The 72,089-nt window shown below is 43.9% G+C and overlaps 1 protein-coding gene across 1 annotated transcript; it reads left to right on the top strand.

The window, feature by feature from the left end:
• Window positions 1-2,471: 2,471 nt before the first annotated feature.
• Window positions 2,472-31,622, top strand: AMER1 (APC membrane recruitment protein 1). The gene is made up of 2 exons (XM_032227683.1): window positions 2,472-2,562; window positions 27,007-31,622. Exon 2 carries the CDS (start codon window positions 27,076-27,078, stop codon window positions 30,334-30,336), a length of 3,261 nt encoding a protein of 1,086 aa, XP_032083574.1. The 5' UTR covers window positions 2,472-2,562; window positions 27,007-27,075; the 3' UTR covers window positions 30,337-31,622.
• Window positions 31,623-72,089: the final 40,467 nt, after the last annotated feature.

Raw genomic sequence — 72,089 nt, forward strand, 5'->3', positions numbered from 1 at the left:
CAGTAAAACACAACATTCACTCGACATTCGGGAGGGGCGAAAGTAAAACTTATCCCCAGGCCTGACGGGCTAGCCAGCTCTTGAGGGCTGTGCGGAAGGCCTGGACGGCGGTGAGTTAGTTACAGTATTGTACAAGCAATGTATAAGAAAGGTATCAAGGAATAACATTTTTAACGGGGAGGTTCATTCACACAACTTGCTAAACCACAGAATACGGCATACTGTTCCAGTTTTTCAGTTTCTTCTTTGCAGCTTGTTGATGAGCATCTGGCCTCCTCCGTATTCCATCCGCCAGTCAGTGCCGACTGGCGACTACTCGGAGGAGAGCCTTCTCTGTTGCGGCTCCGACACTATGGAACAATCTCCCCGTGGAGATTCGTACCCTCACCGCCGTCCAGGCCTTCCGCACAGCCCTCAAGAGCCAAGGTGGCGCAGTGGTTAAATGCAGCACTGCAGGCTACTGCTAGATCAGCAGGTCAGCGGTTCAAATCTCACCGGCTCAGGGTTGACTCAGCCTTCCATCCTTCCGAGGTGGGTAAAATGAGGACCCAGATTGTTGGGGGCAATATGCTGACTCTCTGTAAACCGCTTAGAGAGGCCTGAAAGGCCTATGAAGCGGTATATAAGTCTACTGCTATTCCTTGCTCTCGTGTGCTTTCAGATCAAATCAAAACTTATATTACAGATTAGTCTAAATAAGATTCATTAAGTCAAATCTACAAAATATAATACATAAAATGGAACAATTGCTGCACTACTTGGCTATTTTCAAGGTGCCAGTTTTACAAGCTGAGAAAAGAAACTTTGCAATTGTGTGAATTCCCTTAAGATCCTTAAAACTCATTTGATCGATGGCCTTAATCAAATTTCTATCTGTCTTAAATATTGAATAAAGCAGATCGATGTTGGGAATCGCCATTGATAAAGTTAGTAGGGATGATTATTTTGTTGTAAATCTTACTAGCAAAACTAGAAGCGTCTGGGTGGGTGGGCGGAGCCTCCCGCCCCCACCACTACCAGTTTGCCCAATCCGGAGCGAACACGCAGAAACCCACCTCTGATTCATAGGTACAGATTTCAATTTAGTTATTCATTACTTAACTCGGGTTTGGAGCTGCTACACTTCCTGGGACAACCTGAAAAACAAAATACAAATACAGTAATCGAGATAAAAATAAACATTAAGAAAATGCAAATAGTCAGATAAATATAAACACAAAAAGAAAATATATAGTACACTAAGTAAAAATAAACATAAAAATACAGTAAGATAAACATAAAAAGAAAATACAAATACAGTAACATAAATAAAAATACCAGAATGGCAATGCAGGTAGTCCTCATAACAGTTCATTTAGTCACCGTTTGAAATTATAGCAGCCCTGGAAAAAAGTGACTTATGACTGTTTTTCACACTTAGGACAGTTGCAGCATCCCCATGGTCATGTGGTCAAAATTCAGATTTCAATTTAGTTATTCATTACTTAACTCGGGTTTGGAGCTGCTACACTTCCTGGGACTTATATACCGCTTATAGACTTATATATGTTAGACTTATATACCGCTTCATAGGGCTTTCAGCCCTCTCTAAGCGGTTTACATTGTCAGCATATTGCCCCCAACAACAATCCGGGTCCTCATTTTACCCACCTCAGAAGTGCTGCATTTAACCACTGCGCCACCTCGGCTATCGTCAACTGGCTCGAATTTATGATGGTCATAGTGTCCTGGGGTCATGTGATCCCCTTTTGTGACTTCTGACAAAGTCAATGGGAGAGCCAGATTCACTTAACAACCGTTTTGTTTAGCAATAGAACTTTTGGGCTGAATTGTGGTCATATGTTGAGGACTACCTATACAGTACTAAATGGCCATCCAACTCTCCTCACATCTGTCAACCACCTCTAAAGGGAGGTGGGGGTGCCCCCCTTTAAGTGGCTTGTCTTTCTTCCTTACAGCCCCCCCCCCTTTCACTGCACGTGGCTTTTGTGGAGTTTTCCTTGAAGTTCTATTTGAATTCCTTCATTTGGATTGGGGTCGGACCCCGTCCCATGTCAAGTTGGGCGTTCGCTTTGCCTTTCCCCCCGGCGACCTTTCCCGGAAAATTATCGTATCCTTCGGAACTCCCTGCCACTTGAAACGCCACCGGCCCTGCTGCTCCAGGCAGAGACGCGGACGGTGCCGGCGAAGGCGCAACGCACCAGGCCGGCAGGGCAGGAGGCCATCCATTGTCCGCCACTCCCCCAACCCCTCGGCCAGGCCGGCTCGGAGGCAGCCGCGGGGCACCGGCGCTGCCCCGACAGAGGGCGGGCGAGGCGGAGGGAGGCGCCCGTCGGGCTGCCACAGCCGCGCCTTCCCGGGAAGGTAGAGGCGGCGGAGACCCGCCCACCCACCTCCGCATTGGCCAGCCCTACCTGCCGATCACGCGGCCCCGCCTTTGGCCGGGAGTAATCCCCCTCCCCCCCCTGCCGCCGCTCCTGGGCGCCGGGAGAGCCGGGAGGCGGCGGGCTACTTCCTTCCCGGCGCGGCGTATGCAGTCCCGGCAGAGCGCGGGCAGCGGCGGTGAGTGGCTACAGCGGTGGCTTCCGCTGCCTTCGCCCCCTCCCTTCCCCGCCGCCCCTCCTTCGCAAGGCGCGGGTCTGGCCTCCCGGTCGCCCCTCCCGCCTTTTGTGTGGTCTCCCGGGGGCTCCGCGGGTGCTGGCGGGGTGGAGGGAGGGAAGCGCAGTTGGGACGGGGGCAGAATTGCTTGCGACCCTCCCGGCTCTTCCCCGCTTTCTCCCGCCCGGCCGCTGCCCAGTTTTCCTGTAGGCCAGACACGTTGCCGGTGCAGCTGCGGGCGTCGGTGCTGCCCCTCCCCCCGGCAGCGCTGAGCTCCGGGAAGCCCCCTGATTTGTGGGGAGGGGCAGGCTGGTCTGCAGGAGGCTTCCCCCAGGCGCTTGAATGAGGGGTCGGGCTGCAGGTGCATGCAGCTTTACTGGAGGAAAAGTGCACGTGTGCGCGCGTGCACGCGGGGAGGTCAAGTTCAGCGATTCACCTGTTCGGATTCACCTTGGCTCGCCATTGTCCAGGCGTCGCCCCTTATATGGCTACTGCAAATTTGAATTCTCTGTTTTGTATCTGTTTCTCTTTCTGGCAGTCTACCGTCTGTCTCCCTCCCCTATCATACTAATATAGAGAATATCTTAATATTAAGTAATCAATTTCCAACCAAAATGATTGTCATATTAACTATTACGTGGATACAAAATATTCCAGACCTTTTTTTTTTCCTTATGTAGTCTTCAATTTTGGTTGAAAAGTTAAAAACAAATTAGGCTTGCAATATTGACATCTTTTAAAAAATGTTCGACCTTGACAGAACGTTTATTTTTTCTTCTTTTCAATACTTCTAGCTTTCTAAATAATAAAGTCCTTCATTTAAAATCTTGAGGATCTAAATGAAATCTGGGTTGAAATGATAAGATCTATTCTTTCATTTATAACATGGCAGTAAAAGGATTTTTTTAAAAAGAAGAAAAAAGCAGGTTGCTGATCAGGACTGGGGAGGGGCTTTGGGGAGCCACCACCCATCAGGATCTGTTTCTCAGGGCTGGTTTTGAGAGGGGCTCCTGGACAATGCTTTGGGTCACCTTGCATTGATATTCAGGGGTGGAGTAGAAACTGAGCAGGCCAGCCTCCCAGAGAGTTTGGACAGTTTTCTTCTGTTTGGCTGAGGCAGTGGCCATATTTGCATGAAGTTTGTTTTGTTTTTTAAAAAAATTAAAGCTACAGATTATGACCAGCATTTCTGTTGCTAAGCAAGGAGTTGCTACGTGAGTTGAGTCCAATTTTACACTCTTTTTTTGCTACGGTTGTGAAGTGAATCATTGCAGTTGTTAAATGAAGCATGTGGTCGTTAAACGAATTAGACTTCCTCCATTGACTTTGTCAGAATCTGGTTGGGGAGGTTGCAAGTGGTTACACACGACCCTGGCACATGAAGGCTGTGAAAAGATGCTCTCTGAGGGAAACAGGTGGCTAAGGAATGCCAATGCAACATGTAAACAAACTTGGGCCAGTTGCCAAGCTCCTGAATTTTGATCCCGTGACCATGGGGATGCTGTGAGGGTCACAAGTGTAAGAACTGGTCATAGGTCACTTTTTTTCAATCAATCTTTATTGATTAGCCCTTGGGCCATGTCAAAACATCAAGTTCCAGAGACAAAAACTACAGTTTAAAATGAGATTGAAACAGACCACAATTTAAAATGTAAATGGAATAAAATACAATTTAAAATATCATCAGAATAGAATGCAATAATTTAAGATACAAATTAAATATGCTTAAAATTATATTAAAATGTCACCCCTATGTCTACCCTGTCAAGTGGTCTTTCCTACCACATTCTGCTGCACCAACTTTCTCCTTATTTCCATCAATTTTACAGTAAATTTGGCAATCCATCTCACCAACTACAAATTAGTACCTAACAAACAATGTTGCAAAAAGCGCTCTTTAGACTTAGGGGTACTGGTATAAAAGATCCTACCCAACTGGTGTTCCCTCAAATCTGAGTACAGGGGGCAATCAAAAATTACGTGGGATATTGTTTCGACTTCCCCTGTCCCACATAAACAGACTCTTTCGCTTGCAGGGATCCCCTTATACCTGCCCCAAAGCATGTTTGTTTGAAGTTGGTCCAATCTCAATTTGGAAAAAAATCTCTTTATGACGGAAGATAAAGGCGAAGTTAAATATTTTTCTATTTTAAAAAATTCTTTGTTTACTGATAACCAGGGGCAAACTTTTGCTGCTGTCACTTGTGCAATGTCTGTGCCAATCGCATGTACCAGGGGACACTGCCAAGATTCTATAGCAATAGCAATAGCAGTTACACTTATATACCGCTTCATAGGGCTTTCAGCCCTCTCTAAGCGGTTTACAGAGTCAGCATATCGCCCCCACAGTCTGGGTCCTCATTTCACCCACCTCGGAAGGATGGAAGGCTGAGTCAACTTTGAGCCGGTGAGATTAGAACCGCTGAACTGCAGATAACAGTCAGCTGAAGTGGCCTGCAGTACCTCACCCTAACCACTGCGCCACCTCGGCTCCTCAAGTTCTCCTCAAGAACTTATTTTGAGGGATTTCCAACCCAGGCAACTTAACTAACCCCCATATTTCTGCCCCATAGGTAAATTACTGGTTCAACTTTCGCCTGAAAGACCTTTAACACGGGTTAATGAAGATGGAGTTTTCTCTAAGATAGGTTTATTTAATTGGGCTGTCCGAGCCAGGGCCTTCTGAGCTCTGGCTTTTACATGTTTGTTCCATTTACCATTTGTTTGGAATACTATCCCTAAATAGGTAAATGACTGGACTTGTTCTATTCTTCTGCCATTTAAAACCCACCTCCTCATCTTTTGTTGCCTGCTAAATATCATTACCTTTGATTTCTCTACATTAATTATCAAGCAATTCTTTATACAATATGCTGCCAACCTCCCGAGTGATCTTCATAGGCCCACCTGTGAGGCCGACATCAAAATTATATCATCAGCATATAACAAGCAATTTACCTGTCTTGTTCCTATACTAGGCCCATGGAGTGATACGTCTTCCAAACATTTTGGCAAGTTGTTTAAGTATAAATTGAAAAGTGTTGGAGCTAAAATGCAACCTTGTCTTACGCCCTTATTTATTGGGATTACATTTAGTTTAGTTTAGTTTTAGTTTTAGTTTTATTAGAATTTGTAGGCCGCCCTTTTCCCTGAGGGGACTCAGGGCGGCTCACATAAAACCGGGAAGGGGGAATACAAACATTGAGATACAACATATAATAAAACAATAAGCAACATACACTCATCATTCGGGAGGGGTGACTATCCTTATCCCCAGGCCTGACGGGCGAGCCAGTTCTTCAAGGCTATGCGGAAGGCCTGGACGGTGGAGAGGGTACGAATCTCCACGGGGAGCTCGTTCCAAAGGGTCGGGGCTACTGCTGAGAAGGCCCTCCTCCTTGTAGTTGCCAGCCGACACTGGCTGGCCGATGGAATGCGGAGGAGGCCTAACCTATGAGATCTTATTGGTCGCAGGGATGTAATTGGCAGGAGGCGGTCTCTCAAGTATCCAGATCCACTGCCATGTAGGGCTTTATGGGTGACTAATAGCACCTTGAAGCGCATCCGGAGATCGACAGGTAGCCAGCGCAGCTCGCGGAGGATAGGTGTTATGCGGGTGAATCGAGGTGCACCCGCGATCACTCGCGCGGCTCGGTTCATTTGTTACCGATCCTGTCCTGTTCACTCGAACTTTAACCTGGGTTTCCATGTATAACAATCTAATTAAATATAGCAATTTCCTTTCTATTCCCATGGCCTCTAATTTATTCCATAAAATTTGTCTATTAATTGTATCAAAGGCAGCCTTCATGTCTATAAATGCCACATACAGTGGTTTTTTACAAAACTTAAACTTTGTTATTAGATGGTCCAATACAAAACAATTGTCCATAGTAGATTTTCCGCTCCTGGAGCATGTCTGTTCTTCAGCTAGAATGTTATCTCTCTTTATCCAATCTTCTAATTTATGAAGCAAATACTTAGCATAAATTTTTGCTGAAATATTGATTAGACTAATTAACCGGAAATTATCTGGGTTATCTCTAGAGCCCTTTTTATGTAGGGGAATAATTATTGATGTGTGCCAACTAGCAGGAATTTGCCCTGTTCTATTAATAAAAGTAAAGAGACCCGCCAGGACAGGTGCCCACCAGGTTATGTTTTCTTTAAATAACGATGCCGGGAGCACATCCTGTCCTGGAGCTTTGTTTGACTTCAGGGAAGAGATTAAACGCCTTACCTCCATGATTGACACTTCTGCCCACTGGGGTAAGGCTTCATATCCCTGTTTCAGGCTCAGAGAAGATATCACGTCATCAGAAGTTTCCGCTACTGCTGGAGTGGCCAAATGCCTCCCCCAACTTACTGCAGCAATATTTGGGTCACACATTGATTTTCTATTTGTAATGATTTTTGAGACCCCCCAACCAGAAGAGTGTGGGTGAGGCCAGCTTTGCTGCCTGTTCTAAGCCAGCCCATAAATTATCAATATAAGAGGCCTTTTTCTTCTTCAATAGCTGCTTATATTTCTGCCTCATGGTGATATACTCCTTCTGTAATTCCATGTTTGGGCTGATTAAGTATCTCCTAAGTGATTTCCTGAGCTGTTTTCTCCTTTCCTTGCAGTCGTTATCACATGTTGAGTGACTATAATCAAACTGACTCTTTGGCTTGGTAGTCATGAAAAAATGCTTCAATTTATGGCATATTTCCGCAAAATAGACTAAAAGCTCTTGTTCATCTGTACTATTTGAGCATATAAGCGCTAGGGTTTCCATATATGGTGAATTCAAAAATTCTGTCCCTACTTTCCAATCAACCCTCTTCCATGATAGCCTTCTCTCCTGGGCTGTTTCCAAGTCGTGGCCTATTTGTTGAATTATTTGATTTCTTTTCCTTAAATCAGAAGGAAATACCAGGACACCTCAATCGGAAGATGATCACTTTCTGGCCTTGGTAACATCAAGACCGAAGTAGCCCCTGAGACTAAGCTGTGAGAAACACAAAAGTAATCGATAGAGCTACATGCCTTGGGACCAAAAAAGGTTATGGGGTACCTTCTAATCTCTGAGTACTGGCCTACAATTTGAAGGTTACAATTGTATACCATAGTTAGAAATTTCCCCCATCTTTATTCTTTTTCCTATCTTGGGAGTCCCATGATTGTTGGTTGCGTATATAACCATCTGGAATTGTACCGTTTTCAACAAAAGGCTCCAACGAGGGGCCAACACGGTCATTAAAATCTCCTGCCCAAATTAGAGGTGTTTTTATTAAAAAAAAATTCGTATATCTAATATCTCTACCTCCAGTGCCTCTCACAGGTCGCCCATTGCTGGGTTAACATACACATTTATGAATACTATTGACTTCCCTCCATATGCCAAATGGATTGCTTGAGAAAATAAAGGGCCAGAGTCCGAGCATATCTCGTTTCCCTTCCATCCTAATTCGGCTTTTACCAAAATGCACAACCCTCCTGAGGCTCTTCCCTTTATAGCTACCCTCTTTGCTGGAAGCTGCCAAATATTAAACCCAGGGAGCTCAATAGGGGCCTCGTCACCACTAACCCAAGTCTCCTGTAAGGCAATTACCTGATACCTGTTTAGAAATTTAATAAAGTCATCCATACACCAACTTCCTTTCCATCCTGCCACGTTCCATGAGAGGAAGCATATGTCACTTCTTTCAGCACTGTTGGACTTAGAACAGTCACTAAATGAATGGTTGTAAGTTGAGGACTACCAGCACTGGATTGTACGTATCAGAGAAGGCTGAACAGCAAGGCTTATGTAGAGGCTTCATTTTGGGAAGAGACTGTGTGTGTGTGTGTGTGTGTGTGTGTGTGTGTGTGTGTGTGTGTGTGTGTGTGTGTGTGTATTGCTCTGGATGTACTGATAGGATCCCACAAGGTGGAAACTTTCAAACTTTTCATAACTCTGTTAATCAGATTAAATCTTTTGGGTCAGGCAGTTGAAAAAATGCAGTAGAATAAATCAGATTTCAGTTTTGCCCTGGCCTCATCCAGTCCCATTCCCATTGAAAAACCCATTGTAACCTGTTGCTTCTCCAAATTACACACGTCTGACTTGGATTGTAAAACACTTGCCATGCTTCTGTCTTTCCTTCTTTGGTGCATCTCTGGAGTGACACAATGGGGCTCTTGACCAGAGAGAGCTTTGGGACTATACAAGCAGTCCTTTATTTACGACCATAATTGAGCCCAAAATTTATGTTGTTAAGTGAGACGTTTGTTAAGTGAGTTTTGTCCCTTTTTATGACCTTTCTTGCCACAGATATTAAGTGAACCCCTGCCATTATTAAGTTAGTAACACAGTTGCTAAGTGAATCTGGTTCCTCTATTGATTTTGCTTATCAGAAGGTCACAAAAGGGGATCACGTGACCCCAGGACAGGGCAACCGTCATAAATATGAACCAGTTGCCAAGCATCTGAATTTTGACCACCTGACCATGGGGAGGCTGCAAGGGTTGCAAGTGTGAAAAACAGTTGTCGGTCACTTTTTTTGAGTGGCATTGTAACTTAGAACAATCACTAAATAAACTGTTGTAAGTTGAGGATTACTTGTACTTTTACAACAAATCCTTGATTTATGACCACAGTTGAGACCACACGTTTTGTTGCTATGCAAAAAGTTATTAAGTATGTTGTGCAAGATTTTATGAACTTTTTTACCACAGTTGTTAAATGAATCACTGCAGTTGTTAAGTGAATCACCTGGTTGTTGAGGGATTCTGGGCTCTTCATTGACTTTGCTTGCCAGAAAGATCACAAAAAGTCACCTTGGACGCTGCAACTTTCCTAAATACATGCCAATTTCCAAGTGCCTGGTTTCCGATCACATGACCATAGGGATGAGGACCAGTCATAAGTCACTTCTTTTTGCAAATAGCAAATTCAAATGATCACTAAGTGAATGGTAGTAAGTTAAGGACTGTTTTTCTTTAATTATAATGACTTTCTGTCCCAACAATTGTTTGATATATACATTTATACATTTTTTTAAAAAAAAATGCAGTGTGTTAGATGAATCTTTTATCTTCATGGAATTAATATATGTTCTGGGCTGACAGTATTTCCTTATCTACTATAGGTAGCCCTCAACTTACAACAGTTTATTTAGTGACTGTTCGAAGTTACAGCAGTACTGGAAAAAAGTGACCATTTTTATAGTTACAACCTTTGCATCACATGATCAGAATTCAAATGCTTGGCAACTGACTCATATTTATGACGGTTGCAGCAACCCAGGGTCATGTGATAAATTTTTGTGACCACCTAACAAGTAAAGTCCATTGGGAAGCCTGATTCATTTAACAACCATGTTACTGACTTAACACCTGCAGTGATTCACTTAACAAATGTGGCAAGAAAAGTTGTAAAATGGGATTCAGTTAACTCAGTTAACAATTGTCTCAGCCATAGAAATTTTGGTCTTAACTCAAGGACTATCTGTAGTGCCACTGTCACAATCCTGGCCTTGTGGCCACATCTCTCATGGCTCAGCCATTGCAAAGCATTGTAATACTTGTGGAATTTTTTCCCTTGTAACATGAGCCTGTTAAGATAAGAGGCTACATTTGTTCAACTAGATTTTGTTGTCTTTGGTGCTTCCTGGTGATAAAGTGGGAAAAACACACACTGAGACAGGCACGCACAGAGATAACAAATCACAATAAGCCCTTGTTCATGTTTTAAAGCCGGGCCAATTTATCATAACATGATCTCTCATGGACTGGATTCCCATGATCAGCTGTGTGCCATTCTGTCAGCAGTTGGCAGATGCAACATATTCATGAGTGCCAAGACAGAAGAATGTAAACAAAGGGGTCAGATGTCAGTTAAATACAACCAACAGGGCAATCATTGTTTGTTAAACTGAGGCTGGAATGTAGGCAAAGAAGTTGAGAAATTATCCACAACTGTAGCAAAGGATGACGGATTTTGGAGACATGCATACATATCTTTATTTTTATTTATTATAGCAATAGCACTTAGACTTATATACCACTTCACAGTGCTTTACATCCCTCTCTAAGCAATTTACAGAGTCAGCATATTGCCCCCAACAATTTGGGTCCTCATTTTACCCACCTCAGAAGGATGGAAGGCTGAGTCAACCTTGAGCTTGGTGGGATTCAATTTGCCAAACTGCTGGCAGCTGGTGATAAGCAGAAGTAGCCTGCAGTACTGCACTGTACTGTTTTATACACACACATACACACCATTGATTTGAGATTTGCATTGGACTGCAAATCTTGATGCATTTTAGATCATATATGTTTTCAGTTTAAATCTTTTTAATCTTTACTGAGTTATTTGCACCCTGCAGTTGATTTATTGTGCTTTTAAAGTATGGAATAGAGTGCTCTGGGTTGTCTACAGATAAATGAAAACATAAATCCAAAGCAATATAACAATTATAATATGGGGTAAGAAAACTAAACTGCACAATAATAAAGACAGCCCAGTGAAATCAAGAGAAAGATTAAAAGCAACACAATGTAAAGAAACATGATAAAAACAGCTGCAACATAATACAGAGCCCAAAATGTTTAACAAATATTCTTGTAGATGATACAATGAAATCTTATTTATTTATTTATTAAGTTGACCACCATAAGCCAGCGAATTAGAAAAATAGTTTAAAAAGATTAACTGAATAACAGTGGCATAAGAAATTACTGTAAAAAGCAAAAAAGCAGAAAATAAAGGGGTAATAATCGAAGAAATAATCATAGTAAAAAAATTGCAGATCCAAGTATTTTTAAAAATTTTCAACTTCCCTAGGGTTTCTAGGAAAAGCACAGTTTCTTTGACTAGCTTTATTAAATTTTAAAAAACCTAATGATCAAAAAAGCTAATGATCAAGAAAAAAATAGTAAAGAGGAGAGAAGAGAAAGAAAAAATAGGAAATAGAAGGTCAGTAAAATAAAAAATAAAAGGAAACAAAGTTACATAAAAAGTGACTTCTGACTCCTTTTACAACAGATAGAAATAAAACTTACAAAATAACAGAGTTGGGAGGGACCTTGTAGGTCTTCTAGTCCAACTCTTGCTCAAGCAGGAGATCTATACCATTTTAGACAAGTGGCTCCCTAGTCTCTTAGAATAGAGTAACAGAGTTGGTAGGGATCTTGTAGGTCTTCTAGTCCAACCCCTGCTCAAGCAGGAGATCTATAGCATTTCAGACAAGTGGCTGCCTAGTCTCTTAGAATAGAATAACAGAGTTGGTAGGGATCTTGGAGGTCTTCTAGTCCAACCCTCTGCCTAGGCAGGAAACCCTACAAAAAGGGCTCTTCCTTAAAAGCCTGCTGTGTTGGAGCCTGCATCACAATTTCTAGAGACAAGTTGTTCCACTGATTCTCACTGATGGGAAATTTCTCTTTATTTCTCGGTACCTTCTGTCCTTGATTAGTGAGTAGTATTGGTGAATGGTGTTATTGTAGGGAAAATAGGAGGAAGGTGTGTTCTGTATGTTTGCCACCTTGAATTGTGAAGCTTATCAACTTATAAACCTTATCTTTTGACCTGCAGCAGGATAATGATGCAAGATGAAAATACCTTTTTGCACATCAACAATCTTGTTATCAGGGATCCTATTCCCATTTTTAAAAGAATCAAGATGCACCTTCTATAATTTGACCTTTATGTCAACATTTGACATTGGCCAAGTCAAGAAATAAGCACCGCCTGGATTCCATGCCAATTTATTCTTGTAGGACATCATACCGGTAACAGCATCCTGAAAGTTTGTCCAAGTTTCTCTTTGTCCCAACATATGTTTCATTGCTTCTTGTCTTGCCTTCTGGTGCTTTGGAAAATAGGTTGACCCACCCCCTTCTCTCTGTGACAGACCCTCAAATATTAGACTTGGGACTTCAATGAGGATGCTTGAGAGACCAGTAAAAGATCCCACCTTCTCTGCTCATCCTATTACCTCCTTCCCCATCTTTTAGTTAGGGTTGTATATCATTTTTTTTATTTAGGTCCTATTATGTATAGATTTTATAAACATTTATCTTTTTAATATTGTAAACTGCCCAAAGTTACTGTGTGGTAAGATGGACAGTCAATAAATTTAATAAAATAATATAAATTAATAATATTGCTATTATGTCACCTCTAGTCCTTCTCTTCATTAGTCTAGATATACCCGATTCCTGTAACTGTTTATCCTCCAAACCCCTCCTTTGTTGCTCTTCTCTGCAATCTTTCCAGAGTTTCAACATTGTTTTTGTACAGTGGTGTCTAAGAATTTGACCCAATATTCCAAGTGTGGCCTCACCAGTGCAATATAAAGCTGTGCTATCACGCTGTGGAGTGAGGCATTAGCTCCATTGTTTGGTGGAATCTAAATCAAATACTCTGTTTAATCTCTGCCCTAGCTTTATTTTATTGTAGCATAAAGCCCTCTATTGCTGTTTTTCCTTCCAAGTGAAGGGAAATCTTTCAGCCAAGATGAACTAGGGTCAGGACTCACCCTCAAAAGCTTGTTTCAGCCAATATTTTGGCTAGTGGAGTCTCATATTTGCTTTCAGTGTAGCTGTGCTCCAGAGAAACTCATTTACTGCTGGAGAGGTAGGAAGATAACCAAAATTTGAACTGCTTGCTGTTAATGTGGATGTCACTTTGAAGGTGCAAAATGGTTGGTTGGTCAACAGCAGGCTAACCATCTTGGCTTTTTACAATTCAGTTGCAGCTTTTATGGAATTTTAATTCTTTTTCTATTTTTTTATTTTTAAACAAACATAAAACAAACAGACATAGACGTACACAATACATAAAAATCATCCTCCAGTTACATACAGTATGTCGATTGGTTATAAAGCTTTGTGCTTCCTCACAATAGTCCCCACTTGCAATTTACACAAATTCTCCTATCATCAATCCTATATATATATAGTCAAATGGTGGGAGAATTAAACAAGCAAAAGAAATCCAACAATATTGTGTGTCCCTTAGCCCACCCTTTCTGAGCACCTCTAGTCATAATATTCAGGTGGGAGACAAGTATAGGTAAAACACTGGAAAGGAGAAGAACTTGAAACCCAAGTGGAAGGGCCTGTATACTGTGGTCAGGTGTTCTCCACTTGCAGTAAGAGTGTTGGAATCCAAGTGTTGGATTCACTAGACTTGAGTTAAACCAGCTGCTGATGAGTCTTGGGAGGCAGACCAGGACGAAGCCCGTCCTTTAGTGGAATGCTTGAAGAAGCGCCCCCTATAACTGTCCTACTGGCAACGGGCAGACTACATACGGGGCAGAAGAGGCCTTACTGGCATAACCCCTGGAAGCTGACGTCTTTACATATGGCTGAAGATTTGGAGGAGGGAGACAACTTTCCAATTGTTAGATGTAACCCTGTCAGGGGATGGATAGTCGAGCATACATAGCCATAACTGCATTGTCTGTTGCTTTAGTGAGTGTGCTTGACCTTATTGTGATTTACTGTGTTGGATATTCATTCTACTGGAATTGCTCCCTCTCCAGAAAGGCAGGTGCTGAGTCAAAAATCATTGATTGTGACGGAGCATTACGAAATCCCTGGAGACACTTATGTTTGAGGAAACCTGGGAGTGGGATTTCTGTAGTGCTATATTAGTCCTAGGACTGTGGACATTGTATGTTGCAAACAAGAGGTGGTTTTGTGGAACACCTAAGACTAAAATTGCCTTTTCCCAAGTCACATATAACTCTAACCTTCTTCCTGACATGGTGATTTTGTAGATTAAGGGAATTGTGATTGGGTAGATTCTGTGTAAAGGACAATTATGAGTTTTTTGTGGCTTTGGCTCTTATTGGCAAAGGGCCTGTTGAGTGATAGCATCCTGCACAGTAGTTCCCAGTGTTGTGAGAATGCCCGAATGACCCCCCCCCCCCTTGCCCTTGAGGGAGGATCCAGGGATGTTGAAAACCCCAAGGAACAGGGAAAGATCAAGGCATAGAGTGTAGACGCTTTGGGACAGGTCCGCTCCCACCAAAGACACATTATTGATTGGTGGGATCAATATCCTGGACCTAAGCCAGCCCCAAGTCCTGTAGACAAATGCCTGACAATCCCATTAAAAAGTGAGATAGAACAAAGGGAGAATGGGCGCCTGCAACAATTGAGAAAAGGGAACTACATGTTAAAAATATTGGAATTGGGTCAAACCCTAATTAATCAAACTGATCCTGACCTAGGTCAAAAATGCTGGTTGTGCTTGTCTGCTGGACCCTTCATCCTACAATGCTATTCCAGTTGAGCCAGATCTTTGGGCAAAAACCAGGGCTATACTAGTCCTTCTGAAAGGTGGTAGATTGAGAACCAAGACGGCAGGAGCCAAATTGCAAGATGACTTTTATAGTGCACTCAAAAACCTGGGGATGAGTCACCTACTCATTGTTGGCCCCATATCTGTGGGTGTGGAAATACTAGGGTCACCCTCCTTGTGTGTCAAGCTATATCAGGAACCTGGCATTGCTCTGGGGTCACTGTCAGAAGAACAATGTCCATCCAAAATGTATCTTGCCCCTAGAAAGACACTTGTGGACATAAAATTAACCCACAGTATGTCTCCATCTGCCCATAACCTCTTCCAACAGAAGGTCACCTTCTTGCTTCTGCCCCCCCCCCACCTCGTTTTTAACCATTGGGAGGGGAATTTGATTACTGAAAAAATGCCCAAGGCCATTTCGGCCACCTTGATTCCCAACTTGGCTCTCGATTCAATACACCGCAGGATTTTGTGTTCATTTTCCCCCTGGAAACACCAGTTCCCACTATCTTTTTGAAGGTCCAGTCCCCAGGGATAAGCAAGAGGAGCCTAACCAAGAAGCTCCATTACAACCACTAACTAGTAAAAGAACCTCCGAGCCCGTGCCTTTTCCATGGACATAGGTGTGTGTGTAGGAGAAAATGGAGTCTTCTTATGAGGGAAAAATGTATATTTATGCTTACCTAGCAATTGGACTGGAACATGCACCCTGGGTACTAGAGAAGGTGCCTTAATAGATTTAAGTTTGATATATGTTTTACTTGTCTTTTACTTCTTATTGCTATGTATCATTATCCTGAACTGATTGTATTATATGTTTGCATTGTTAATATGTACTGCTGAAATATTAATTTTGCCATTTGCTATGCCAAATGTTATAATAAGGCACTATAAGAGGCAAGACTCAATTGTAGCTAAAAATAGAGTCTTGAAGGGGGGACTAAGGCAGGACATAAAGTGAGATTTGAGTGAACATGAAATGGGGTCAGACTATAAGATCTCCTGGGGTGGCTCGTCTATCTCATCTGTCACTTCTATCTTGTTATACATTTACTGAGTCTTGAAATAAAACAGGAAACTTGAACTCAGGAAATTCAAATGTCAAACCACAATACCTGTTGTAAGTAGACCAAGTCAGTTGGAGGTCTCGCTTGCGAGTCAGTCATATAGCTTAACCACAAAAGCCAGTATGTAACTAGTGCTTCCTGCATGCCAACTGCAGCCTAGACATGAAAGGGAAATACGGTATAATCTGCTTCTTTGCTTAGAAATAAGGAACTTAGCCAATAGAAATGCTTTAACATATTTCCGTGTTGGAGGTCTTCTAGTCCAACACCCTATTCAAGCAGATGACTCTATCTCATTTCAGACAAATGGCTGTTCAGTCTCTTCTTCAAAACCTCCAGGTTGGAGCACCCTTACCTTCTGAAAGCAAGTTGTTCCATTAAGTTTCTCCTTAATTCCAGATTGGATCACCCCTTGATAAAGTTCCACCCATTGCTTCTTCTCCTGCCTTCTGGTGCTTGCGAGAATAGGTTCATCCCCTCTTCTTTCTGGCAGCCCTTTAAATATTGGAACACGGCTATCATCTCACCCCTAGTCCCTTTTTCCATTAAATTGGCCTTTTAAGTTGGATGTTATGGTTAGAGAGAAACTTGGACAGGCTTTCAGGGTGTTCTTAAGATGTTCTACAAGAGTAAATTGGCATGGAATCCATGCGGTGCCTATTTCTTGACTTAGCCTATCTCAAAGGGTTGACAAATACTTACATAAAGGTTGAATTATGAAAGGTCCACCTTAATTCTTTTAAGAGTGGGAATGGGATCCTTCATGTTGAGATTCTTGAATGTTGATGTGCAAAAAGGTGTTTTCCAGAGTGGGAGGAGGGAATGGTCACACGTGGGTTTTATCACAGCCTGATTGGTCCAAGACTGAGAGGAAATCTATAAATACCGGTGCCTGTCCATTGCTAGCCCAGATTCTCTCTCAGTCTGGTCCAAGTTCTGTAGAGTAGTTTGTTAGGATTCTACTTGTTTTCTCCTTTTGGGTGAGTTCTATGCAATCTGATTCCTATTTGGCTAATTGGGCACTTTAAATCCTTTTAAATTCTAAATTGATCTGCTGTGGCCCCAAGGGACAGATCTCTGCCTCGGGCGGCTGGGGGAGGGCCCAGTGGGGCACTAGTCTCCCCCCGCAGGCCAGGAGCCTTAGCCTGTCCCCGGGTAACGGGGGTGCGGCTCCTTTAAGCTGCTTAGAAGCGGCCGTTTTTGCAGCAGGAAAGTTACAAGTGGCTTCGGAGCCTCGAGGGAGCAAGCGGCCCGCCTTACAGCTGATTGCTCCGTAGGGGGCCTCGCTGCAGGCTCCTTTGTTTGTGTTGCCTGGGGACAAAAGAGCAGGGGTGAGGAGAGCGTGTGTGTGTGCCGTGTGACTCTCCCTGCTAATTTTAAAGTAACGCCGGCTAGAAAAGCCTGGCTGGGCTGCTGGTGATTATTTCCAGCCCTTTTCTCCCGCGCACGGAGTTCCGGCGGCCATTTTGGAGGCTGCCACGTGTGTGAGGCCTTGCCTTTATCGACGGGCCTAGTGCGGCCTAGTGAGAGGCCTTGAGCCTAGGTCTCCCCACAGGCTTCAGGCCCTGGTCTCAGGTGGGACTTTGGAGGCCGATTCCTGCTCCTTTTCGTCGGGGACGTGAGTGGGGCATGGACGAGGGAGCGGAGATTCCCCAGGGGCAGGGGGCAGGCCCAACTGGGAGTGAGGAGGCCTTGGATCAGGAGGTGGGGAGGGGGGCTCCCCCTCAGAGATCCCTTTCTTCGAGGCGCCCCTCCAGTTCTGTCTCTAGGGATGAGGCAGCTCGCCATAGGGCGCTGGAAAGGACCTTTGCCAGGGCAGAAAGGCAGGCCCAGTCCTCCAAGCCTTTATCTAGGGACAGATCCAGGTCCCCTCTTAGGCCCATTTCAGAGAGGTCACCCCTTAGGGGTTTTAGCCCGGCTTCTTCAGGCAGCTCCCCTGGTAGGTCGCGGGCCTTCTCCAGGAGGGGGCGTTCTCCATCCCCCATAGATGATCCTCTGGAGGGCACGTCCAGAGGCCCCTGTTCCCCGCAAAGGTTGGCCCCTCAGGGCCCGGCTTCCACTTATGGGGATGTGGAGGATCTGGATAATCTCCCTGAAGGGATTAAAAGGCTTATTTCTGCAGCCATCACTCGGGGCATTGCCCAGCGGGACAAAGGCTCCCTTTACTCTAGGCATGGGGGGCTGAACAGGGCTCAGTGTCGGGCTTCCTCCCCTTCCATGATCAGTGAGACTTCCTTCCTGGGTGGGGGGGAGTTACCCCAGGAGATGGGATTCTCAGATGATGAGAATACCACTGTTTCGGAGGAGCCTTCTTCCAAGGTCCTATTTATGCCCGCATTGTTTAAAGTTCTCTTGGATAAGGCGAGACACACCACCAAGGTCGGAACTGGGGATCCCTCTGTGCCCCCCCCAAGGGATCCCGACATGGTCATGTTCTCTGCCACGGCCACCAACAAGGAAGAGATCCCTGCCCCTCCCTTGTTCCTTGAGGTTCTGACCGACCAGTGGGCTAAACCTTCCAATTTCTCTTCTCCAGGTAGTACCGACCGTCGGCATTATAACGTGGAGCAAACCTTTGCTCAGGCCATTCAGCTCCCGACGGTTGACACCCCTATGGCCGCATTGGTGTCCTCCTCCCCTGTGGTGTCGGGCGATGCGGCAGATAAGATGAAGCCGGAGGATAAGCGCGCAGAGCTTACTTTGCGGAAGAACTTCAACGCCACAGCGTGGGCCATTAAGGCGGCAGCCTCAGCTTCATACTTTAATCGTGCCACGGTCATGTGGCTCAAGAAGCTGCAGGAACGCATTCCCATACAGGAGGACCGGATCCATCAGGATCTGGTCAAGATTCTGGCAGCGTGTCAGTTCTCAGCTGACGCGACCTTGGATACGGTCAAGTTTGCTTCTAGCGCCCTGGCCACCTCGGTCACCTCCCGTAGGCTCCTGTGGTTACGCCATTGGCAAATGGACAACAAAGCGAAATGGGATTTGGCGGCTGCCCCCTTCAAGGGGCCCGATCTCTTCGGGGAAGCCCTTACTCGCATCCTAGTGGAGGATAAGGACAAAAAGAAGGTCCTCCCCTCCATGGCTAAGAAGGCCGAGAACAAGTCACGTCCTTTCCGTAGGCAACGGTATAGGGCCCCTAGCTTCGGCTATAACCAGCGCTTCTCTTCTTTCTCTTCTGACAGGCAGTTCTTGGGGCAGCCCTTCCAGGACAGGAGCCGATTCCAGGGCCAGGCTCGGCGGCCCTTTCGTGGGGGAGGCGGCCGTCCCTTCCGCAGGGGGAAGTGACTCGAACCCGAGTCATCCCATCGGCGGCCGCCTCGCTCTTTATGCGGACCGGTGGGACGACATCACGTCGGACGCCTGGGTCCGAGCCACGGTTCGTTATGGGCTCAGGTTAGAATTTCTCTCCACTCCTCCAAATCTCTTTCGGTCGTTCCCTCCATCCCGGAGTCGAGAGCGCCGCCGCCTGATGAGTCAGGCGATCGCCCACCTCCTCGAAATCCAAGCGGTGGAGGCGGTTCCCGCAGGGGAACGGGGCCTGGGCCACTACTCAAATCTCTTCGTGGTCCCGAAGAGCACGGGGGGTTGGAGAGCAATTCTAGACCTCAAGCGCCTGAACAGGTTTCTGGTCTACAGGCGGTTCAAAATGTCATCGCTCAAGTCCATCCTTCAGGGCATCAGAAAAGGCGATTTCCTGGCCTCCGTGGATCTCACGGAGGCCTATCTTCACATTCCCATCCTGCCCGCTCATCGCCGGTTCTTGAGGTTCTCCCACGGGTCCCACCATTACCAGTACAGGGCTCTTCCCTTCGGCCTGGCCTCGGCCCCGCGGACCTTCACAAAGGTCCTGGCTGCTCTGGCGACCCATCTGAGATCAGTCCCGGTCCGCCTCCAATGTTATTTAGACAATGTCTTGCTTCAGGCGGGCTCCCTGTCTCAGGCCGTTTCAGATCTTCGGCTTACCATTCGGAGCCTCCAGGCCCTGGGGTTCTCGGTAAACTTCGAAAAGAGCCATCTCACTCCTTCCACTCGTATTCTGCATCTGGGGACAGTCATAGATTCCAAGTTGGGGGAGGTGCGTCTGTCTCAGGAGAGGCAAGTAAGCCTTCGTCGGCTGGCGGAGAGCGTTCGCACAAAGAGCTCCGTTTCCATCCTCTCTCTGTCGCAGTTATTGGGCAAGATGGTCTCTTGCATAGGGATTGTCCCGTGGGCCAGGCTCCATCTTTGGCCCCTTCAATGGGAGCTTATCCCCTATCAGAGGGGACGAATGAGCAATTCCCTTCGGACTCTCCGCATCTCGGCGGGAGTCCGTGCATCCCTGGCGTGGTGGCTCTCCCCGGCCATCCGGCGGGGGTGTTTGTTCTGGGAGCCGAGCAGGGTGACCGTCACCACGGACGCAAGTCTGTTCGGGTGGGGGGCCCTGGTGGGCTCTCGGATGGCTCAGGGCAGATGGACGGCCTCGGACCTCCGTCACAACATCAATTGGCTGGAAGTGAAGGCCGCGCGTCTGGCACTGAGTCACTTTCGCTCCTCAGTGACAGGGAGCCACGTTCTCCTCCTGACAGACAATGTGGCCACCAAGGCGCACATCAATCGTCAGGGCGGGACCCACTCGAGAGCCCTCTGGCTAGAGGCTCTGCGATTGGGGTCATGGGCGGAGAAACACCTGCAGTCTCTGGTTGCGGAGCACATCTCGGGACTCTCCAACGTCCAGGCGGACTGGCTCAGTCGAGCAACTCTGGACAACGGCGAGTGGCAACTCCACCCTTCGCTGTTCCGGGAGATCTGTCGTCGGTTCGGGTCCCCCCGGGTGGACCTGTTTGCGTCTCCCGAGAACACACAACTCCCGCGTTTCTTCTCCCGTTTCCAATCCAGCTCGGCGGAGGGCACAGATGCCCTCAGGAGCCGGTGGCCCCCGGGCCTTCTCTATGCCTTTCCCCCCATTCCACTCATCCCGGGGACCGTCAGGAAGGTGGTGACGGAAAGGGCCTTGGTCATTCTGGTGGCCCCGTTTTGGCCCAGGAGGCCCTGGTTTGCGGACCTGGTTCAGCTGTCGGTGACTTCCCCGTGGAGGATCCCGCAAGGGGAGGTGGTCTTACGGCAGGGGGCCCTGATTCATCCAGAGCCTCAGTGGCTTCAGCTGACCCTTTGGCTCTTGAACGGCAGCTTCTGAGGGGGGCTCATCTGTCTTCCGGGGTCATTTGCACCATCGAGGCGGCCCGTCGTCCCTCGACGACCCGCATTTATAACTCCACCTGGGCAGCGTTCGCCCGCTGGTGCTCCCCCAAGGGCATCTCTCCCGACAGAGCCACCATTCCCAACGTCTTGGATTTCCTTCAGAAGGGTCTGGAGGACGGGCTCTCGCAAAACACCTTGCGACGCCAAGTGGCGGCTCCGTCCTCGGTCTTGGGGGCGGCGGGGTCTTCTTCTCTTTCCCAGTCTCCTCTGGTCAAGCTGTTCCTCAAGGGGGCGGCAAATCTCAGGCCTCCCCCCGTTCATAGATTCCCCACGTGGGATCTTCCGCTTGTCCTCAAGGCCTTAACGGGAGCTCCGTTTGAACCTCTCCGCTCGGTGCACTTGCGCTTCTTATCACTGAAGGTGGTCTTCCTGGTGGCCATCACTTCCGCCCGGCGTATATCCGAGCTGGGCGCCCTGTCTTGTAAGGACGACCTCTGTCATTTTCACCAGGACAGAGTGGTCCTTCGCCTTGACCCGGTATTCGTCCCCAAAGTAAATACCCCCTTTCACAGGGCTCAGGAGATCGTCCTGCCCGACTTCTGTCCGAGTCCGTCCACTGACAGGGAGCGTCTTTGGCATCGTCTGGATGTCCGCCGTGCCTTGCGGATCTACCTCCGGCGGACCAAGGATTTCCACAAGTCGGAGGCCTTGTTCGTCTCCTTCCTACCTGGAGCTCTGGGTTCGAGGGTGTCCTCGGCTACCATCGGCCGTTGGCTGCGTCAGGCCATCTCAGAGGCCTACGTGGCCTCAGGGCGGCCGGTTCCGTCGGGCATCACGGCGCACTCTACCAGGAGCGCGGCGACCTCGGCAGCGTGGGCCACGAGGGCCCCGTTTGAAGACATCTGCCGGGCGGCTACCTGGGCCACTCCAACCTCGTTCATCCGACATTATCGTCTGGATGCTTTTGCGTCTGCGGAAGCGTCTTTCGGTCGTAGGGTACTACAGGGGGTGGCGGCTGAGGCTCCCCTTGGGCCCTAGAGTTTCTGTTCTCCCTCCCTGGGACTTTAGCTTGGGTATGTCCCACGTGTGACCATTCCCTCCTCCCACTCTGGAAAAAGGACGTTGGTCTTACCTGAACGTCTATTTTCTGATGGGAGGAGGGAATGGTCACAACCCGCCCTGAGTTCTGTCTGTTGGGGCCAAGGGGAGGGCCCGGGGGGTGTTTCCCGGGGTTGTTGTGTTGTTGTTTCTTGTTTTTCAGTTGTACCGTTCATGTTCGAGAATCTGGGCAGCAATGGACAGGCACCGGTATTTATAGATTTCCTCTCAGTCTTGGACCAATCATGCTGTGATAAAACCCACGTGTGACCATTCCCTCCTCCCATCAGAAAATAGACGTTCAGGTAAGACCAAAGTCCTTTTTCATCTTGCATCATTATCCTGCTGCAGGTCAAAAGATAAGGTTTATAAGTATGACTTGAAATGCTTATCATGCAGAATGAATAGATGGAACAAGTGATACAGAGTTAGGGGGGATGGCAAAACTGACTTTTAATTAAAGAGAAGGATTGATTTAGTTTTGTTTCTATTGGAAATAACTTCTGGACTTTTTTCTTGAAACAAAAAAAAAATGAAAGTTTGATTTTAGGTTTTGATGAGTAGATTGATTTTGTTATTGTAAAAAGGCATGAAATGTTGAAGCTTCCAATTTCCTCTGCAGCAAAGATAAGATGGTTATTTCTTACCTATTACAAAAAGGCTCCCTTTTCTATTATCTGATATTTTCTAATCAGAAAAATCACAAATCAGACTTTCATGTTTTTTGGCTTATTTATGTTTTTTTTTATATCCCATCTTTGTTAATTTTATGAATAACTCAAGGTGGTGAACATATCTAATGCGCCTTCCTTCTCCTAGTTTCGCCACAACAACAGCCTGTGAGGTGGGTTGAGAGAAGGACTGGCCTAAGGTGGTTTTCATGGCTAAGGCCAGACTTGAACTTACCATCTCCTAGTTTCATGCAAAATGCCCATAAAGGGTTTCCAGTCAGCCATAAATGTAAATGTTGACTTTTCTCCAATCATAGATGTTGATTTCTCCTACTCTGCAATTTCTGACTTCTTCTTCAGCAACTATTGCTCCATTGTAGGCAGTACCAAAGCTGTTCATTTTTGAGCATATAAAAATCTCTGCAGTTGTCTTGCATAAAAACAAAATTCCATGACTTTTCCCCCAACTATTTGGCCATCAATTGCCAGAACATTCTGGCTAGGGAATTCTGGGAGTTGAAGTCCACCCATCTTAATGTTGCCAAGGTTGAAACTTTTGTAAAGTATCAAGGCTTGAAATGAGAGGTCTGGCTATAGGGAGGATTGAACTAATGGATAGGGATTCATTATCAGATCTTGCTTGGTTTAGTCTGCCACCAAATCTTCAAGGATGTTCCAATCATTATTAGCTTGAATGCCCCAAAGGTGTTTTTTCAAGAGACAACTGGACTTCATTTTTTTTTAAGACATTTCGCTTCTCATCCAAGAAGTTTCTTCAGCTCTGAGAGAAACAAGAAAGTCCAGTTGCCTCTTGAAAAATAATCTTTGGAGAACTATGACCTGGATGGCTGAGAATCTCCATAGACTATTAGCTTGAATAAAAACTTGGGAGGCAAGGGAAAAGTGTTGATTAGCAAGATATTTCCTGCTCCATATTTCAGTTTCGGTGGCTAATGCCACGGAACTCCAAACAGTAGGTTTAATAAGTGGTCATGCAAATTGGAGAACATTAGAACATGACCATCTTTCTTGAAGAGAGAAAGAGGAGTACCCCTTTAATTCTATAGATTCCTCTTTCCAGTTTCTGGCAATTTCACATTTTCTAATTAGGGAAATAAAGGCAAAATTCCTTTGCTTAGCAGACCAGACAGGTGTGTTCAGTAGAGGAACTGAATAATGTGTGATGCAGGCAAATGCGAGTCCATGATAGATACCGTCAGGGGTATCTATCTTAATGGACCAACATGATCTGTTAAGTTCTGGGCAGGTTGCTCAGGCTGGCTTGGATTAGGGGCTCTTCCATGCAGGAAGAAAGTGTTGACTGAGTCTCTTGTAGGAAGTCCCCACTTGATCAGGCTGGATTCTGCTTCTGGGCAGCTAGGTCTGTTTGATGATACATTCTTTAAATTGGTGATTTATTGAGAATTAGTTGTATGGCAGTGCATCATCTGTGCTGATAGACAGAGCTAGTTATATTCAGTGGACTGGGAGGAGAGCAGAAGGGATATGTTTTTGAGATAATTTTTTAGTGAATTCCAGGAATTAAAGGAGAGTATGTCAACAGCAGCTTGGCTGAAGCTGTACAGATTAAAGCAGAATTGTCATGCAGATTTAGTTGAGTTTCTTATAAATGCTCTAATCTTTGTTTCATAGCAGGTTATGTCCTCCATAGTGATTACATAAAGGAATTCTCTCCCAAAATTCTTCTGGGTCTGGGAAATCACTTGGCCTTTAGAGGGTTAATATTTCTTTAGTTAAATCTTGATTGAAGTGACCCAAGGTTATTGCTTACTCTGCCTATCTTTGTGGTTAGTTCCACTAAGTTTTTGCCAAATGCTGTGATTGAATATTAATAGCTCCAGTTGGGAATTAGGCTGTTGGTTTCAGCTAGGAGTTTAGAGCTCAATCCAACAGCCTAACTGAGATTTAAATTAGGCAGTTATGACTTAAGCGTCAGTTGAGGGAGAAAACATGCCAAAGATATGGGCTGGAAAGATTTGATCAGGTTCCCAGATTTTTCTCATTTTAACTATGGGTAGTCCTCCACTTACATCCATTCATTTAATGACCGAAGTTATAATGGCACTGAAAAGATGACTTATGATGATTTTCCACACTTCTGACCATTGCAGCATTGCATGATTAAAATCTGGGTGCTTGGCAACTGGCCTGTATACACCACGAGGGTTGCAATGTCCCAAGGTCACGGGATCCCTTTTGCGACCTTTTCAGTCAATGGGGAAACCTTTCCAGCGTTACTACCTTGGCAACTGCAGTGATTCACTTAACAACCATGTGAAGAAAGGTAATAAAATGGGGCAAAAGCTACTTTGCTTAAAAGTGAAAATTTGGAGCTCAGTTGTGGTTGTATGTCGAGGACTACCTGCCTCACAGAGGTGGTTGTGGTCTTGAAATTCTCCCTATTTTCAGGGCAGCTAGGAAGCAGCTACGTTGTCACTGGATGGATTTGAGATCTGGAGGTAGAAGGAATTGGCCAAAGAGAAAAGGATTGTGTCACAGAGAAATCCCATCAATGTGTCTCTGTGTGGGTGTGTTAAGAAGGCATTTTCTATAATAAGCATTTTTGGGCTAATATGTATTACATGTTGTATAGAGGAATCAATTGGTATATGTGAAAAAAATAATAATGTGTAAGCCTTCTAGGATAAGAATTGGGAAGTTAAGAGTTTGGAGTTCCATTTCCTCTTTTACAAAGAGCTGGAAGAAATCTTAAAGCCTTAGTAGATGCTATTTTGATTTTTGCCAGAACAAAATAGTTGGCAGAAGTGAATAGTTATTGTCCACCCATCTGAGGTTACCTGCCTTTGCCTCTATCTGTCTACAGGTTACATAGATTACATAGATTGAATTACTGAAGATGAAAAATTATACCACTGGACTATTGAGCTTCATAAATACCTTAAATGAGCCTTAAAGGCCATTAGTATGATATTCCTGTTTTGTGATTGATCGGTGTAACATCAAAGCAGTACAAATATGAGATCAGTCATTTCATTTTTTATTGTTAAGGTGTTCAGAAACATAAGCACTCCCTAATCCATGGATGAGCAATTATAGCAACTTTCCAATCTGTGGACTTCAACTCCCAAAATTCCTGAGTCAAGTCTATAGGTCATAAAGTTGCCATAGTTGCTCACCCCTGCCCTAATCCATGAAAAGTCAATAATAGGACTAGTTGTGCAGCTGTCAATGTGGGGGGGGGGGGGGGAAAGTTCAGGTAGTTCTTGATTTACAACCACAATTGAGCCCAAAATTTCTGTTAAGTGAATTTTGCCCCATTTTACAGCCTTGCTTGCCCACAGTTGTTAAGTGAATCACTGCTGTTAACTTAGTAACATGATTGGGAAATGAATCTGGCTTCCACATTGACTTTGTTCGCCAGGTCACAGAAGGGGATCACATGACCCCAGGATAGTGCAATCGTCATAAATATGAACCAGTTGCCAAGCATCTGAATTTTGATCACGTGACCAAGGGGAGGCTGCAACAGTTGTGTGAAAAACAGTCCCAAGTCACTTTTTTTTCAGTGTCATTGTAACTTTGAACAGTTACTAAATGAATTGTTGCAAGTCGAGGAAAACCTAGAGTGTCAGACTTAACAGACAGATTCTATTAATCTAGGGTTACAATAAAATAGAATTCGTTTTATTCATATTTCTGCCTGGTCTGTCTATTAAGGTTGACATCAATCTTGCAAGTCTGAACGTACTTTTCTCCTTCTGTCCCCTTTGCAGCCCCAAAACTAGTGAGGGTCTCTTCTCTTGCCCACCCACACTCCTGCTGTGGGCTCAGCTGCCTTTGATGTAACCATTTTCCGGTTGCATTCTTTGCCTGGTCTCCCAAGGTTATTCCAACATACCATTGCAGGATCTTCTAAAGCGGAAGTTCTCAACCTCTAAGATGCGTGGACTTCAACTCCTAGCATGCCCCAGCCACAACACTGGCTGAGGAGTTCTGGGAGTTGAAGTTCATGGGTCTTTAAGCAGGCACAGTTGAGAAACCCCTTTCTAAATAATTGCCAATTTTCAGTACACTGTCTTGATGCTCTTTCTCTTTTCTTCCCCATTCTCTTTTTTCTTTTTCTTTTAGAATTCCCATGATGCTTCGGTCAAAAGACACGAAAGAGGAAGCAGCCATGAGATTGTTGGTCTTCACTTGATGATGCAAGGCAGAATGGCTGCTGTAGAAGCTGCAGACATCCTTCAGAATCCCAGGGCCAAGTCTCTCTTGGCCAAAGATAGAAAAGAGTCCCAAGAGGAAAATGGGGCAGCTAGCCACCTCTCCAAACCCCGTGATGCTTCCTTCGCTGGGGCAGAGCCGAATTTGCAACAGGCACCAGCCAGCAAGCTGAAGAAGACAGCCTTTAAATTCTTTGGGGGAAAGAGAAGCATTTGCACCCTACCAAGCTTTTTTGGGGGGAAGAATAAAAGCCAAGCCAAGGGAGCCTCCAAAAAGGGTCTCAGCAAGAGCAAGACTCATGATGGCATCAGTGATGTGGCGCATGAAGAGGCCACTTCTGGATGCCTCAGGAGTTCCTCAGACGGAGGGCCAGACTTTCCTCCTGCCCAGCTGCTGCCAAGTTCTCAGAGCTCTCTTTTGGGAACTGAGCTCAGAGTTGGCTTCACCCAGAGCTCAAACTTTCTGTCCAGCAACTCTGAAGGCTTTGAAAAGAAGCTGACCGGAGAGAAGTCCTTGTTCCTCCCCAGATCCAAAAAGGGGCTGAAGGGGCTTTTCAACAGCATTCGCCGTCATCGGAAGAACAAAGTTGCTGAACCTGAGAAGACAGAGCTGCAAGAATGGGCTCTCAGGGACACCGGGACCAAAGAACAGACACATGGAAGTGGACTGGGTAGGAGTCTGCAAAGTGGAACTGTGACGCCAGAATGTGTGGAGAATTTCTCTGCCGATGCTGTGCCTCAAATTGCCAACCATAATGAGACAGGAGAGATGGACTGCTTGGCCTCATGCCCAGTGAGGTCCATTGGTGAGGCAGCTAGAGGACCTGCGTCTCTTGAAGGATTTCGAGATGGACAGCCAAACCTGGAAGATGTCTGTGCTGACTCTGCCTATGGTGACCTCCCTGATGCTTTTGAACCAGAGTTCCTGGAGAAGAACCCTCCTTGCCTACCATCCAGGGAACAACTTAGCCTGATGTTTGGGGAGGTGACGTCCCTTAAAAGCTTTGACTCTTTCACCGGTTGTGGAGATATCATTGCAGAACCGGATATTGATAGCATCACAGAGAGCTCGACTTCTGTGGAACGCAGCCGGGATGCTACCAAGAGGACCTCTTGTTTGGTTACTTACCAAGGTGGAGGGGAGGAAATGGCCCTGCCGGAGGATTTAGAAGAGTACCTCCAGCAGATGTGGGCAGGAGCCATCAAAGGAGATGTAGCCTCTGAAGCACATCTGCCGGAGCTCATAACCAAATGTGACCTTCAGGGTATGGATGGTGGCAAGCAGGAAGTTAATCTATACACTGAAGGAACAAGGAATGATATAGACCTTCTGACACCACATAGTGATCAACAAGAATCTGCTCCCAATAGTGATGAGGGCTACTACGATTCTACCACCCCAGGTCCTGAAGATGAAGCTATTGATGGTTTAGATGAAATCAAAAAGGACCGCCTTCCGAGGGACAGCTACAGTGGGGATGCTCTTTATGAGTTCTATGAACCAGATGATGCATTGATGAGCCCATCTCATGGAGATGGATCCTGGTTTGATGGGAAACTGTCTCCTTCAAAGATATTTGACCAGTTTTTGGACTTTGCTCTCCTTGATGAGAAGGACTTGATCTGGCTGATGGATCAGAAAAGTGAAGTGATGGAAACAGAAGAGCAGAGGCTGGCAACTCTCCAGAAACAGCTGCTTTTTGGGGAGATGCAAAGAGAGCCAGCCCTGAAACACCTCCAGGAGCTTAGAAGAGACCAACATCTGAGACCAGGGCAGTTGTCTGAATGTAAAATGCAAACAACCCACTTAGTTGGGAAGAGCTCGAGTTGCCTTGGTTGTGAGCAAATGAATTTTTGTGCTTTGAACAAAAGTCTAAGTGGTGGAAAGAAGCTAGCAGAAAACCAAGACTGGGAAGATGATCTCCACAAGCAGCTCTATCCAGAAAAGCTTTGTGATAGCAACAGCACCACTAAAGCACACAATAGTTGCCTTCTTCAGCCATTAGAGAATGGTTCAGAGTTGGGCTCCAGCGATGAACATCCGGTGCTTGATTCCCGTGCTTTGGCTTCAGGAAACTCTGTGACCTTCCCTCTCTACAGAGTGCATGGCCACCACGGCTGCTCTCCAAAAGCTAACTTTCAGGAGCCCTGCCAGGAACGCAACGAAGAACCAGAACAAGCTGTCAACTTCTCACAAGCCTTGGTGGAATTCACCAGCAATGGGACTCTTTTCTCCAGCCTGTCTGAAAGTCTTAGAAGCTCCGATTCAGGCTCTGAATTTACTCAGAACCTTCCTGACCTGCCCACAATGGTGACTTTTGATATTGTCGATGTGGAACAAGAAGGGGAAGGGGAATGCGAGGAGCATCTGCAGATGAACACGGATGAGGATATGACCGCATCCTTTGAGGCTTTCAGGGACACTTATGACTCCAAAGCACCCTTTGCTGAATGTGATGAGCGAATGTTTTCTGAGTATCCTCAGATCTCTTTCCACTGGGGAGCTGCCAGCCTTCCTCGGCGTCTTCGGCTTCAGGAACTGAATGCACCTCTGCTGGAGCCTCTGTCCATCTGCAGGAGAAGCCGATCCCTTGATAATGAAAGTCTGGAGTTTGAGCTGGCAAGCTTGCAGCTATTCAAGAAAAGTTTTAGGCCATTTGAGCTCTGTAGTGGTTCCAAAAAGGATCCTGGTCCTCTTGGGTTGGACAATGGCCAGGAAGGTGTGCCACATTCTCCAGGAGAAAGAGAAGAAGCTATTGGTGGCCTCTCATGGCCAGGACGGTTGAATGTACCACATGGCAAGGCGGAAATTTCCTTGCAAGAAACAAAAACAGGAGAGACTAGTTGGCATACACTCCCCTCTCAAAGTCCTTGGGGAATATTGGAGCACTCTGACAAGGCTCCACCTTTGGCTCACCTGGGTCAGAATTCCACCAAGGAACCAGCTGGACACCTTCATGCAGATGGAAGCAACCATCCAGTCCTTCCAGCATTGAGACCACTGACCAGGCCCTCCACTCTGTTTCTGCAAGCGCCTGTGATGTCACCAGAGGGCTCTACTCCTCAGAGGCCTGGTGGGGACAGTCTGTCTAAAAAACATGCTTGGGTCCTCCCTTTGGGAAAGAAAGAGCTAGACTTGCCTTTGAGCTTTAATTTCCCTTGCTCCTCTGACAAGCCGTCAATGTATAAGCCTAGGGATGTGGCTCAGGGAACATCTCAGCTTCACACCGAGCAGTGCTGAGAACCACCCATAGGGGCTGAACATTGGGAAAACTCTAGACCCAGAACATTTGGGAAGCACTTCCTGCCAGCTAGTTAGTCTATGAACTTAGCTAGCCAAATAGCTTTTGTGAATAGGGCTCCAGCTGAATTGGAGTGAGCTTTTCTTCCGGTAGGCTGTGAGAATACAGAAAATACTGCAAATACTGTTGACTTTGGTTTGAAGCTAGGAGAACTGGGTGAAATGTTGATGTTTCTCCTTAAACAGACATGCTTGTAGGTAGAGGGAACATCTGTTGATCTACAAAATGATATGGAGAGAACAGGGACACTCAGAAGTTGAGATGGGAATAAAGTCCTGGATTATTTCCAATTGCACCATCATGGGAAGAGAAGCAGAAATAATTTCCAAAAGTCAACGAGCTGGCCAAAGTTAGAAGGTATATTTAGAAGGAGCAAAAAGCTCAAGGACCTGCCAAAATGAGAGGTTTGCTTATGGTGAAACTTGTTAACTCCTAGTTTTTGAGGGCACATGTGCTGGGAAGGCAACCTGCTAAGCTGCTTTTATTCCAAAAGGTGCCTGTAGAAGAGAGGGCAAATAGAGAAGTACTGGCATGGTTACCTTTTATGTCTCAGAACCTCCTCCAGAGGGGATGGGGCCAATTTTCTCCTCCTTTTTTTTAGTTGGGAGGGAAGTTGAGGGATAGAATTAGTGCCTTAAGCTTACCACCCATTTTATATCCTCCCAACGGGTCTTGACCTGGGCCATGGTTGGAATGTGGCCTTTGACAAATGGCACAAGGTCTTGGATAGCCTTCAGTCAACAGAAGTCTGGCACTTGTGATATATAGGATTGTGGCTGTGCAGCATATCTTAAGTGTGTTTACTTGTTTCAGCAGCATTTCCCAACCTTAGCAAATTGAAGGTGAGTGGATTTCAATTCCCAGAATTCTCAGCAATGGCTATGCTGGCTATGGAATTGTGGGAGTTGAAGTCCATATACCTAGAAATGGCCCAGGTTTGGAAGCCCTGAATTAGGGGGGCGTGCTGCTCAATTCAGTTGGGCTTTCTATAGTTTTAAAGCGGGGGGGGGGGGGGAGAAAACTATCCCAACTTGTTGCTTGTCAATGAGGAGATTCGTTTGCAGTAGATGGGCTGGGTAAAATAGCAAGGAGTTGGCTGTCAGTTAAATTAGGGTAAGATGTGATTAGAGGGGAGATGGCCAAAAAAAGCTCTGAAATAGGTAATCTAGAAGGATCTTACTTGGGGGTATATTACTTTTAAGAAGCCATGCATACAATTAAAAAGTTACAATTAAAACTTCTTGATACTGAAACAAAGTAATGTCAATGCAGTGGTGGTCTTGCAATATCTGAAAGAGCATATTTTAAAAGGAGCAGGGACCCCAATACATGCAAAACTGCCCTTATTTAAAGTAATGGGATTCTGTTTTGTTTTGTTTTTTATTATGGTTAAATTTTAGAGCTGTGCAACGTTTCCAGTTTGATTCCAGAAAGGAGTCTTGCCTTGCTTGTAAGTGTTGGTTCCTGTGTGTTTGTGAACCCTGTCCCTAGCACTTTCAAGACGCTGTGGCATTTTCCAGGATCAGCTGGCCATTGCAGAAAGAAACCATCCGATCTAGAGAAAGGATGCAGGTGCTTTAATGAGTTACATCCAGACACTCTGTGTGTGTGTGTTTGTGTGTTTGTGTTCTGAAGTTTATTATTTGGAATCAGGTTTAAAGTGCTGCCGGGCAGAATATCTGTTGAAATCAATTTTCTAGGGTGACTAGAATGCTTGGTAGATATATCTGTGCAATGAGGGGTTCTTGGTTCTCTGTGAACTTGGTTGTCTTTTTGCAGACCTTTCATTACCCAAACTAGGTAATGTTATCAGTGCTACTGATGATGTTACCTAGTTTGGGTAATGAAAGGTCTACAGGAAAAGCTCAGAAAACATCAAGGAATATTTGAGCTACAAATATTCTCCTTTATTGATAATTACAAAATTTGTGCAGGAGAACTTCAGGGAGACTCAGCTCTAGCAATCCAGCAACACTTTTCCCATGGTTGCCCCAGCGGTATTCAGAATTCGCAACTGAGGCAAACTTTGAGAGTCTGATTGCTAATACTTCAGAATGCTTTTGGCACAAGGATCGATGGGCCTGCTGGCAGAGCAAGAGTCTCACTGCTGCATGAGGATGAAGAAGCTGACAAGCTCTCTGTGATTATCACCCATTCTTCATTGGGCTGCCGGAAAGCTCTAGAGCCCGGATCCCTGAAATTTGGTGGTGAAATTTTACTTTTGAAAGAAATGGGAATGAAAAATAAAACCCTTGTGATTAACTTAAATTAATCTGGGTGTATCATTTAAGTTCTCCCTCTAAACAGGGGCTAGAATATTTGAGGCTGTCCTCTTCTGGAGGCTGCTCTTGAAAAGAAGCAAACGGGGCTCTTGGCCATAAAAAGGCTGCTTCCATTTGTGGCAAGTCAAGGATTTCCCATTGAGGAGTAGCCATCCCTGGAGAAAGAAAAGCTGGAAATTGGGTAATAAAATAGGGGTAAAGCTACTACAGGTAGTCCTTGACTTATGACCACAATTCAGCCCAAATTTCTGCTGCTGAACAAGACAACTGTTAAGTGAGGTTTGCTTCATTTTTACGACCTTGCACAGTTGTGAAGTGAATCACTGCAGTCATTAAGTTAGTAACATGGTTTTTAATCTGCGAATCTGGTTTTTCCGTTTACTTTGCTTGTCAGAAAGTTGCAAAAGGTCGACCACATGATCCCGGGACACTGCAGCTGTCATAAATGTGAGTCAGTTGCCAAGTGGCTGAATTTTGATCACATGACCATGGGGATGTTGCAACAGTTGTAAATGGGGAAAACAGATAGGTCACTTTTTTCAGTGTAACTGTAACTTCAGACGGTCACTAAATAAATGGTTGTAAGTCGAGGACTACCAGCAGAGGGGAAAAGTATGAAGTCCTGAAGTCTATTGAATAAAAATAAAATAAAGGACAGACTTTCAGTGTTTGATGAAAACAGTTAAATTGGGCAGAAAGATTCTATTTCAGTCTTAATAATAACACAGTTGGAAGCAATCTTGAGGTCTTCTAGTCCAAGCAAGAGACCCTATACCATTTCAGACAAGTGGCTGTCCAATCCCTGCTTGAAAGCCTCCAGGGAGATTTCCCTGCCATGTTATTTTTTTTGAGGCGTGGGTGAGTGGTGTGTGAACTTGGAAATTACATAAAGGCATCTTGGAAGCCCTACCTTCCCATCTCCGATGTTTTGGAACAGGTTTTCCATCTGATCTCCATTTCCTCAGACTCTTCTGGTCTTGGACTCTGCTACTAACCGTCAATTTGCCATCTCCTTCAAAGTGGGGATTCTTCTCAGGATTCCAATTTGGGTAGTGAATGGGAAGATTTGCTTGAAAATCCCTAAAACCTCCCTCCATTTGGTAGCACATCGAGCAGGCTGAGTGTGACTGAGGCCAACAATAGCCTGTTTGTTAATACCACCCATCTAAAAATATCTAAGATGGCTTTCCTTCTGATTCATAGACCAACGTCCCCTGTCGCTCTTAGCCAACATGACCCTTGGCCAATGTTTGAATCCCGTATCCCTGACTGCAAGTCTGGGCGATTCCAAGGCAAATGGCTGCTCACTGGACTTGGGCTATCAGCATAGATCCTCCAAATGTTGCCTACCTGGGATTTCTGAAATGGAATGGAAAGATCTGTTGAAGGGACCTCTGTTTTCAATTGCAACAAACAACGATGCTGCCGATAGGATTGGTAAAGTTCACTGTGTAAATTGTCTTATTCATGGATTGATGCTTTTGGTTCTGTTGGGTTTGGCGTGGCGTGCACATCACTTTTTCTTCCTTTTGAAAATATCACCAAATACATCTTGTGGAATTGTTAAATGGCGTAAACACTTCTCCTTTTTTTATTTGGTGGTTTGTTTGGGGAAAAGGGGTTTATCATAGGTGTTCAAACTAATAAGAATGTTTGTCTACAAATATGTATTTGTTAGCCTCTGGGTTGTGGATATTTATAGAAATGCTTTTTTTCCCTAAAGAAAACCAATGTTATAATATACTAGGGTGCACAAGACTTTGACTTTGCATCTGACCTCATTCTAAAGGGGTTTCTGATTTTGGTGTTGTGACCTCTTTGAAAAAAATGTGAATTGTCACAAGGAAATGTTGGCTGAATTGTGAGGATGGGCAGGCACGAAAGGTAGAATAGTAGAGCTGGAATGGATCTTTTCCAGAGTGGGAGTAGGGAATGGTCACACGTGGGTTTTATCACAGCCTGATTGGTCCAAGACTGAGAGGAAATCTATAAATACTGATGCCTGACCACTCCTAGCCCAGATTCTCTCTCAGTCTGGTCCAAACTGTAGAGTAGTTTGATAGGATTCTACTTTGTTTTCTCCTTTTGGGTGAGTTCTATTCAATCTGATTTCTATTTGGCTAATTGGGCACTTTAAATCCTTTTAAATTCTAAATTGATCTGCTGCAGCCCCAAGGGACAGATCTCTGCCTCGGGCGGCTGGGGGAGGGCCCAGTGGGGCACTAGTCTCCCCCCCCCCCGCAGGCCAGGAGCCTTAGCCCGTCCCTGGGTGAGCGGGGGTGCGGGCTCCATTCAAGCTGCTTAGAAGCGGCCGTTTTTGCAGCAGGAAAGATAAAAGAGACTTCGGAGCCTCGAAGCGAGCGGCTCGCCTTACAGCTGATCGCTCCGGAGGGGGCCTCGCTGCAGGCTTCTTTGTTTGTGTTGCCGTGGAGACAGAGCGGGGGTGAGGAGAGCGTGTGTGTGTGCCGTGTGGCTCTCCCTGCTCATTTTAAAGCAACGCCGGCTGGAAAAGCCTGGCTGGGGTGCTGGCATTATTTCCAGCCCTTTTCTCCCGCGCACGGAGTTCCGGCGGCCATTTTGGAGGCTGCCACGTGTGTGAGGCCTTGCCTTTATCGACGGGCCTAGTGCGGCCTAGTGAGAGGCCTTGAGCCTAGGTCTCCCCACAGGCTTCAGGCCCTGGTCTCAGGGGGGACTTTGGAGGCCGATTCCTGCTCCTTTCGTCGGACACGTGAGTGGGGCATGGACGAGGGAGCGGAGATTCCCCAGGGGCAGGGGGCAGGCCCAACTGGGAGTGAGGAGGCCTTGGATCAGGAGGTGGGGGGGGGCTCCCCCTCAGAGATCCCTTTCTTCGAGGCGCCCCTCCAGTTCTGTCTCTAGGGATGAGGCAGCTCGCCATAGGGCGCTAGAAAAGACCTTTGCCAGGGCAGAAAGGCAGGCCCAGTCCTCCAAGCCTTTATCTAGGGACAGATCCAGGTCCCCTCTTAGGCCCATTTCAGAGAGGTCACCCCTTAGGGGTTTTAGCCCGGCTTCTTCAGGCAGCTCCCCTGGTAGGTCGCGGGCCTTCTCCAGGAGGGGGCGTTCTCCATCGCCCATAGATGATCCTCTGGAGGGCACGTCCAGAGGCCCCTCTTCCCCCCAAAGGTTGGCCCCTCAGGGCCCTGCTTCCACTTATGGGGATGTGGAGGATCTGGATAATCTCCCTGAAGGGATTAAAAGGCTTATTTCTGCAGCCATCACTCGGGGCATTGCCCAGCGGGACAAAGGCTCCCTTTACTCTAGGCATGGGGGGCTGAACAGGGCTCAGTGTCGGGCTTCCTCCCCTTCCATGATCAGTGAGACTTCCTTCCTGGGGGGGGGGGGTTACCCCAGGAGATGGGATTCTCAGATGATGAGAATACCACTGTTTCGGAGGAACCTTCTTCCAAGGTCCTATTTATGCCCGCATTGTTTAAAGTTCTCTTGGATAAGGCGAGGCACACCACCAAGGTCAGAACTGGGGATCCTTCTGTGCCCCCCCCCAAGGGATCCCGACGTGGTCATGTTCTCTGCCACGGCCACCAACAAGGAAAAGATCCCTGCCCCTCCCTTGTTCCTAGAGGTTCTGACCGACCAGTGGGCTAAAACTTCCAATTTTTCTTTTCCAGGCAGTACCGACCGTCGGCATTATAACGTGGAGCAAACCTTTGCTCAGGCCATTCAGCTCCCGACGGTTGACACCCCTGTGGCCGCATTGGTGTCCTCCTCCCCTGTGGTGTCGGGCGATGCGGCAGATAAGATGAAGCCGGAGGATAAGCGCGCAGAGCTTACTTTGCGGAAGAACTTCAACGCCACAGCGTGGGCCATTAAGGCGGCGGCCTCAGCTTCCTACTTTAATCGTGCCACGGTCATGTGGCTCAAGAAGCTGCAGGAACGCATTCCCATACAGGAAGACCGGATCCATCTGGTCAAGATTCTGGCAGCGTGTCAGTTCTCAGCTGACGCGACCTTGGATACGGTCAAGTTTGCTTCTAGCGCCCTGGCCACCTCGGTCACTTCCCGTAGGCTCCTGTGGTTGCGCCATTGGCAAATGGACAACAAGGCGAAGTGGGATTTGGCGGCTGCCCCCTTCAAAGGGCCCGATCTCTTCGGGGAGGCCCTTACTCGCATCCTAGTGGAGGATAAGGACAAAAAGAAGGTCCTCCCCAGGCTCGGCGGCCCTTTCGTGGGGGAGGCGGCCGTCCCTTCCGCAGGGGGAAGTGACTCGAACCCGAGTCATCCCATCGGCGGCCGCCTCGCTCTTTATGCGGACCGGTGGGACGACATCACGTCGGACGCCTGGGTCCGGGCCACGGTTCGTTACGGGCTCAGGTTAGAGTTTCTCTCCACTCCTCCAAATCTCTTTCGGTCGTTCCCTCCGTCCCGGAGTCGAGAGCGCCGCTGCGTGATGAGTCAGGCGATCGCCCACTTCCTCGAAATCCAAGCGGTGGAGGCGGTTCCCGCACGGGAACGGGGCCTGGGCCACTACTCAAATCTTTTCGTGGTCCCGAAGAGCACGGGGGGTTGGAGAGCAATTCTAGACCTCAAGCGCCTGAACAGGTTTCTGGTCTACAGGCGGTTCAAAATGTCATCGCTCAAGTCCATTCTTCAGGGCATCAGAAAAGGCGATTTCCTGGCCTCCGTGGATCTCACGGAGGCCTATCTTCACATTCCCATCCTGCCCGCTCATCGCCGGTTCTTGAGGTTCTCCCACGGGTCCCACCATTACCAGTACAGGACTCTTCCCTTCGGCCTGGCCTCGGCCCCGCGGACCTTCACAAAGATCCTGGCGGCTCTGGCGGCCCATCTGTGAGCGGTCCCGGTCCGCCTCCAATGTTATTTAGACGATGTCTTGCTCCAGGCGGGCTCCCTGACTCAGGCCGTTTCAGATCTTCGGCTTACCATTCGGAGCCTCCAGGCCCTGGGCTTCTCGGTAAACGTCGAAAAGAGCCATCTCACTCCTTCCACTCGCATTCTGCATCTGGGGACAGTCATAGATTCCAAGATGGGGGAGGTGCGTCTGTCTCGGGAGAGGCAGGTAAGCCTTCGTCGTCTGGCAGAGTGCATTCGCACAAAGAGCTCCGTTTCCATCCTCTCTCTGTCGCAGTTATTAGGCAAGATGGTCTCTTGCATAGGGATTGTGCCGTGGGCCAGGCTCCACCTTCGGCCCCTTCAATGGGAACTTATCCCCTATCAGAGGGGACGAATGAGCAATTCACTTCGGACTCTCCGCATCTCGGCGGGAGTCCGTGCGTCCCTGGCGTGGTGGCTCTCCCCAGCCATCCAGCGGGGGTGTTTGTTCTGGGAGCCGAGCAGGGTGACCGTCACCACGGACGCGAGTCTGTTCGGGTGGGGGGCCCTGGTGGACTCTCGGATGGCACAGCAATAGCAGTAGCAATAGCAGTAGACTTATATACCGCTTCATAGGCCTTTCAGGCCTCTCTAAGCGGTTTACAGAGAGTCAGCATATTGCCCCCAACAATCTGGGTCCTCATTTTACCCACCTCAGAAGGATGGAAGGCTGAGTCAACCCTGAGCCAGTGAGATTTGAACCGCTGAACTGCTGATCTAGCAGTAGCCTGCAGTGCTGCATTTAACCAAATGATGTTGTGACCTCCGCCACAACATCAATTGGCTGGAGCTGAAGGCCGCGCGTCTGGCCCTGAGTCACTTTCGCTCCTCAGTGACAGGGAGCCACGTTCTCCTCCTGACAGACAATGTGGCCACCAAGGCGCACATCAATCGTCAGGGCGGGACCCACTCGAGAGCTCTCTGGCTGGAGGCTCTGCGATTGGGATCATGGGCGGAGAAACACCTGCAATCTCTGGTGGCGGAACACATCTCGGGACTCTCCAACGTCCAGGCGGACTGGCTCAGTCAAGCGACTCTGGACAACGGCGAGTGGCAACTCCACCCGTCGCTGTTCCGGGAGATCTGTCATCGGTTCGGGTCCCCCCAGGTGGACCTGTTTGCGTCTCCCGAGAACACCCAACTCCCGCGTTTCTTCACCCGTTTCCAGTCCAGCTCGGCGGAGGGCACGGATGCCCTCAGGAGCCGGTGGCCCCCGGGCCTTCTCTATGCCTTTCCCCCATTCCACTCATCCCGGGGACCGTCAGGAAGGTGGTGATGGAAGGGGCCTTGGTCATTCTGGTGGCCCCGTTTTGGCCCAGGAGGCCCTGGTTCGCGGACCTGGTTCAGCTGTCGGTGACTCCCCCGTGGAGGATTCCGCAGGGGGATGTGGTCTTACGGCAGGGGACCCTGATTCACCCAGAGCCTCAGTGGCTCCAGCTGACCGTGTGGCTCTTGAACGGCGGCTTCTGAGGGGGGCTCATCTATCTTCCGGGGTCATTTGCACCATCGAGGCGGCCCGGCGTTCCTCAACGACCCGCATTTATAACTCCACCTGGGCGGCCTTCGTCCGCTGGTGCTCCTCCAGGGGCATCTCTCCCGACAGAGCCACCATTCCCAACGTCTTGGATTTCCTTCAGAAGGGCCTGGAGGACGGGCTCTCGCAAAACACCTTACGACGCCAAGTGGCGGCTCTGTCCTCGGTCTTGGGGGGGGCGGGGTCTTCTTCTCTTTCCCAGTCTCCCCTGGTCAAGCTGTTCCTCAAGGGGGCGGCAAATCTCAGGCCTCCCCCCGTTCATAGATTCCCCACGTGGGACCTTCCTCTAGTCCTCAAGGCCTTAACGGGAGCTCCGTTTGAACCTCTCCGCTCGGTGCACTTGCGCTTCTTATCACTGAAGGTGGTCTTCCTGGTGGCCACCACTTCCGCCCGGCGTATATCCGAGCTGGGCGCCCTGTCCTCTAAGGACGACCTCTGTCATTTTCACCAGGACAGAGTGGTCCTTCGCCTTGACCCGGCCTTTGTTCCCAAAGTAAATACCCCCTTTCACAGGGCTCAGGAGATCGTCCTGCCCGACTTCTGCCCGGGCCCGTCCAATGACAGGGAGCGACTTTGGCATCGACTGGATGTCCGCCGTGCCCTGCGGATCTACCTCCGGCGGACCAAGGATTTCCGCAAGTCGGAGGCCTTGTTTGTCTCCTTCTTACCTGGAGCTCTGGGTTCGAGGGTGTCCTCGGCTACCATCGGCCGTTGGCTGCGTCAGGCCATCTCAGAGGCCTACGTGGCCTCAGGGCGGCCGATTCCATCGGGCATCACAGCGCACTCTACCAGGAGCGCGGCGACCTCGGCAGTGTGGGCCACGAGGGCCCCGTTTGAAGACATCTGCCGGGCGGCTACCTGGGCCTCTCCAACTTCATTCATCTGGCACTATCATCTGGATGCTTTCGCGTCTGCGGACGCGTCTTTCGGTCGTAGGGTCCTACAGGGGGTGGCGGCTGAGGCTCCCCTTGGGCCCTAGAGTTTCTGTTCTCCCTCCCTGGGACTTTAGCTTGGGTATGTCCCACGTGTGACCATTCCCTCCTCCCACTCTGGAAAAAGGACGTTGGTCTTACCTGAACGTCTATTTTCTGATGGGAGGAGGGAATGGTCACAACCCGCCCTGAGTTCTGTCAGTTGGGGCCAAGGGGAGGGCCCGGGGGTGTTTTCCCGGGGTTTGTTGTGTGGTTGTTTTCTTGTTTTTCGGTTGTACAGTTCGTGTTCGAGAATCTGGGCTAGGAGTGGTCAGGCACCAGTATTTATAGATTTCCTCTCAGTCTTGGACCAATCAGGCTGTGATAAAACCCACGTGTGACCATTCCCTCCTCCCATCAGAAAATAGACGTTCAGGTAAGACCAACGTCCTTTCTCATCTTACGATCTGTCTTGTAGTCTTGGTTGGACTTGATCGGACATTTTTGGCTTCAAGGCTCAAGAAATAGAGAAGATGAAGATGGCAATTTCCATAGCACCAAATGTTACACAGGAGATATTGTTCTGTCAATTGTGGCGAAAATGCTATGTCTTTGATGGCTCCTTTGTATTAAAATATGTATTTGTTGCATGTAGAAAAACAAAGTTCTTTGAGGTAGCCAGATAAGTAGCACAAGTACAAGCACCAGCTGCCCCTATATTGTAAGATTACATTAACAGAATCTTGCACATCTGAAAGTACAGGCAATCCTCGACTTACAACCACAATTGAATCCAAATATTCTGTTGCTAAGTGAGACATTTGTTAAGTGAATTTTGCCCCATTTTCTGCCACCATTATTAAGTGAATCACTGCAGTTGTTACATTATTAACATGGTTGTAAAGTGAATCTAACTTCCCAATGACATTGCTTGTCAGAAGGTCGCAAAAGGGGATCACATGACCCCGGAACACTGCAACGGTAAAAAATATGAATCAGATGTCAAGCGTCTGAATTTTGATCACATGACCATGAGGATGCTACAATGGTCGTGTGTACAGCGGTTATGTCACATTTTTCAGTGCTGCTGTAGCTTTGAATGGTCACTAAACAAACTTGTAAGTCAAGGACTACCTGTATTAACCCCCTCCTTTTATTCTCCGGTAACTAGGGAGGGTTCCTTCTAAGATGTTTTCCATGTCCCTTTTCCTTTCATGGACTGAGCTGCAACTCTTCTTGCTGTCTCCCAAGGTCATTCTGACATACCAATACAATATCAGGAGGAGGAATGAAGGAAATGAAGAAGAGCTTCTTCACTATAAAGGGGACTTAAAAGTCTACAAACATACCCCAACATTGCCTGTTGCCATCTAAAATGGTTCAGCTCAGGATTATGACCTCCTGGTTTTTGGTAATACATTGAAATGAAAGGACGCAGGTCACAAAATCTGAGGCTTGCCCTGCTTTCTAATTTCTGGGGTGGTTGTTCATTTTTCTGAGAAGGGTTGGTTGACCAATGCAACTGGCCCATGCAAGGAGCTTCTTCAGATGAGAAGTGAAACCTCTTCAAGGAAAAACAAAGTCCAGTTGCCTCTTGAAAATCATAACCTGGATGACTGAGAATCTCCATAGATCCATTTAATGAGCCAGTTGCATCCATTCCTGGATCAGGAAGCATTTCAGACAGCCCCTCCTGCCCATGGCACCTCACAAATGGAGTACAACCATACGGTTTACATGTGGCTGCTCTTGAAGACCCCTTGGAAGCTACAACCGGTTCAGAAGGTGGTGGTGGTGGTGGTGCTGGCAATAATGGGAAGTGCCATAATCAGGTCATCTGATACCACTGTTCAATGAGCTCCACTACTTATCAGTTAGCTTCCAAGTACAGGTCATCCTCAACTTACAACCACAATTGAGTCCAAAATTTCTGTTAAGACATCTGTTAAGTGAATTTTATGACCATTCTTAGCTCAGCTTTTTTTTTTTTGATGCACAAGTGCATTTATTCCATGCTTTATGTGCAAATTATTATTATTATATTTTTTTACAAATATTTACTTCCCTCCCCCCCTCCCCCCAAGCCCTCCCAACCTCCCCCCCCCCCGACTTCCCAGAACCAATACAGGGTATAAATCTTTAACAAAAACATTCTAAAATAAGCTTAAAAAGAAAAAAAGTTAATAACATCTTCCACTTAAGCTTTAACTCCTCCTTGCTAGGCTAGCTCTAAACAATTTATATCATTCCTGGTTTCTTTAGTTATAAGCTATCTGAAATTTCTTAGTCCCGTATTTGTTTTGAGTATAATCAATCCATCTTTTCCACTCCAGTTTATATCTCTCGTTTGAATGGTCCTTAAGATATGCAGATATTTTAGCCATCTCAGCTAGGTTTGTTACTTTCAATGTCCATTCTTGAATAGTAGGTGAATCTTCCTTCTTCCAGTATTGCGCCACCAACAGTCTAGCTGCGGTTATTAAGTGCAAAATCAGGTTAATCTCTACAACTGTACAATCAGTAATTATACCTAACAAAAAAAATGAGGGTTAAACTTTATCCTTTTTTAAAGAACATTTTGCATAATCCACCATATTTTTATCCAAAATGCTTTAACCTTTTTGCGAGTCCATCATATATGAAAGTAGGTAGCATCAGCACAATCACATCTCCAGCATTTAGGTTGTAAGTTCGGATACATAGAAGCCAGTTTTTTAGGATCTAAATGCCATCTATAAAACATCTTATAAAAGTTTTCTCTCAAATTTGGTGCTTTTACATTTCTTACCCAAATCTTTTTCCATGTATCCAACATTATTGGTTCTTCAAAATTTTGAGCCCACTTTATCATACAGTCTTTAACTAGTTCTGTTTCCGAATCCATTTCTATTAATACATTAGATAATCTCTTTATATGCATTGGGCTTTGATCTCTAATTTGTTTGATCTTAGCTCAGTTGTTAAGTGAATCACTGCCATTGGTAAGATAGTAACCCGGTTGTTAAGTGAACCTGGCTTCCCCATTGACTTTGGTTGTCAGAAGGCCACAATATGTGATCTAGGGATACTAACCATCATAAATATGAACCAGTTGCCAAGCACCCAGATTTTGATCACATGATCCTGGGGATGCTGCAAAGGTCATAAGTGAGAAAAATGATATTTTCGGTGCCATTGTAACTTTGAACGGTCACTAAATGAACTGTTGTAAGTCAAGGACTATCTGTATAATTCAAGATGCTGGTTACCATCTAAAAAACCCTTTGTGGCATTCGATGTGGTCATTTGAGGAACCACCTAGCTCTGATCATTTCTGCTTACCTGGTAAGATTGAGCAGAGTAGATGTACTCCAGGTCCCACTGATTAAACAATGCCCTCTGCCAAGATCCAGGAAGCAGGCCTTTCCTATCACAGTACCAGTTCTCTGGAATAAGATCCCCCATAGAAATCCATGGGGCTTCCCCCTTGATAATGTTCAGAAACCCTTTGAATCTCTTGCTCTTCTCCCAGGCTTTGGGATAGGATAGCAGTTGAGCTCCATGGGACAGCCATGACATGGATCAGGGGTCTCCAAATGTGGCACTTTAAGACTTGTGGACTTCTACTCCCAGAATTCCTCAGGTACCATACTGGAGTTGCCAAATTTGGAGACGCCTGAGCTGAATGATTAAAAATCCCCACAGACAACCCCATGGAATGTTTTGACTCTACCAATAGACTCTTCTGGACCTATACAGGCTGTATTTGTTATCATTGTTTCCTTCTTTTTAAGCATCAGCTGGTCAAAACCTATTGGGGTAGACTAGCCTCTAAATCATAAATTAAAAGAAATCAACCTAGTTGCATATTTGAAGAAAAGATGATGGTTGCTACTTCTATGTGTGCAGTGAAAAGCAGGGATAACGTATTAATAATGGATTGTAGACATCAGTGGACTTAAAATTGGTATCTGCCTTCATTTATCTTGTCCTCCAGGTATCATATCCTTGAAAAGCTCACTTTGATTTCTTTCTCTTGGAGAATCTCTGGCTGGCTTTCAAATGGGGATAGGCAGCCCTGTTTACTGAAATTATTAGGCTTCCAAGGGAATTTATAAGCAGTGTCTGATGACCTATTTGCAGAGGGGGGCGGGATTGGACTTAACAATTATTCCTTGTATTCTTTTAACAACTTGGTGCACTGACACATCAGTGCCTGCTATTTTAATGCCTGCTGTTTAAAAAAAAGAAAACTAAATATCCTATTGCTGGACTTTAGTGATTTGGCCTCAGATTTTGGCAGAGTGATGTTCAGGAATTGTGGGTTGTGCCACAAATTGGCTAGGGTGTGGTGCCACAGTAGTGAGAATGCAGTATTGCAGGCTAATTCTGCTGACTGCCAGGAGTTCGATCCTGAAAGACTGACTACAGGACTACCTGTATATCTCCTTTTTGGGTGTAAATACATAAATCAAGTAAACCTAAAGGACTCTGTAATCCACTTGAGCACAGAAGGACAGTTCATCATCTACATTTTTAAACTTTTCAGTCTTAACATATTTATGATTGTATATTGCAAATAGTTGGAAAATCAAAGAACTATGGCTAAGTATGTATTTTGCAAAACCATATAGAGAAAAAGTAATACTTGAGTATTTGGAGGGACCAGAATTGATCTCTTGCTTCATTTTGAGAGCTATTTGAGACTTAACATTGAACAGAGATGTTCCTAGATCATATTTTGCTGGATATTAGGAGATATTGTTCTACTTTGTCCTGCTCTAGAGAAGGAGCTGCAAATGTGGATTTTCCATTGATTTGTTTCTTGTGCTTCTTTTTCTATATACAGGCAGCTAATTATGGTCACACTGTACAGTTGCAAGAAAAAGTATGTGAACCCCTTGGGATTACGTGGAGTTTTGCATGAATTGGTCATAAAATGTGCTCTGAACTTCATCTAAGTCACAACAATAGAAAAACACAGTCTGCTGAACATAATACTACACAAACATTAGATGTTGCCATGGTTTAATTGAACATAACATGTAAACATTCACAGTGCAGGGAGGAAAAAGTATGTGAACCGTTGGACTTAATAACTGCAGACCCTCCTTTGGCAGCAATAACCTCAACCAAACGTTTCCTGTAGTTGCAGATCAGACCTGCACAACGATCTGGAGTAATTTTGGACCACTCCTCTTCACAAAACTCTTTCAGTGTAGCAATATTCTGGGGATGTCTGGTGTGAATCGCTCTCTTAAGGTCATGCCACAGCATTTCAATCGGGTTGAGGTCAGAACTCTGACTGGGCCACTCCAGAAGGCGTATTCTGTGCTGTTGAAGCCATTTTTTTTGTTGAATTACTTGTATGCTTTGGGTCATTGTCCTGTTGCATCACCCATCCTCTGCGGAGCTTCAGTTGGCGGACAGATGGTTGTACGTTTTCCTGCAAAATGTCTTGATAAACCCTGGAATTCATTGTCCAATCAATGACAACAATCCGTCCAGGCCCTGAACCAGCAAAGTAGCCTCAAACCATGATGCTCCCTCCGCCATGTTTTACAGTGGGGATGAGGTTTCAATGTTGGTGTGCTGTGCCTTTTTTCTCCACACATAGTGTTGTGTGATTTTCCCAAACAACTCAATTTTGGTTTCATCTGTCCACAGTATATTTTGCCAGTAGTGCTGTGGAACATCCAGGTGCTCTTTTGCAAACTTCAAACGTGCTGCAATATTTTTTTCGACAGCAATGGCTTCCTCCGTGGTGTCCTCCCATGTACTCCATTCTTGTTTAATGTTTTCCTTATTGTAGATGTGTCAACAAAAATGTTAGCATGTCCCAGAGATTTCTGTAGGTCTTTAGCTGACACTCTAGGATTCTTCTTTACCTCATGAAGCATCCTGCGCTGTGCTCTTGTGCTCATTTTTACAGGATGACCACGCCTAGGGAGAGTAGCAACAGTGCTAAACTTTCTTCATTTGTAGACAGTCTGTCTTACCATGGACACATGAACATCAAGGCTTTTGGAGATATTTTTGTAACCCTTTCCAGCTTTATGCAAGTCAACAATTCTTGATCGTAGGTCTTCTGAGAGCTCTTTTCTGCGAGGCATGGTTCACATCAGACAGTGCTTCTTGGAACCAGTAAACCCAAAACAGGTGTGTGTTTTTAAAGGACAGGACAGCTGTCAGCAACACATCCAATATCATCACACTAATTGGAGTCAAGGTTGGCTCACTCCTGGCTCCAATTAGCTCTTGGAGAAGTCATTAGGCTAGGGGTTCACATACTTTTTCCTCCCTGCACTGTGAATGTTTACATGTTATGTTCAATTAAATCATGGCAACATCTAATGTTTGTGTATTATTATTTTCAGCAGACTGTGTTTTTCTATTGTTGTGACTTAGATGAAGTTCAGAGCACATTTTATGACCAATTCATGCAAAACTCCATGTAATCCCAAGGGGTTCACATACTTTTTCTTGCAACTGTATATACATATTCCACAGAAGTTGCTAAAGTTGAGAAATAATGATATAGAGAGAACTTCTATAAGCAATCTTTTCTCAAACAACCTTCTACCATCCTAAGAAATCTAAGATCTGGTGCTGATCAATGTGGTGAAATAATCTCACTGACTGTTGTAGAAGTTTGAAATCATTCATGCTAAAATTGCAAAGTATATGTAATCACTGCCAAATGTAAAATTGTTTCACACGGGTTTAATATAAATGAAACTTCTCTTGTTTCTCATTCCATCTTTTGATTGTTCCTCAATTTGTTTTGGTTTAGGTTTCATGAATGTTTTTTAAAAAAATATATTGCTATTGCTAAAAAAATCTTCATTGGACTGTTCTTACACAGTTTTCAAGATATTTTGCAATGAATATTCTTGCTAAAGGCTAATGAATAAATTTGAGGTTGTTTTTTTTAAAAAAAAGAGGTTGCTCTTTTCATTGCTGACTTTTTTAAATAGATTGTAACAATGAAAAGCCTTTGATGATATCGTATTTATAAGTTCTACCAAAAATTACATCTGGGAATTAAGCCAAAATGCATTTAAAATGCAGGTGGAATGCTTGAAGGCATGTCTCATCTGTATGCATGTCTCAGGATGTTAGGGTTCATATCCTGATTTATAAACCTTCCTGCAACACTTGTTGAGATGTGAAATCTACATGAATCTAAGCTGTGAAAAGGTTGGGTAAAGTAAAGACTTAAATAAAGACAAAGGCGACCCTTTGAGAGCTGTATGCAATGACATTTCATTTTAATGTATGCTGATTAGTGTACATTCAAAATGACAATAAAGTTATTCTGAGTTCTAAGTTTAAAGTTAAGATCCTTGAACTCTCCTTTCTCCTTCATGGTATTTGGCCTACACCCCCCCCCCCCCATGCTGCCAATGTTGACAAGATGGAAATTAAAACCTGGCAGAGAATGGGGAGTAAGTGTCTTTATAATGATGGCTTACATTTTTCATGAACTCAAGTCAGTTGACAAAGAGGAGAAATTTCCTGAAAGTGAGAAAAATCAATCAATGGAACAGCTTGACTCCAGAAGTTGTAGGTGCTCCATCACTGCAGCTTTGCAAGAAAAGTTCGGACAACCAGTTTTCTGGAATGGCATAAGGGCTCATGCCTTGGGCAGGGGGTTAGACTAGAACAGTGTTTTTCAACCACTGTGCCGCGGCACACTAGTGTGCTGTGGGAAAAACAGTTTATATATAGTCAATATAGGCACAGAGTTAAATTTTTTTAACATTTTCTAATGGTGGTGTGCCTCGTGATTTTTTTCATGAAAAAAGTGTGCCTTTGCACAAAAAAGGTTGAAAAACACTGGACTAGAAGACCTCCAGGGACTCTTCCAATTCTGCTTTTCTATATTCAACCAACTCCATGGTTAAGCAATTCACGGATTACTGAGATATGTGAACCTCGGCTTAAAAATACATACACCCACACAGAAATTAAAACATTTAAAACTGGTCTTAGGAGTAGGAAAAACATGAAGGAGCTTTTAGTGGTTTAGTAAAGATTCTTCAACATGAGAATAAACCCAAAATAACCCTGTTTTGATTGTGTTTGGAATAAGATGGAACAAAGAACATTTTTTGAAACCTTGCTATACCTATCTCTTAACATCGCTTGTCTCAAAGGGGTGACAGTCAATCTTGATGGATGTTATGAAAATGGATACCCAAACACAGGGAGACCCCCCCAGACAGGGGAAATGTGCATTACAAAGCTATCTATTATATGTCCAGGGTTTGACACTCTCCATAAGGGGTTTCATATGGTTCCTCTGTCACTTGGCATATGTGGGCTTCACATTTGAAGGAAGACAATTTTCATGATGGCCCCTGTATGTCTCTGGGGTCCATTTGAGATTAAATGGATGGCAAAGACACTTTCCCTGCTGGGTCTAAACCTGATTTAATTCTGCCTCTAATATTTACAGCTGGTCAACCTTGTAATCTCATTCAGCCTAAACCATAATTATTCATTCATTCTTCCCATCTTTTTTTCCTGGATGGCCCCTATCTACTCAAATTGAATTAGATCTAATTAAATGATGCTGGAAGATGGATCATGTGTCCCTGAGGCAGGTCCCTCAAGACATGGGAACTGTGGCCTCTCGCCCCATGGAGCGCCCCCCCTTTCCCCCTCTGGTCTTTGAGTCAAGCATATTTTGATGAACAAGAGCTTCTTCACCAGTTCGTTGGGAAAGTATTTGACTGCAAATTGGGTTTGTCCTCATGATTTCTGGGTCCTACAGTTTTTTCTTCCCCCTATTTTTTTTCTTCCTAAAAAAAGAATCTAAGAAACCAGTTATTCAAGAGATAGATATCTGGAAATCCTCAAGATAATAAACACTGTGATTTTCTCCATCTAGATGACATGGGAAGCAAGTTAACTTTGCAAATAATAGGATCATTTTGGTGGGGTTTTTTGTGTGAGGTTGCATGAGGAAACAAATACTTTAAAAACGGAATATCCTCCTCCCCCACACCTATGATTTTCCCACCACACAATCAGTGAAAAATCCAGACTGCTTTGAGTCAGCTGGCTTTATAACTAATACAACTTTTGGGTTGTTTCACAATGAAAGGATGAGATTGCTCAGCTGAAAATCTTACAACATTGACCTTTTTGCTTTTCCCTGCTGGGAAGGTGGGTACACACAATGTTGGACAATTGAAATAGCTACATAGACGCTGCTGAGGCCCAATTAACTCATGATGGATGTTCTTTGGGAGTAATTTAGTTTTGCTTAAGTTGGCAGTAGGCAAGCTGACATCAGCTTTACTCCCTTTTTAAAAAATTACAAAATCAAAAAAAGAAAAGATGGTGAGGAAGGTTCATGCTTCTTTGTTATCACCACAATGATTTTATTTAGTAAGAGGATTTCTCCCTATCTGTCGGCTGTGGTCAAGGAACACAAAGCAGCTGATTACATTAAAAGAAAAGCAAATAACCCCCTTAAAAAACCCCTTTAAAAAGTTTGTCCCCCAAGTCTGTCAGTGATTGGAAACCAGGGACGTTGCAACCAAAGAACCTAAAAAAAAGGAATGGATTGTTAAATTTGTCTTTCTAAACAGGCACTTTTTAAATATGTTGGAATCTTTCCCCCCAGGATTCAAAGCATAATTGTTAGCTTTATGTATCAGAAGATCTCTATTTTGCTTCAAATTAAGCAACCTATCACTAGTACACTTGTATTAGTAATGCTGTCTAAAGTCTTATTAAAGCCACACCTAGAATATTGCAGAGGTCATCACACTATAAAAAAAATATTGAGACTCTAGAAAGAGTGCAGAGAAGAGCAACGAAGAAGATGAGGGGACTAGAGGCTGAAACATGAAGAACAGTTGCAGGAACTAGGCCTGGTTAGTTTAGTGAAGAGAAGGAATAGGGATGACCTGGTAGCAGTGCTCTAATACTTGAAGGACTGCCCCAAAGAAGAGGGGGGCAACCTATTTTCCAAAGCACCTGAGGCCAGACAAAGAACAATGGATAAAACGTGATCAAGGAAAGAAGCAACCAGGAGTTAAGAACTTTCCAACAGCAAGGACAATTATATCAGTGGAACTGCTTGATTTCATAAATTGTGGCTGCTCCCTTCGGGAGGGGGGTCTTTCCCTCCGCACTTAAAGCGGCGGTGGTGAGACCCCTCCTGAAGAAACCATCCTTGGATCCAGCCGTTCTTAATAATTATCGCCAGTCTCCAACCTCCCCTTTGTGGGGAAGGTTGTTGAGAAGGTGGTGGCCTTCCAGCTCCAGCGGTCCTTGGAGGAAGCTAGTTATCTCGACCCATTCCAGTCCGGCTTCAGGCCTGGTTACAGCACAGAAACCGCTTTGGTCGCATTGACCGATGACCTCTGGAGAGCCAGGGATGGAGGCCATGCCTCCATCCTGGTTCTCCTTGACCTCTCAGCGGCTTTCGATACCATCGACCATGGTATCCTTCTGCGATGACTGCGGGAGGTGGGGGTGGGAGGCACTGTTTTGCAGTGGTTCTCCTCTTACCTCTCGGACAGGTCGCAGTCGGTGTTAGTTGGAGGGCAGAGATCGACCCCTAGGCCCCTAACATATGGGGTGCCGCAGGGTTCGGTCTTATCCCCCCTACTATTTAACATCTACATGAAACCGCTGGGCGAGATCATTCGGCGGCACGGGATAAGATACCATCAATATGCGGACAATACCCAGTTGTACCTGTCCGCCCCGTGCCAACTCAATGAAGCGGTGGACGTGATGAACCGGGGCCTTGAAGCTGTTAGGGACTGGATGAGGGCTAACAAGCTTGTGCTCAACCCGGAAAAGACCGAGTGGCTGTTGTGTTTCCCTCCCACTAATTTGGCAAGTGTTCCATCTCTCAGGCTGGGGGGTCAAATATTACACCCCTCAGACAGGGTTCGCAACTTGGGAGTCCTCCTGGACCCACAGCTGACCTTTGACCACCATTTGTCGGCTGTGACCAGGGGGGCATTTGCCCAGGTTCGCCTGGTGCGCCAGTTGCGACCCTACCTGAACCGGGAGGCCCTCACAACAGTCACTCGTGCCCTTGTGACCTCTAGGCTGGAATACTGCAACGTGCTCTACATGGGGCTGCCCTTGAAGAGCATCCAGCGACTTCAGCTAGTCCAGAATGCGGCCGCGCAAGCGATTGTGGGTGCACCTCGGTTCACCCACATAACACCTATCCTCCGCGAGCTGCGCTGGCTACCTGTCGATCTCCGGGTGCGCTTCAATGTGCTACTTGCCACCTATAAAGCCCTTCATGGTAGTGGATCTGGATACTTGAGAGACTGCCTCCTGCCAATTACCTCCTCGCGACCAATTAGATCACATAGATTAGGCCTCCTCCGGATTCCATCTGCCAGTCAGTGTCGACTGGCAACCACGCGGAGGAGAGCCTTCTCGGTTGTAGCTCCGACCCTTTGGAACGATCTCCCCGTGGAGATTCGTACCCTCACCACCCCCCAGACCTTCCGCGCAGCCCTTAAAATCTGGCTATCCTGTCAGGCCTGGGGCTAAAGATTGTAATCCATCCCCACCCGAATGGTATGAATGTTGTGTTCTTTTTAATTATGTATTGTGCTTATGTGTCATTGTTTGTATCCCCTTTCCCTATGAGTTGTAAGCCGCCCTGAGTCCCCCCAGGGAAAAGGGCGGCCTATAAATAAACTTTTCCAATTCCAATTTCCAATTCCATCACTGGAGGCTTTTATGAAGAAAGACAGCCACTTGTCTTAAATTGTATAGGGTCTCCTGCTTGAGCAGGGGGTTGGACTAGATGACCTACAAGGTCCCTTCCAATTCTGTTATTCTAAGTCTCTTCAATCACTTAGGCAAAGTGTGAATGTGTGTCAGAGTGCACATGCTGAATATAAACAAACAAAGACGTGTATTCTTTTACATGTCCTAAAATGTTTTTGCTTTTTCATCTCAAGCTCCCCAGCATTGTGAAAGTGGTCAGCAAAGAAGGGTGTACAAGTAGTCCTCAACTTACAACAGTTTGTTTAGTGACCGTGGAAGTTACAATGGCACTGGTGTTCCTGTGGTGATGTCACTTCAGAGCGGGTGAAGGAATGGTGGTTCCACTAGCTTTGCTCGAGTTTCTGTGGTGAAGATCCTGAAAAAGGATGAAGTTGAACCTGGAGGGATCAACAGGAGAGAGGGGGAGCTCAGGTGACAGAGGAGGCAAGCAACTTCCCTACCGGATGAGAAAAACCCCTTAGAATCACTGGAGAATCAGCGTCCATGGCCAATTCCGAGTCATGACAGCCGCATATGAGGGAGAGAAGATAGCAACACGGCAGCATTGGTGAGAACGTTTAAAACAACTAAAACGGTATAAACTTTACTAAAAACTCTTTGAGCTAGAATTTCAAAGCTTTGAATCGAGCTGGGTACAGCTCAATATCGGCGGCTATAAGAAGGGAGGAAAAGCACACAATTTCCTGTAGCAATAGAATGACTTGGAGTGACTTGAGAACAGAATGGAATAAGGAGGATGGAGGAGACAACTGTTGGAGCGATTTGGACAATAAACAGAAATTGGAGCCAGGCGAGACAGTGACAACAGTGAAGACGGTGAGAGAAGTATTTTGGATTACTTGAGAGAAAGTTAGATGTAGAACAGCAAAAGATCAGACTTTTGGCAAGAAAAGCCTATACAAAAGAAGAGCAACACCGCCATCTAGTGGGGAGAGAAATAAGAACTGAGTAACAAAACTGGATAATCTGGCTGATACAATCTGCTGAAAAATTGACAAGAGCAATTTTGTGGTCTCTGAAATTGGATTAAAAAAAATTGAAAGAGAACATTGAAAGAAGAAATATAAATGTAACCTGAACTGTGGTGAGATGAAATATTGATGAATTGTATTGCACCATATTGTATTTGGAAGAGAGAGTGTAGATGATATATGAACTATTGGTGATACTTATTAACGTTATAAATAGATGACATAATTTTATATAAGAATTAAAATTAAGGATTTATTAGTCTAAACTTATTGCATATTTTGAGACTATAAAGTAAAAAAAAATAGTCATATAGTGTTTAAGTGGGAGTGATAGCAGCTATTAAAGAGATATAAGATTACATACTGAATCAAATCAAGAACGTGTTAGGTTAAATATATTGATTATTGCGTGAATATTGTGTGGATTGACTTGCATACAAACTCAAATATATAGAAATTAAGTTGTTAGATTGAAAGATTGAATTGTATTGAATTGAATTGAACTGTGCATGGAAGAAAGAAAGTCCAAAGATTGAAGGGGCTAGTAAGAGTGTGGAAATAAGTAGTGGGTGGAGAGAAGTATATGTTATTGTGGGGAAAAAATGTAAGGAAATGAAAATCAAAAATGACAAGTACAACAACAACAATTAGTAAAATTAACAGGAAGGCAGCATCCAATCCGGCCTCAGCAACATCCTCACCCTCAAATCAGCGCACAATTGAGAGCACACTGGGTCTAGAGAGAGTGAGCTCAACAATGAACCTTCAGTATGCAAGATGCATTAGCAATGATACAAGAAACAATGTTGAAAACACAAGAAACAATTACAAAAAATCACGAAGAAACTCGGAATAACCATGAAAAAATTAAACTAGAAATGAGAGAAATGAAAAGCGAGATTAGAAGAATAGATGATAAAATAGGGAAAATACAAAGTGAAATAACAAAAAATGAACCAAAAATTCAAAAAGTAGAAACAAAGGTAGAAAAAAACGGAGAAGAAAATGGAAATGGTAGATGAGAAGCTGACCACATTAAACAGAATTAGGGGGAAAATAGTCTTCTTAGAAATGGAAAAAGCTGGCTTTGCGTTTTCAAAATATAGTAGAAGAAAAGGAGAAGGATTTAGGGGAAACAATTACAGAGATTGTAGTGAACATATTACAAAAAACTAAACAAGCTGTTAATAAGTTCTGTTTCACTGTTTCCATCCACATTATCTTCTGATTTAAAACATCCCATTAAACAATGATGTATTATTTTAATAACACACGCAGGAGTTCATGGCTTCCATGACATGGAGTTGACCCAGGTAATTCAGGGTCCAACTCATACAGCGGGTCACACACTCGACCTCGTGTTTCTCTCGGGACAGTGGAGTCGTGATCTGGAACTGAAGGGCATTGAGATCTCGCCCTTGTCATGGTCAGATCACTTCCTACTGAGGCTTGATTTTCAGAAACTACTTCCTCACTGCAGGGAGGAGGAACCGATTAGGTGATTCCGCCCCAGGTGCCTGATGGACCCTTTGGGATTTCAGACGGCGCTTGGAGAGATACCTGACTCCCTTGCCCACAATCCGGCAGAGTCCTTGGTCGCTGCTTGGAATACAGCAGCGGCCGAGGCTCTGGACCAGATCGCGCCTTTGCTGCCTCTCCGCAGCAGTGGATCCAGGAGGGCCCCTTGGTTTACTGAGGAACTCCGGGAGATGATGCGCCAATAGAGATCCCTAGAACGACGTTGGAGGGCTAGTAACTCTGAATCTGACCGAACAGAACTAAGAGCCTTCATTAGGACTTATTTAGTGGCAATACGGGCGGATTTCTTGGAGCGAGTTCCAGCTTGTCGCTCCTGAGGAAGTGGACAAGGCCATGGGAGCGGTGAGTGCCTCCACCTGCTTACTGGACCCATGTCCCTCCTGGCTGGTCTCAACCAGCAGGGAGGTGACACGAGGCTGGCTCCAGAGGATTGTTAACACCTCTCTTCAGGAGGGATCTTTCCCGCACCCTCTGAAGGATCCGGTGGTAAGACCCCTCCTTAAGAAGCCTTCCCTGGACCCAGCTATCCTTAATAACTATCGTCCAGTCTCCAACCTCCCTTTTGTTAGGAAGGTTGTTGAGAAGGTGGTGGCCTTTCAACTCTGACGGACCTTGGATGAAGCGGATTATCTGGATCCCTTTCAGTCGGGTTTCAGGCCTGGTTACTGCACTGAAATTGCTTTGGACGCACTGACCGATTATCTCTGGCGGGCCAGGGATACAGGATATTCCTCTATCCTGGTGCTTCTTGACCTCTCAGCGGCCTTCGATACCATCGACCATGTTATCCGTCTGCGATGGTTACGGGAGGTGGGAGTGGGAGGCACCGTTTTACGGTGGTTCTCCTCCTACCTCTCGGACAGGTCGCAGTCGGTGTTGGTCGGAGGACAGAGGTCGACCCCTAGGCCCCTCAAATATGGGGTACCACAGGGCTCGTTCCTGTCCCCCCTCCTATTTAATATCTACATGAAGCCACTGGGTGAGATCATACGCCGGCACGGGATTAAATATCATCAATATGCGGATGATACCCAACTGTATCTGTCTGTCCCGTGCCAACTCAGCGAAGCAGTGGAAGTGATGTGCCAGTGCCTGGAGGCTGTCAGGGTCTGGATGGGAGCGAACAAGCTTGCACTCAATCCAGACAAGACCGAGTGGCTATTGATGCTGCCTCCCAAGGATAGTCCAGACATTCCATCCCTTAGCCTGGGGGGTGTGTGAAATCTTACACCCCTCAGAGAGGGTCCGCAACTTGGGTGTCCTCCTGGATTCACAGCTGACATTAGAACACCACCTGTTGGCTGTGACCAGGGGGGCTTTTGCCCAGGTTCGCCTGGTGCACCAGTTGTGGCCCCATCTGGACCAGGAGCACTTCGAACGGTCACTCATGCCCTCGTCACCTCAAGGCTCGACTACTGTAATGCACTCTACATGGGGCTGCCCCTGAAAAGTGTTCGGAGACTACAGTTGGTCCAGAATGCAGCCGCGCGAGTGATATCGGGTGTACCTAGATACACCCATGTTACACCCATCCTCCGTGAGCTGCACTGGCTTCCTGTTGGTCTCCGAATGCGCTTCAAGGTGCTAGTCATTACTTTTAAAGCCCTACATGGCTTAGGACCTGGATATCTGAGAGACTGCCTCCTGCCACATACCTCCCAAAGACCAATAAGATCTCACAGGTTGGGCCTTTTCCGGGTGCTGTCGACCGGACAATGCTGGCTGGCAGCCCCCCGGGGGAGAGCCTTCTCTGTAGCTGCTCCGGCCCTGTGGAACGATCTAGTTTACTTTAGTTTTTAGTTCACTTTATTTGTATGCCGCCCTTTTCCCTGGGGGGACTCAGGGCGGCTCACAGTTCAAAAGGGGTGGGGGAAGGACAAACAATTTACAACATAAAAACATCTACCCGTAGAGATCCGGACCTTTCCCACTCTCTCGGCCTTCCGAAAAGCCACGAAAACCTGGCTGTTCCGGCAGGCCTGGGGCTGTTAACCAAGGTCCAGCCCCACTTAAACGGAATGTTTGGTGTGTTTTTTAAATTGTATCTCTTCTTTATTTTAACTTTTACTTTTATTAATGTTTCTGTAAGCCACCCAGAGTCCTACGGGATTGGGCGGCATATAAATTTCTTAAATTGCCAATTGCCAAAAATTTCTGAACTTGCGGCATGAGGCATTTTGAGGCTCCACTGTTTCTAAAACAGGAAATAAGGTAGAATTAGATTGGGGTGTCTCAACTAATCGTGGCACGACAAAACCGCACTCGTTGACTTCCTGGGAGGAGCCTGCTGATGGTGGCAGCTTAAAAATTAGCTGTCCCCGAATTCCTGGTAACGTACCTGTTTAGATGATTATCCATCTGATGTCTTAACAGGTTTTCTTATCCTTCAGGCAAGAAGGGAAGAAGAATAGTTTTGCTGGCAAATGCCCTTCGATTTTTGCAGCTTTTGTGCCTGCAGAGAGAGGGGGGCCAGCCCAAAGCAGAACGGCATCCGTGCTGGGAACTTCAAACTGCCTTGTACGGTACAAAGTAGGTCTCCCCCACTCAGTTCAAAGCTTTGATTGATCTTATCACAAGCTGAATCCATTTGCGTGGACATTAATTGTTTATCAAGATTTTAGCTTCTTTTTTCACAATAACTTCTTCTGAAAATCTATTTACTTAGAGGCTTTTAAAATGGCGCCGAGCAGGCTGGATTCTCCGGTAATAATGATTATTTCCTAAACTTCTTGTTAAATGTTACAGAACTCTAAAATTTCAAAGGAGCGTCCTTATCACTTGTTTTACAATTGACCAGCAGAAGCTTTCTAATTAGTTTCACTTTTACAAGACTTCCATTCTCTCATTAATCTTGCTTATCTGTAATTTAAATGGTGATGAATCTGCTGAACTGTCTTGTTACAATGCTTACTTTCTGAAAGTTTTGCCAAGCCTCAAATTTCAAAGTAAAGGGAGAAATTCAGCGTCTTTACTTATAGCTGCATAGTCAGGCAGCAGATTATTATTAATTGCTGGAACATAAATTTTGGAATGGCCTCAAAACCAAATCCTAATTTGAAACCGTTGCCCTCTATTCCCAGGGGCACATCCCCAGTGCCTGCCACTAGGTTGCAGCCTCTGCTCCCTACGCTGGGGATTTGTTAACAAAAGAATTCTTCTTGAATGAACTAAGTGTGGCTCTTAATGCACAGACAATTAAAATGGAAGATAAGCTTAGAGATCTTAAAGAGGAGATAAAACAGGAGAGAAAAGAGGAGAGAAAAGAGGAAATAAAAGAAATAAAAGAGGAAATTATAAGTGAAATAAAAGGACTTAAACAGGAGTTGTATGAAAAAATCGATGCCAGGGTTGTTAAAATTAAAGATGAAATGCTGAGGCTTGTAACTGTATTGACAGAATGTTTCTGGAATTGAAGATAGTCTAGAGGATCTTAATGAGGCCAATACCAACTTGACATTGAAAACAGAGGCGGTGGAACAAAAAGTGGAAAATGCTGAAAAAGAAATTATTATGATACAGTATAGACAAATGGAGTTCGCATTAAGAGTAAGGGGGCTGCGTGAGGAGAAACAGGAGAACCTGAAACAGATTCTATCAGAAGCCTTTGACCGCTTGGTGGGAAAACCAGGGACCAACCTCGACTGGCAAATTGACAAAGTTTATCGCGTTAACTCTTGGGTGGCAAAGCAGAAGCAGCTTCCTCGAGACATCGTTATATACTTCACCACAAGAGAGCTTAGAAATATGGTACTACAAGAGTCTTATAACACTAAGCTTCAAATTGGCGGTCAAGACCTGATTGTTTTGAAAGAGATACCACCTCAAATGTTAAGAGCCAGGAGAGACTACGCTTTTTTAGTCAAAGAACTCAGAAATCGTCAGATACAGTATAGATGGGACGCACCATTTGGCATTATATTTACATTTGATAGGCAAAGATATCGCCTCAACTCTGTATGGAAAGCCCGAGATTTTTATCATAATATTTTGAAGGTTGGATATCCTGCATCATCTGGACCTGGAGAAAGACCACAAGAAGGACAGGACAGACAGCAAACTACACAACCACCAGATAAGATGGAGCATCTCTTTCTTCTAGAAGCGCAAGGTGTTATGGAACAAAGACCTAGCTGCATGATTACTAGACGAATGGAGAAACAAGCTAAAAAGCAACAACATCAACAATCACCGGCCATCGATCAAGGAGCTACAATAACAAGTCTGGAAGCAGTGGGAGGAGCTAGGCCTAAGGTTAAACAGGCCATGCAGGAAGCTCTAAAAATACTTCAGCCAACCAAAGATGACAACTAAGATTTTAACATGGAATGTCAATGGACTGAATTCCCCACAGAAGAGAAAGAAAATATTTCACTATCTCAAACAGTTCAAGAATGACATAATTTGTTTGCAAGAAACTCATATCAAGTCAACTGATCAAAAATATTTGATTAATTCAAAACTTGGTCAACATTTTGTAGCGTCTGCTATGGAAAAGAAGAATGGTATAGTTGTATACTTAAGAAAAGACATGAAAGCTGAATTAATTGAAGCAGATCCCTTCGGAAGATATATCGTTTTAGACCTAATCCTAGAAGGGAAAAAGACATTACTTTTGGGAATTTATGCCCCTAATCAACAGAAAGATGGATTCTATAGAAATCTTCATGCTAAATTAGTACAGTGGGACTATAGTTCCTGTATACTATTGGGTGATTGGAATGGAGTGATAGACACTAAGAGAGATAAGAAGACTTCTCGCCCAAATACTAAGATGCGAGCAAAGTTACCCAAACCTTTTTTTGACATCATGGATGACTTTGAACTGAGAGATGTTTGGCGAGAAAGAAATGCAGAGGAACATGATTTCACTTTCTTCTCTGATAGGCATCAATCCCTTTCAAGGATTGATTTTATACTAACCACTAATGATTTGCTTTCTAGGGTCAAGAAGACAAAGATTGCGGCTAGGGTCCTTTCGGATCATAACCCAGTTTGGATGGAGTTGGGAAGGGTAGTGCAGGCAAGAAGGTCTTGGAGATTGAATGAAAATTTATTTAGATATGAAAAGTATATTAATGATTGTAAAAAATTACTATTTGAATATTTTGTTTTGAATATGAATAAGGGTACATCTATGGAATTTGTATGGGATGCAAGCAAAGCGTATATGAGAGGAGTCTTGATGAATATAAATAAAACACATAGAAATAAGCAAGGGTTAAAACGAACAGAACTGGAAGAGGAAATTAAGAGAAAAGAGCTGGAGTTAACAATGAACCCAGACGATACAAAGGTTAAGGAAGCTATCACCATATTAAAATCTCAATTTGACATGTTGATCTCTGACCAGGTAGCTACTAATTTATTATATGCAAAACACAATACCTTTTGTAACGCAAACAAACCTGGCAGATGGTTAGCTTATCAGATTAGGAAAAAAAGGAAAACTCGAAATATATCTAAACTGATTTACAGAGGGAAGGAGGTGTTTCAACAGGAAGAGATTCAAAAGGCATTTCGGGAATTTTTTACAGAATTGTATAAAGGGGATAAAATTAATGGTCTAGATATAGACAAATATTTAGATAAAGAGAAAATACCTTCAGTTAGAGAAGAGCACAGGCAAAAATTGAATCAACCAATAACCTCGGGGGAAATTTTGCAGGTAATTAAGCAATTAAAGTTAGGGAAAGCACCAGGCACAGATGGTTTGACAGCGGTTTACTATAAAAATTTACAGTTAGAAATGGTAGAACCTCTTAGAGAATTATTTAATAAGATTCAAACGGAAGGTAAAGTGCCTCCATCTTGGAAGACAGCGTTCATATCTTTGATACCCAAAGAAGACCAAGATACTACCCAACCAAAAAATTATAGACCTATCTCATTACTTAATGTAGATTATAAAATCTTTACTAAAATACTAGCAAATAGGTTAATGCTGGTTATTCAACAATTGATACACACTGACCAAACAGGTTTTATACAGGGGAGACAGATGAAAAGTAATGTCAGATTAATTATTAATGCATTAGAATATTTGGGAAAGAACAACCAGATCCCTGCTGCGTTCATATTCCTGGATGCTGAGAAGGCCTTTGATCGAGTTAATTGGCAATTTCTGTTGAAGATATTGCAAAAAATGCAGATAGGAGATAATTTTTTACAATCAGTTAAAGCAATATATCAACAGCAAACAGCACAAATCATAGTCAATGGAAGTTTAACAGACTCCTTTCAAATTGGAAAAGGTACAAGACAGGGCTGTCCTTTGTCCCCGCTATTGTTTATTATAACTTTGGAAGTATTGTTGAATAAAATACGGGGCTTGGATGGTCTAAAAGGGATCAAGATTAGGCAGCAAGAGTACAGAGTGCGCGCTTTTGCGGATGATTTGGTCATAATATTGGAACAACCTCAGGAATCCAGTAGGGTTTTAATGAATACGATTAATCAATATGGTCAAGTATCTGGTTTTAAAATAAATTTAGAAAAACCAAAATATTAGCTATAAATATAAATACTAAACAAAAGGAAGAACTAGGAGGGACGCTAGGATGTGAAGTGGTCAAAAAAGTTAAATATCTTGGAGTCAATATTTTAACCTCAAACGGGAAATTATATAAGCATAATTATGAACCACTTTGGCATAGTATACAGATAGAGATGAAAAAATGGGAGAAATTGCACTTATCTTTGCTGGGCAGGATAGCAGCAGTCAAAATGAACATTTTACCAAAAAATTTATTTCTCTTTCAAATGTTACCTATACTTAAAAAAGATGCGAATCTTTTAGAATGGCAGAAGGGTATCAACAAATTTGTATGGGTAGGAAAGAAGCCGAGGGTAAAGATGAATATAATGCAAGATGCACGGGAGAGAGGAGGCTTGAAATTACCTAACCTAAAATTATATTATGATGTAATGGCGCTATCTGCAATTAGTGATTGGACTCATTTAACTAATGATAGAATATTGAATATCGAGGGATACGATCTGGTATATGGTTGGCATGCTTACTTGTTGTTCAACAAAAAATTGGATAGGAAGTTTAAAAGTCATATTTTAAGAAATGCTTTACTGCGGGTCTGGAAAAAATACCAATATAAATTAAATGACAAAATACCCATGTGGGCAATTCCTAGACATACAATTAAAAATATGAACATAGCACAAAAACAGGATAGAACTACCTATAGACAGCTTCTCATTTTGGAAAGGGGGGTACTACAACTAAAATCTTTGGAGGTATTAAAAGAGGAGAAGGTAGTTCAAACATGGTTCCAGTATGGGCAATTACAGGCCAGGTGGAAAATAGATCAAAAAATTGGTTTTATTCAAGCTGAAGATAATTTGTTTAAACAAATAAGAGATCAAGGCTTAATGCATATAAAGAGGATATACAATGTACTAATACAGATGGATTCGGAAACAGAATTAGTTAAAGATTGTATGATAAAGTGGGCTCAAAATATTGAAGAATCAATAATGTTGGATACATGGGAAAGAATATGGGTAACAAATGTAAAATTTACCCAAGCTCAAAATCTGAGAGAAATTTTTTATAAGATGTTCTATAGATGGCATTTAGATCCTAAAAAACTGGCTTCTGTGTATCCGAATGTACAGCCTAAATGTTGGAGGTGTGGTTCTCTCGATGCTACATATTATCATATATGGTGGACCTGCCAAAAGGTTAAGGCATTCGGGATAAAAATGTGGTGGATTATGCAAAATATCTTTAAAAGAAGGATAAAGTTTACTCCTCAGTTATTTTTACTAGGTATATGTACTGACTTTACAGTGGTAGAGACTAACTTGATTCTGCACCTGATAACGGCAGCAAGATTGTTGGTGGCGCAATACTGGAAGAAGTAAGATTTGCCTACAACTCAAGAATGGACATTGAAAGTCACAAATTTAGCCGAGATGGCTAAAATATCGGCATATCTTAAAGATCATTCAAATGAAAGATATAAACGAGACTGGAAAAAATGGATTGACTATATACAAAATAAATACGGGACCAAGAAACTCCAGTTAGCCTATGCTTAAGATCAGAAATGATTTAAATTGTTTAAAGTTAGTTCAGCAAGAAGAAGTTAAGGTCAATGTAGAATGTCATTAATTTCTTTGTTTCTTTTTTCTCAATAGATTTTAGACTGTGTTTGTTAAAAATCCATACCGTGTACGGGTTCTGGGAAGTTGGGGGGGAAGGAGGAGGGGGGTTGGGGGTGGAGGGAGGGAGGGAGGGACTTTTAAAAAAACGCGCTCGTCAAAATAGCGGTGATTAAACCACGTCACTAAAGCCACGACGTCATCACGGCACGTCATCACCGCCGCGACAACAGCGCGGCGACAGAAGGGCGTTCTACATGCTTCGTTCTTTGCCTCTGTACCTCCAAAGGTAGCCCTCCTCCTCCATCTGCTCCTGCTGCTCCAACAGGGGCGCCCTGCGTGGGGCTCAGCAATCCGGGGGGCGCAATGAACGTCTTGGACAACAACATCTCCTTGGACGGGCGGCCCTAAACCTAACCCTAAACCTAGGCGATCGCAAGCGGGGTGGTGACGCACAGCGGAGGCAGGCCGCCCTCTTCTTCCTCAACAACATCTCCTTGGACGGGCGGCTGTCGCCGCCGGGCAAGCCCGCTTTGCTGGCCCCGGGAGAGCCTCAGCCGCCGCCGCTGCTGCTGCATCCTACACCGATGCCGCCCGCCCTGCCTCTTCCTCCGGGGGAGGCGCGTTGCCGCCCCACTTGCGATCCCCTAGGTTTAGGGTTAGGTTTAGGGTGCTTCGGTAGGCGCAGATTTGCCCTCCGCGGTTATGTCATCGCGGTAGGGTCGTTTTTTTCTTAGCGCTTCAGACGGCGCGGATTTGCCTCCACACTTATGTCGGCGCGGATAAGGGCTTCGCGGTTTTGTGGTGGAACCCAACTAATCAAAATACTGTTTTCTTAATTTTTATATTGACTTACTATTTGATATTTTGCAGAACCCGCAATAACAAGGCTTTGTATGTTCATTCTCTTCAATGAAGCCAGGTCTTTTTCTTATTCTACGGCAATGCTTGGGAGGTTTGGGGGTCAAATTTATATCAAACAAATCTCCATCTGAGGTTGCCATCTTCAAGAGACTGCTGAAATTAAGGCAAACTAACCAGCTCTTGTAATGACAAGTGCGCCTTGCGCATGCCCAGAATCACAGGGGAGTGGGGTGGGCGGGCGGGTAAGGTATGTCCGGACATGTCCCACATACGTCTCTTATGCATGCCCAGAATCACAGGGGAGTGGGGTGGGTGGGTGGGGTTGCCTATTGTGAACATTTTAATTCCTGTTAATATTCCTTGTCTTTTCCTGTTGGTGGGCTTCAATCTACCTAGAAATAAATACCTTTTAGAGAAAAAATGGTTAAATGCAGACACCATGTCGCAACAAAAATTAAAACCAACATTGCCTAGAAATAAATACCTTGTAGGAAAAAAGTGGGTTTAAATGCAGCTCTTTTCGTCATTAAAAACAAAAAGCGAGGAAATGTAGGGTTTTTACAGTGAATCATCTGGATGGTCCTTAGAACTGAGGTTACATGTGTAAGTACAAACTGCAGCAATCTGCAGCTAATCTTTGCTTGTCAGCTATTCTTTGCTTGCAGTGTGTTCCCAGGAATGAACAAGGACACGGGGTGATACAAAGTAAACCTATAACATTTTACTCATTTGAATGATAACACTTGATTCATTCAGTGTGTGAGAACAGGCACATTCTTACGAATACCAATGATGCAATGACTAACCAATTATTTTGCCTTGGAAACTTGTTAACCAATAATGATATAACACGTAGAGTAGGTGAGAACTAAGAAGCTGCAAACACTATAAAAATGATGTTTCATGATTAATAATTTTGCTGTTGATTCTGTTATCCATGAACTGCTTTGCTCAATAAACTTCTGTTGGTTCAGCTATGAACCAGTTGGTGGATTACTTTCTTTCATCTTCAGCCTCAGGACCCTAAAATACTACATTTAGCACCCGAACAGGGACCCATATTTCATTCAGGCAAGGACAGACGCATCGTCAGCCTTAAGGCTCCTCAATCTTATCTCATAAGATTTAAGTATGTGATCTTCTCTTTCTCAGGAACAAAGGAAGCATGTTAATGAGTTGTGTTATCTTCTTAAGAAGTCTGAATTATCTGTTTCACAAAAGGCTCTTTTTCGGCTGGTACGAGAAATTGCTTTAACTTGTTCATTCCTGGGAACACACTGCAAGCAAAGAATAGCTGATAAGCAAAGATTAGCTGCAGATTGCTGCAGTTTGTACTTACACGTGTAACCTCAGTTCTAAGGACCATCCAGATGATTCACTGTATAAACCCTACATTTCCTCGCTTTTTGTTTTGAACCATATTCATATTTAGGGTTTAAAGTTTTACAATCTTCTTCCATTCCTATCTTACCTGAACTTAAAGAGCAATAGATAGCTTCTAGGCCTGTGCACACAATCCACACTCTTTATGCATGTAATTACTTAACTTTTTTAGATTCCTTTTCAGACATTCCAGTCAAATTTCGTTTTCAGGATTCTGTTCCACGACCCCACATTATAAGTTGGTCATGGTTATGCTGCAATTGGGTGGTGGTTACGCTGCAATTGAAGATCTGCAAACAAAGCAAGCTGTGTGGATTCCAGGCCGGTGTGTTTGTCATTATCATGGAAAAACAAATGAAAGATCCAAGGATGCAACATCCTCCAATCTTGCCTTGGAATCATATTGAGATCAACCTCAATTGAAAAAATCCTTTTTTCTCAGGTATTGTTTTTTCTTTTTCACTCTGGTTTCTACTAACTCTGAGAAAACTCCTGCTTTTCCTCTTAGCAATAGCAATAGCAATAGCAGTTAGACTTATATACCGCTTCATAGGGCTTTCGGCCCTCTCTAAGCGGTTTACAGAGTCAGCATATTGCCCCCAACAACAATCCGGGTCCTCATTTTACCCACCTCGGAAGGATGGAAGGCTGAGTCAACCCTGAGCCGGTGAGATTTGAACCACCGAACTGCAGAACTGCAGTCAGCTGAAGTAGCCTGCAGTGCTGCATTTAACCACTGCGCCACCTCGGCTCTTCTTAGTCCTAATCTTTGGATTCATCATGCTCAATATATGTTTTTGATTCATGGTCGTAATATAACTTTATATTATGAACCTCCTATGGCTCTTGGTCAAGTTGCTTTTATTCCTAATATAATTAATTCTTCTGCTTTCATTGTTTCGCAACTTCAACATATTTCTTCTTCTTGGTTATTAGCAATAGCAATAGCAATAGCAGTAGACATATACCGCTTCATAGGCCTTTCAGGCCTCTCTAAGTGGTTTACAGAGAGTCAGCATATTGCCCCCAACAATCTGGGTCCTCATTTTACCCACCTCGGAAGGATGGAAGGCTGAGTCAACCCTGAGCCGGTGAGATTTGAACCGCTGACCTGCTGATCTAGCAGTAGCCTGCAGTGCTGCATTTAACCACTGCGCCACCTTGGCTCTTATTCTCTACTCCTCCACATGAATTAAATTTAGTTAGATGGAATTATATTCGGATTAATCAATTTACTAGAGGCATATGTTTTTGTTGTTATGCTTGTCATAATTGGCTTAATCAATGGTCTGATTACCCAAAAGCTAAACGTATTTTAGATAAAGTAGAGAATTATATTTATTGTACTCAGAAATATTGGTTATGGGGTACTATTAAAACATCACAAGGTCATAACACTATACCTGATATGTATCCTGAAAATTTTCCTATTTTTCAAACTGACTCTTCTAATATTGGAACAGGTGGATCAATCTGTGCTGGATGGCAATTAAAAGATCCTGCAATGTGGTTTTTCTTTGACAAATATGCAACTAACGTACACCCTCAGAACTATCAATGTGCTGCCATTGGATATTTGTCTTTAACTGTACAAGTGGGTGCTTCCGGAAGTTTATCAACTCGAAAAAGACGTGTAGCCTTGGGATCAAAATGTTCTGATGAAGTTATTATTGATACTCAATTTTCTTCATTGCCTACTTTTGGACGTGCATTAGTTGGAGCCACAACTGGAACTATTACTTTGGGATCATACCCAGGAATAATAGCTCAAGAAAATAGACATTCTATTTTGGGTCTCATATGTCGATTGGAAAAATCTATTAATGCTACTGCTGCAATTATTAGAGATTTGCAAAATGAAATTGAAGAACTTAATCAAGATTTAATTCAACAACGTTTTGCTATAGACTATTTGCTAGCTCGTCAAGGTGGATTTTGTACCTTAGTTGGTCAACGTGCTTGCACTGCGCATTTTCATTCACTTAATAAAACTGTTGAAGATGAATTAGCTAATTTACAAGCTTCTATAAAAAATAATGTACATGATGAATTTTCTCCTTATGCTTGGTTAACTAATTGGTTACCTGATAATTCTTGGTTAAAACAATTGTTTTTCTATGGTGTGAACATAATCGCATTACTTATACTTTGTTGTTGCTGTATGCAGTGTGTTCCTTCATTTTTGCCATGTTTCGTAAGTCTCCTGCACCTACTTTGAATGTAATTCAAATGCATACTCTTGAAAAATCTTTTTTCGTCATTAAAAACAAAAAGCGAGGAAATGTAGGGTTTTTACAGTGAATCATCTGGATGGTCCTTAGAACTGAGGTTACACGTGTAAGTACAAACTGCAGCAATCTGCAGCTAATCTTTGCTTGTCAGCTTTTCTTTGCTTGCAGTGTGTTCCCAGGAATGAACAAGGACGTGGGGTGATACAAAGTAAACCTATATCATTTTACTCATTTGAATGATAACATTTGATTCATTCAGTGTGTGAGAACATGCACATTTTCACGAACACCAATGATGTAATGACTAACCAATTATTGTGCCTTGGAGACTTGTTAACCAATAATGATATAACACGTAAAGTAGGTGAGAACTAAGAAGCTGCAAACACTATAAAAATGATGTTTCATGATTAATAATTTTGCTGTTGATTCTGCTATCCATGAACTGCTTTGCTCAATAAACTTCTGTTGGTTCAGCTATCCGTGGGTGGATTACTTTCTTTCATCTTCAGCCTCGGGACCCTAAAATACTACACCTTAGGAAATTGATTACAAATAAAAAACATTTTTTTATTTCACAACTCCCCTCGAATGTCCATAGAATTAATATAGGGTTAAACTAATCATGTACACAGAATCTTGGCATCTTTCTTGATGGGGTAAGTTTCAACACGTCTTATCTGAAAAAATAGGGCTAGGATATTGCACAACACCTTATCTGTTAGGGCTATTCATCATGATGGGCTTAGGACAATACAACATATCCGGCTAGGTTATGATCTTTTGAGTTCTACACCATGGGGGGTCAGTTATGCACATCCCAGCTGGAGAGGAGGGCTATGCATGTCACATCCGGAGGGGTGGGGGCTGTGCACGTCACTTTTGCTTAGGGGCATGAACTGGTGATGTAATCAGCATGTGGGTTTGTTTACTTTGATGACGTCACTGATCAAAAGTACAGATAATTTTCATTTAAAAAAAGGTATGAGTTATATCTGCTTACAATAAAGAATGGATATAATGTATGCAGATGAAGAGGGGAGGATTTTAATTCTAGAAATAGAAACAGAACAAAGAAAAATTCTCCTCTCAGCTATATATGTCCCAAATTAAAACCAAAAAGAATTTTATAAGAAGATCCACCAAAAAATAACAGAAATAGAATGTGAAGAGATATGTCTAATTGGCGATTTCAATGCTATAACAGATATCAATGACTACAAGAGTAACAAAAGAAATAAGAAAAAAAAGAACACTACCAATTACCTTTTTCGAAATGGCGCAGGAACTGAGCCTGAAAGATGTATGGCGAGAAAGAACCATAGGAAACAATTTACATATTATTCAAATCCCCACAAATCATGGTCAAGGATAGATATGATTTGATCGACCCAGGAATTGAGAAGAGATACAGAAAAGATTGAAATAATGACAAACACCTGGGTAGATCACAACCCCCAAAAAATAATATGGAAAGGACCCAAAAAGAAAAAGAGATGGACAATGAATCAAAGAATATTGAAAGATAAAGAATATATAAAAATGATAGAAAGGGAACTGAAACTTTTCTACAAAGTAAATAAGAAAGAAGAAACATCGTTACAAAACCTATGGGACACTACAAAAGCTTTTACTAGAGGGTTGACAATAGCATATTTGGCAAGGAAAAACAAGGAAAAGAGACAAAAACAAGAAACATTAGAGAAAGAACTTAAAAAACTAGAAAAAAGACCTGCAAGAAGCAAAAGTAAAGGAGAAAAAAGAACTGATAAAACACAAATTTGTTGACACAAGAAGAAATGGCCCAAAAAATCAAATTTACAAAACAAAACTATTTTGAAAATGCGAATAAACCGGGAAGATGGTTAGCACACAAATTGAAAAAAGAAAAAGAAAAAAGAATAATACACCACTTACAAGATGAAAGAGGAACATACAATAGCGGAAAGAGGAAAAAAATATAGTACAGAAATTTTTCGAGAAATTATACAGCAAAGAAAACATATTACAAGACAACATCAAACAATACTTAAATAAAAAGAATCTACATTAAATTGAGGAAGAGAGAAGAGAAATGCTAAACAAAAAAATCACAATGATGGAATTAAAGGAAGCACTAAGGAGACAAAAAAATAATAAAATACCGGGCCGAGACAGTATACTTGTAGAATTTTGTAAAGCCACACAAGAGCAGATAGAAACAGTGATTTTAGATTTATTTAATGAAGCACTTATAGAAGTGAAACTACCAAAATCATGGAGGAAAGCATATATAACATTGATATCCAAAGAAAATTCAGACCATCAACAAATAAAAAATTACAGACCATTTTCTTTACTAAACACAGACTATAAAAACTTTACATCAATAATGGCAGAGCGGGGAAGAAGGCGGGGCTTAGCAGTGAGAAGATGGAGTTTCAGGCTACTCCTGAAATTCCTCTATACCGAAGGATTTTTGGATGGGTTCTTTGAACTCTAGCTGTCCCGGAGAAGACAGTGAAGGTGAGGAGAGACCCAGGACCTCAGAGATACCCGCAAATCTCTGGGGGGGGGGTATTAACTCCTCGTGCCAATTCCTTTCTGGATTAGCTGCGTGCTAACTGAAACTGCAGGTTGCCCCTAAGAATGCTAGAAGTGATGTCATCTGGTAAGCTGATTTTATTATCCAAGAGAGACTGTTCGCGTTAAAAACTTAAGATAACTGAAACCAAAGAACAGGGAAATTTAGCGGCGAATTGGCTTTTTCTAATGGATTTATGGCTGGTGGTTACTTCTTAAATGCTTCAAGAAACTCCTTGACACCCTCCCCCCTCTGAATCTCCTTAAGTGGATCGTAAAATTTATTTTCTACTAATTAGCCCGTCACGATTCGACACTTTTATTACTTTACTACTCGGCTTTGTTTACAATCACAGCCTGTGAGAGACTAAGAAGTCTGTGGAAAAAAAAAAGAGTTTGCAATTTTTAACTGCGACACACATCATGGCGTCCCAAAATACCTCTAAGATTTCATTTCAGAGACTTCTTTCCGCATGTAGAGGACTTTTTGATTCTTATCAAAGACTGGAAAGAAAACTGGATCATCTGATTTTAAAATATGAAGCAAAAACTGAGATTGTTGAATGTTTAAATGCTCCTGAAATACAAACGGAAAATGTGAGAAATGGTGTCTGGTCTATCTCAGAGGAAGAAAGGAGGGGGGAAGCTATAAAGAAGACTCATTTAAAAAGACAGAGTGCAGGAGGAATGGAAAATCCACCCTTGAGAATTAAAGTTAATTTGGAAAATTTTACAAGCCCAGGACAACATTATTATTATTTCGTCACTGATATTCAGAGTCCAAAGGTGCCCAAATATCTTTGTCTGGATTTGATTATGAAAACATTTGGTAAATTTATCCAAGGCGTGGCAATTGGCTGGAGAGGATCTTGCTATTGGAGAGACACTGGCTGATAGATGGAATGGATAGTAATATATACAATTTGGAACTGGCTGATAGATTGAAGAACACAATTGAAAACTAGTTAAACCTAATTGCTTTTTCTTGTAACAGATATAGTTGAATAATAATTGATATTGATAGTAATGTATATAATGTGGAGTTGATATGATAACTAACAATTGGAAGATTATACATAAAGAGTATTAACTACAATAATTATCACTATTAAAAACTAAATAAAATACATACAATCAAATGTTAATCAATACTGGGAAAATGTTATGATATATGATATAATTAAATATTATGGATGTCCAGCTAAAATAGGATATGAGGATTTGATGATAATAGAGGATTTTATAAATAAGTAAATGAATTGTCAGCATGTGTTATGGATTAATTATGTAATGCATAGCTAAGGATGAAGGATGTTTAAATAACCATAGGTAATTAAAACTGGAGGTATAATGATGTTGATATGGTAAATATTCGAGTTAAGATATTTGAATTAATATGAGTTAATGGAAGAGAAGCACCAAAGCATGTTGTAACCAGTTGATATACTACTTTTTTTTTCTCATGATAGACACCTGTGTTTTGTTTCGCTTTCCTGCCTTGTCTCTTGTTGTTTTTGTCTTTTTTTTGTATTATTTTTATTTTTTATTCTTTATATTAATTTTTATCTTTTATCTGTCCGTTTTTTTTATTTTTTTTTTATTTTTTCCTCTCCCACCGGTGTGGGCAGGGATTGTTCAAGATTATTATTTTCATCAATATTGCTAAATAATAATTACAGTTAAATGAAAATGGATATATAATAATGTCTTAGTTAATATGAGTTATGTTGGTTGACTGTGGAGGAGATGTACTAAAACTTATCTGTAATTGATTGATATATATTTTTACAGATGTAAAGAAAGATGTGTACCTGTTTTAAACTAAAATTAAAAAACATTTATTAAAAAAAATAATAATGGCAGAGCGAATTTAAAAAATATTAAATGAAATCATTCACACAGATCAAAACGGCTTCTTACCAAAACTCCAGTTAAAAAATAATATGAGGATAATTATAAGCACACTAGAATACTCTGAAGAGAATCCAGGAAAACAAGTTGCACTGGTATTTTTAGACGCCCAAAAGGCCTTTGACAATTTAAATTGGCAGTTTGTTATCACAGTTAAAAATGATGAGATTTGGAGAAAAATTTATAAAGATAATAGAATCAATATATTCGGCCCAGACAGCAAAAGTAATAAATAGTGACACTACAAAAGAATTTAAAATTTGGAAAGGAGTGAGACAAGGATGTCCATTATCACCTTTATTATTTATATTAACACTGGAAGTTCTATTAATAGGAATTAGAAACAATCAAGAAATAAAGGGATTAAAAATTTAAAAAAGAGGAATATAAAACACAGGCATTTGCGGATGATATGGTATTCATATTAGAGGAACCATTAAAATCAGGAATTAAATTAATCCAAAAAAGGGAGGAATTTGGTAGGGTAGCGGGACTTAAAATTAATAAGAACAAAACAAAGTTCATTACGAAGAATTTCACCCAAAAACAAGAGCAAGAATTAGAGGAAAACGTGGGAATGCAGATAGTAAAAAAGGTAAAATATTTAGGAATTTGGCTACAGGGAAATGCTCAACAATTAAGGAAGACATTTATGATAAAATGATGCAGAAAATTAAGAAAGATTTGCAAAATTGGAGGAAACTACAAATATCACTAATGGGAAGAATTGCCATTGTTAAAATGAATATACTACCAA

The sequence above is a fragment of the Thamnophis elegans genome, chromosome 12, assembly GCF_009769535.1.
Source record: "Thamnophis elegans isolate rThaEle1 chromosome 12, rThaEle1.pri, whole genome shotgun sequence".
Taxonomy (NCBI): Eukaryota; Metazoa; Chordata; class Lepidosauria; order Squamata; family Colubridae; genus Thamnophis; species Thamnophis elegans.

Coding starts and splice junctions, on each gene's coding strand:
- AMER1 (XM_032227683.1), top strand. CDS start 27,076: ATGATGCAAGGCAGAATGGCTGCTGTAGAAGCTGCAGACATCCTTCAG.